At 49.4% G+C, this 69,571-nt stretch overlaps 3 protein-coding genes across 3 annotated transcripts; all 3 read left to right on the plus strand.

Moving 5' to 3' along the window:
- Positions 1-5,938: 5,938 nt before the first annotated feature.
- On the plus strand, positions 5,939-7,794 carry LOC118903785 (cathelicidin-6-like). Its single transcript, XM_036869230.1, has 4 exons — positions 5,939-6,142; positions 6,778-6,885; positions 7,012-7,083; positions 7,693-7,794. The coding sequence occupies exons 1-4, from the start codon at positions 5,945-5,947 to the stop codon at positions 7,792-7,794; spliced, it is 480 nt and encodes a 159-aa protein (XP_036725125.1). The 5' UTR covers positions 5,939-5,944.
- Positions 7,795-17,937: 10,143 nt separating this feature from the next.
- Positions 17,938-19,886, plus strand: LOC118903784 (cathelicidin-3-like). The gene is made up of 4 exons (XM_036869228.1): positions 17,938-18,135; positions 18,773-18,880; positions 19,023-19,094; positions 19,699-19,886. The coding sequence occupies exons 1-4, from the start codon at positions 17,938-17,940 to the stop codon at positions 19,807-19,809; spliced, it is 489 nt and encodes a 162-aa protein (XP_036725123.1). The 3' UTR covers positions 19,810-19,886.
- A 17,180-nt stretch (positions 19,887-37,066) lies between these two features.
- Positions 37,067-38,983, plus strand: LOC118903188 (antibacterial peptide PMAP-37-like). The gene is made up of 4 exons (XM_036867983.1): positions 37,067-37,272; positions 37,909-38,016; positions 38,159-38,230; positions 38,836-38,983. Exons 1-4 carry the CDS (start codon positions 37,075-37,077, stop codon positions 38,896-38,898), a joined length of 441 nt encoding a protein of 146 aa, XP_036723878.1. The 5' UTR covers positions 37,067-37,074; the 3' UTR covers positions 38,899-38,983.
- Positions 38,984-69,571: the final 30,588 nt, after the last annotated feature.

A 69,571-nucleotide genomic window follows, 5' to 3' on the forward strand; every position in this document is an offset into this window, starting at 1 on the left:
CCTAGGCTCTTTATCAGCTTCAGAGCGGCGAGCAACCGGACCCCCTCTTAGTAACACTTTCATATTTTACATGGATGTTGGCCAGATGTCCCTTGCCAGGGACTAGGCCCTCAACACGCATACATGACAAATGATACCAGAAAGGAATGGATGCTTACATTTCATTTCATCTGAGCCTGAGATTGGAAGTCTGCATGCCTTGCCAGAGCCTTCTAAAGTGATTGACTGGTGAGAGTATCATAGGACCACTTACCTGAGAAATCAAGTATCGGACCCTTTCATGGATTCCCTGGAGCATCAAGTCATGGTACCCTGGCTTGTCAATTCTCCTAACAGTAGACATCTGGATGGTGAGTTCCATAGGCAAGTAATGCCCGCAGTTTTATAAGCATGGAATTGAGTGGACCCCAGCCCAGCATGGGGGAAAGGAGAGTGTTCCTAGGAGGAAACTGCTTAGGCGAAGTCACAGTGACCGGCACAGTAGAAGTGAGAAGTGACACTCAGTTCAGTGCGCAAGTGAGGCATGCAAGGGGTGGGTCAGTGTGGAAGTGGAGAGATGGACAAACCCAGGTACTAAGGGGCACTAGGGAACCAGTGATGATTTTAGCACGGGGAGAGCACATCCTTGTCCATCTTAGCCATCACCCTGGCTTCAGTGTGTGTGTGTGTGTGTGTGTGTGTGTCCACGAAGGGTGAATCATGAGGGGCCCAGCAAGGATGTGTCCCCCCATGCAGTGGCCAAGGGGAGAGGAGGGAAGAGAGAATGGAAGGAGGGTTGCCCAAGAGGCTGGCAGAGTGTTGGGCTGACTGGGATGGAGTCACTGCAGAGACGATGAAGCAGGTTGATTCCCTGACAGGCTGGACAATGTAGGTGGTGGGTTCTGAGAGCCTGGTACTGGGCTGGTCAGTGTCCTGGTGTAGGTATGAGATGAGAGTTGGGGGACGTGATACTTCGGTTTTGACCACATTGGTTCTTAGGTGCCAGTGGGATGCTGGTCCCTGGGTGGGGCACTGGGCAGTAGGTGCTGTGAGTGCCCTGCCCAGGTCCCCCTCACTGGGTGGCTACACCCCGTCCCCCAGCTGTTTGAAATGTGCAATACGGATGCTAATGGCTCACAGGTGTCCCCTTCACAGCTGCCTTCACAGCCTCCCAGGAGATGCCTGGGGGTTTGTGTCCGCTCTGCCCTCAGCCTGTGGATGGGGACTGACTATGAGGGGACATCAAAGTCCAGCCCCCGCCTCAGTCAGTCCTAAAGCAGGGGTTCCAGGCTTTTGTGGGTGAGGCTGAAGCTCGTCTCAGGGTAGAACACGTCCCTGCTCAGCTCCTTCCTCTGCCCTATCTTGCTCCCCTCCACCTCCCTCCTCCCGACAACACCCCTCAATAAATCAGATGCCTCTCACTTCCCAGCTGAGGCTCTGCTTCTGGGGAACGTGGCCTGTGATGGCGGTGGAGCTGTGCAGAGTTCATCCACTCGTCCCAGGTGGGTCAGGTGCGGGGCCTGATGTGCAGAGAAGAGAGACGAGCCCGAGGCGTCCAGGGTGGTGGTGCAGGAGGGGAGTGGGGTGGGCGTGGTGCTGTAAGCCAAGCGGCATTGAGGATTTTACAAAGTGGTCAGAGTAGGACAGGAGCCCACCAGGCCCAGGGAGTTGAAATATTGTATGTACATATCAAATGTGCACTAATGATAAGTGTACGTCTTGTGGAGTTTTTGCTGTATGTATACATTTTTGTAATGCACCTAGAGATCTTATCTCCCTTCCAGTTGCTACCCCTTCCCCATAACCATGACCCTGACTTTGAAACCCTTAGATTAGTGTTGTCAGAATTTGAAACTCATAGAAAACTGAACTATAACATATATACTGTAGGGGCTTCCGCGGTGGCGCAGTGGTTAAGAATCCGCCTGGTAATGCAGGGGACACGGGTTCGAGCCTTGGTCCAGGAGGATCCCAAATGCTGCGGAGCAACTAGGCCTGTGCGCCACAGCTACTGAGCCTCTGCTCTAGGGAGCGCGAGACACAACTACTGAAACCCGCATCCTAGAGCCCGTGCTCCGCAACAAGAGAGGCCACTGCACTGAGAAGCCCACGCACCGCAACCAGAGAAAAGCCCGCGTGCAGCAACGAGGACCCAACACAGCCAAAAATAAATAAATAAAATAAAATAAAATAAATAAATTAAAAAAAAAAGAAATACTGCTCCAAATGTTCTCATGTAGACAGTGTTGCACACATGACGAACTATGTCTTAGAAATTTAATTTCTAGGGCAGAAATTGTAGTCAAAAACAAACAAACAAACAAAAACATATATACTGTATTGTGCACAATTTTTTCATGCAACATGTTTGTGAGAATCTACCATGTTTTTGTATGTATTATAGTTGGGCAAATTTTTATTGCTTAGTTAGTATTCCACTGTACGAATATACCAGAATACATTTACTTTCACTATTGATGGATATTTGTGGAGTTTACACATCATTCTTTTTAAATGGCTGCACTCTAGGACATAGAAAGGACAGAGCATTCCCACCGACACATGTCTGGAAGGTTTCCAGTCCCCAAGTAGGCAAAAAGAAGATGCAGGACGCATCTTGCTTCCTTTGTCCTCATGCACATGAGTGAGCGTCCATGAGGGAGGCTCCTGAAAAGTGGGACTTCTTGGGGGGACACTGATAATGGCCTGCACTGTGCCAGGCTTCTCCAAGTGAGCATGTCCAGGGGGCTGGGTATGGAGTGGACGGCTGCTGTCCCCCTTTATCCCCAGGAGTCGGGGAAGGCTCTATGGAGACTGAGTCTCTGGACCTCACCTTGAACTTCGGATGGGAGGAATTTCTCCATGGGGGAGAGGAGGGCCTTCTGTGCAACGGTAAGAAATCTTCCATTTTACAGACAAAGAGAAGGAGGGGCAGCTGGTGAAAGTCTGGTTTAAGTTGACCTAGGTGGTCAGCAGGTTGGGCAGAGGCCAGAACCGGGGGACCAGAAGCCAGGGCGCTCAGCCCTGGCCCTGCTCCTTCTCTTAACCACTCTGCTCTGTTTGCCTGGAAGTCCTGGGCTCTGGGGCCGGGATGAGGATGTGTCTAAACACAGGTGAGGCTGTGCTTTGTCCATTTGGGGGTTTTAAGTGCAGAGCATGATGGGGAAGGAAGGCTGGCTCAACCAGACTGGGCGGGGAAATAGAGGGGAGCTGGGAAAAGTGGGAGCCCCAGGTTGGGGACGAGGTGGTGACAACACTCTTGCAGCAGCCTCTGCAGGAGCCTCTGCTCCCATCTCTTGGCTGGTGTGTCCTCTGTTGGGTTAGGAGGGGGCATGGGGAGAGTGCCCAGGGCCCAGCCTGACCATCTCAGGGCACAGCTACTGTGGCCTCAGAGATCCTCCCTCTCTTGATGCTGCTCCTTTATCCACCCCACCGCCCCCCGCTCCCCTCTCCCCCTGCTTCTCTCTCTCTCTCTCTAAGCAAGAGCCCAGAGAGAGAACTGCAGGAAAATGGAGCCATGTGGGTTTCTCTGAGGCCATTGGAGTTGGGTTCACTCTCCCTTGCTGCTGAGAGTTCCACCAGAGCAGAGTATTTGCAAGGAAGTCACAGCTGGTGAGAGGCAAACCAAGAATTCAAACACACGTCTGCCTGACTCCAGAGTCTAAGGTCCTGGGTAGCCATGGGGACGGCTTTCTGGCCTGTTGATACTAATAGCTGCTCTTTATGGAGCATCAGTTATAGGCCAGTTGCTCCCAAGGTCTTTCCCAGGGTTGACTCCTTTATCAGACCTTGTCCTTGAACAACCGGTTGCCTGTTCCCATGGAAGGATAGGGAAGGGGACCTCAGTCCTAAGGTTTAGGAAATGCAATGGTGCAGAGGCAGGAAAGCAAAGGGAGGATTACAGACACCCAGTAACCATGTGAATTGCTAATTATTTTCTACTGTAATCACCTCCTTTTCTTCCCTTGACCTGGGGGAAGGACACAAATTGACCAAGAGGCCCCTGGGGCAACACCTGGACTGTGAAACCAGGTTGCACAGAAGCCCAGCTCTCCTTCCTTCTCCAAGGCTGAGTGTGCAACCAGCGCCATCCATCCAGGCTGCCACCTTCTGAGGTGCCCTGGCCATGCCCCCAAGAGTCCTGCAGGCAGGCTGAGTCCAGGAGCTACTCCAGGCCTCACAACTACATGGTCATTCCTCCAGAAAACTGTACAAGAATCTCCTTCTTGGCCTGTGGCCCCTCTATTGCTTTGGCCCATGATCTTTCTGGCTGTGTTCTCACCACCTCCCACACTGGCCCCCGCAGCCTGGTGTCTGATCCACAGCACTGGACAGGGAGCCACTGGGGGTCAAATCAGAAGAGACTTCCTGAGGCTGTGGGAGCCAAGAGGAGGAGGTGCCATTTCTGGTTGGAGGTCAGGGAAGCCTTCCCCAGGAAGGGCAGCGCAAGCAGAGGGATCAGGCGCAGAGACGGGGAAGAGCAGGGGGCTCAGCTCTGTCTGAGTGGTTGCGGTGGATGGGGCAGCCTGACACCTGAGGCCTGCAGGGCAGGGGCTGAGGGCAGCAGGGAGCATCAAGACCCAGACCCTGACGCCCCTGCCTCAAGGCAGCGGGGAAAATGGCCACATCGGTGCTTGCCGTGAGCCCCTAGACAATGGTGCGGAGGGCGGACAGTGGTCTGGGGAGAGCCTGGAACCAGAGAAGGTGGAGTCCGGAGGCTGTGGCTACGCTTGAGAGGAGAGAAGACGGTGGTAGGAGCTGGGCCGGGCTGGTGGGAGGCCAGAGGGAGTGTCCTCAGGAGGAAGAAGGAGCAGGTGGGGCTCCCAGGCTTTCAGCTCAGGGCTCCTGCGGCGGCACCCAGCCAACAGCAGCCAACAGCCCAGTGCGGACAACCAGGGGCACTCATGGGAGTCTTGAGCTCAGAGATACAGACCAGTGATGTGTGTCCTTGATAACTGGTATCTTGAGAAGGGGTTTGGCCAGGAGTGTGTGAGGACTGGGAGGAGAAGCAGCCCGGATGCACCTGTGCCAGCCCTGCCTCTTAGGAGGAGGGTCCTTGGAGGAGACCGAGCAGGAGCCACGGGGGAGGCAGGAGGGCACCCAGGAGAGGGGCATCAGGGGAGAACTGGTCAAGGGCCATTTCAGGAGGACAGAGGGGTCCCCAGAGTCTGTATAGTCGAAGACAAGGCTTGAGTGTGAATTTGGATCCAGTGAGGACTGGCCAGCCTGCAGTGGCCTGGAGTGTGAGAGACGGCAGTGAATTGGGGTCCCAGTGCAGATGACCCCTCCCATGCTTGGTTGAGGAGGGGTCAGGGGAACAGGCCATGTCTGGTGGGGACCTGTGGAGAACTATTTGACCCAGAAAACAGTGTGGATGAATCCAGGACAGGAGACAGATGCAGCCAAGCCCCTGACTGGTGGAGGGCTGGACCCAAGGACAGGAAGGTGGAGGTTGAAGTCTGCCTAGGGACAGGCTGGGCGGGTAAGACTCTAGTAGGGGTTGGTGCTGTCATCCATTCATCAAACGTTAACTGAGTGCCGCTTGGGTTCCAGACAGTGCCTGGAGTTGGAGGTTGGTGCCGAATACACTCCTTTACCCTATTCCTGCGGAGGCCAGAGTGAGGAGGCAGAGGGGACGTAAGACAGAGCCTGGTCCTCCCTCTCCTGAAGGACTCAACGCTCTTGAGCAATCCTGCCTATGACACTCCCCATGGGCCCCAGGAGAGGCCAAGATGTTGTCAGGGAGATGGAGAAACCATTTCTTCACCTTCACAGGAGGCTTCCCTTGCCCACTGCCCAGCAATCCCGTGAGGCAACAGCAGGAGCTGAGGCAAGTCCAGCTCACAGCCGGGGAGGAGATCAGGGATGGGGCAGGTCAGGGAGACGTGTGGTTGGGCCATTGCATCAGGCCCAGGAGGGCGTAAAGGACGGTCCTGCATACTGGGAGGAGACCGACTTGGGGACCATGGAGACTCAGAGGGCCAGCCTCGCCCTGGGGCGGTGGCCACTGTGGCTACTGCTGCTGGGACTAGTGGTGCCCTCGGCCAGCGCCCAGGCCCTCAGCTACAGGGAAGCTGTGCTCCGTGCTGTGGATCGCCTCAACGAGCAGTCCTCAGAAGCTAATCTCTACCGCCTCCTGGAGCTGGACCCACCTCCCAAGGCCGTGAGTCAGGAGGGGCCTGGGGAGGTGGCCGTCTCCCGCCAGCCCTGGCCACGCTGTCACCGCCTCTGCTCAGGCTGTACCTCCTGTCAGGAAGGAACTTCTCCCTCTAGGTGGGCTCCCACCTCTTCCAGGATACCTTCCCAGAGCTGGGTCCCCTCCCAGCATGAGGCTTCCTGCCTTAGCATCTCTACTGTGGGAACAGGCGCCCTGTACACCCTGTTCGGGCTTAAGGGCCTTCTGCGAGCTCCAGGGATAGAGGGTGGTCACTGGCTCTGCCATGTGGCCTCCCTGCTAAAGTCCCCTCTGCTCCTCGTTGTCTCCCTATGAGGGAGGGCTCTGCTCAGCCTCGAGTTTCCAGTGACAAGGTGTTTCCTTGCAAGTGGTCCCTGACTTGCCTCCGCCCCTCCGTGGGGAAGGTGTTCTCATCAGAGCTGGTGTGAGGTCCGCTCCTGCTCTCTGTGTGCACACGAGGCCAGAAGTGGGCTCTGTCCCCTTCCCCTGTGCACCCAGCACCAAGCCCAGGGCCAGGCACACAGGAGGGGCTGGAGAGGCTGCCGTCTAGGTGGGGGCAGGGAGACAGATCAGAGAAGGGAGCATGAGCTCAGCTTCGTCACCCCACTTTGATCCTGGACCAGGACGAGGACCCGGACACCCCAAAGCCTGTAAGCTTCACGGTGAAGGAGACCGTGTGCCCCAGGACATCGCAGCAGCCCCCGGAGCAGTGTGACTTCAAGGAGAATGGGGTGAGGCTGGGGGCTGAGAGCTCACTGGGAACTGAACAGGGGCTTGGAGACCATTTCCAGCCCCTGGTGTGAGGCTGGGAGGTTATGGCCTGGTGGTTCCAGTTTGACCCGAGCCTCCCCTTCCAGCTGGTGAAACAGTGTGTGGGGACAGTCACTCTGGACCAGGTCAAGGGCCAAATGAACATCACCTGTGATGAGGTGAGTGGCCCCTTCTGAGCTGCAGGGGTTGCTGGGGGGGGTTGGACTGTGTAACATCCTTTGGACCAATTACCTGCTGCCCCTTCATGAGCAGAGAAAGGCCCTCCTACCCTGGCCCCTCCCTCACCCGAGCCCCAGGTCTCCAGGACTGGCTCTGCCGTCCCTTAGAGCAGTGGTTCTCTAAGTGGGGTCCCCACCCGGGAACCTGACAGAAAGGCAGATTCCCAGGTCCCACTCAGACCTCCTGAATCAGACTCTGGGCTGGGGCCCAGCCATTTGCATTTTCACAAGGCCTCCAGGAGATTCTGACTGTGCTGAATTCTGAGAGGCACTGACTAGAGTAATGTGCTTTCAGCCCCTGCTCCCATCCAGCTTTGCTGGGATGGGCTTGTGACCCTGGGAAGCTCCTTGCCATCTGTGGGCCCCAGTTTCCTCATCTGTCTGTGGGTGTAGGGATTCAACCTTGTGCTCCAAATGTCATAGCCAGAGGGCAAACTGGGGCCCCAAGTCTCCTGGTGTGGTCCTGGAAAGGGGTGTCCAGGTGAGGAGCGGTCTTGTGTTACCCCTGGGTCCATCCCCACAAGTATCCTGGTTCTTCCTCGTTCACAGGTGCAGAGTGTTGGGAGATTTAGTCGGCTGCTTAAGAGGATCCGAAAAGTTTGGCGGAAAATTGGTCCGATAGCTGGCCCGATAATCGGCCATTTTGGGTAAATTGTGAGCCCATGGAAGAATCCTACAGGTGTCTGCCTTGGCTCAAGCTTCCGGACTCTGAAAAATAAAATATTCTGAAAGCAAATTCCTCCATTATTTAATTTTACTTGTCTCGTCTCCTCCCACTTACTGGGACCAAATCCTTAACTATGGGAGGCCTCCTATATGTGCCTGTGTGTGTGTGTGTATGTGTGTCTGTCTGTATGTCTGTGAGAGTGTGTGTTTTTCTGTGTATGTATGTGATTGCACATGCAAAATACAGGAATGCTTGTTCTTTCCAGAAGGGCATGTTGTGAGGCAGCAGGGCCAAGAGGTCCAGGACATCGTCTCCATTCTCAAGTCCCTCCCATGCCATGGACCAGGCTATGAACATGCCTAAATGAACACTGACAACAAAAAAAATTGAATATTTTTCATCTCAGCCCTTGAGACGGGAGATGTAATTGGCCCCTGGCTGGGAGGTCTGCAGGCCTTGTCAGTGCCTTCAAAAGTGATTGACTGGTAAGAAGGTCTGCTCTTTGACCATTAGACACCTCTTACCTTTGTGAGAAGGTGACAGACCCTTTTATGAATGGCACTGGGTCTCAGGCCATGGTACCCTTGGCATGTCAATTGTCCTCGAAAGGAAAAGTCTGGATGGTGAGTTCCATTGGGGAGTGATGTCCACAGTGTTATGGACGTGCAAAGGAGGGGACTTGAGCCCAGTATGGGGGAGATGAGGGTGCTCCAGCAAGGTAGAGCGAGGAGTGACACTCTGCTCAGTGCTCCAGGCAGGCATGCAAGGGTGGGGTCGGGTAGGAGTGGAGCGATGGACAGACCCAGGTCCTAAAGGGCACTAGGGAGCAAGTGATGATTTTAACATGGATGAGCAGATCCGTGTCCATCTTAGCCATCACTCTGGCTTCAGTGTGTGTGTGTGTATGTGTGTGTGTGTTCACGAGGGGTGAATCCTGAGGGGCCCAGCAAGGAGGTGTCCCCCCGGGGCAGTGGCCACGGAGAGAGGAGAGAAGAGAGAATGGGAGGGTTGCCCAAGAGGCTGGCAGCGTGTGGGGCAGACTGGGATGGAGTCTCTGCAGAGAGGATGAGGCAGGTTGATTCCCTGACAGGCTGGACAATGCGGGGGGTGGGTTCTGAGAACGTGATCACGGGCTGGTCAGAGTCCTGGTGTAGATATGAGATGAGTGTGGGGGGAGGTGACAGTTCAGTTTGACTACATTGGTTCTGAAATGCCAAGGGGTTGTTGGTCCCTGGGCGGGGCACTGGGCAGCAGGTGCTGTGAGTGCCCTGCCCAGATCCCCCTCACTGGGCGGCTGCCCCCCGTCCCCCAGCTGTTTGAAATGTGCAATACGGATGCTAATGGCTCACAGGTGTCCCCTTCACAGCTGCCTTCACAGCCTCCCAGGAGATGCCTGGGGGTTGTGTCCGCTCTGCCCTCAGCCTGTGGATGGGGACTGACTATGAGGGGACATCAAAGCCCAGCCCCCGCCTCAGTCAGTCCTAAAGCAGTGGTTCCAGGCTTTTGTGGGTGAGGCTGAAGCTCATCTCAGGGTAGAACACGTCCCTGCTCAGCTCCTTCCTCTGCTCTATCTTGCTCCCCTCCGCCTCCCTCCTCCTGACAACACCCCTCAATAAATCAGATGCCTCTCACTTCCCAGCTGAGGCTCTGCTTCTAGGGAACGTGGCCTGTGATGGCGGTGGAGCTGTGCAGAGTTCATCCACTCGTCCCAGGTGGGTCAGGTGCGGGGCCTGCTGTGCAGAGAAGAGAGGAGAGCCAAGGCGTCCAGGGTGGTGGTGCAGGAGGGGAGTGGGGTGGGCGTGGTGCTGTAAGCCAAGGGGCACTGAGGATTTTACAAAGTGGTCAGAGTACGACAGGAGCCCACGAGGCCCAGGGAGTTGAAATATTGTATGTACATATCAAATGTGCACTAATAAGTGTATGTCTTGTGGAGTTTTTGCTATATGTATACATTTTTGTAATGCACCTAGAAATCTTATCTCCCTTCCAGTTGCTACCCCTTCCCCATATCCATGACCCTGACTTCGAAACTGTTAGGTTAGTGTTCCCAGATTTGAAACTCATAGGTAATTGAACTATAACATATGTACTGTATTCTGCACAATTTTTTCATGCAACATGTTTGTGAGAATCTACCATGTTTTTGTATGTATTACAGTTGGGCAAATTTTTATTGCTTAGTTAGTATTCCACTGTACGAATATACCAGAATACGTTTACTTTCACTATTGATGGATATTTGTGGAGTTTACACATCATTCCTTTTAAATGGCTGCACTCTAGGACATAGAAAGGACAGAGCATTCCCACCGACACATGTCTGGAAGGTTTCCAGTCCCCAAGTAGGCAAAAAGAAGATGCAGGACGCATCTTGCTTCCTTTGTCCTCATGCACATGAGTGAGCGTCCATGAGGGAGGCTCCTGAAAAGTGGGACTTCTTGGGGGGACACTGATAATGGCCTGCACTGTGCCAGGCTTCTCCAAGTGAGCATGTCCAGGGGGCTGGGTATGGAGTGGACGGCTGCTGTCCCCCTTTACCCCCAGGAGTCGGGGAAGGCTCTATGGAGACTGAGTCTCTGGACCTCACCTTGAACTTCGGATGGGAGGAATTTCTCCATGGTGGAGAGGAGGGCCTTCTGTGCAACTGTGAGAAATCTTCCATTTTACAGACAAAGAGAAGGAGGGGCAGCTGGTGAAAGTCTGGTTTAAGTTGACCTAGGTGGTCAGCAGGTTGGGCAGAGGCCGGAATCGGGGGACCAGAAGCCAGGGCGCTCAGCCCTGGCCCTGCTCCTTCTCTTAACCACTCTGCTCTGTTTGCCTGGAAGTCCTGGGCTCTGGGGCCAGCATGAGGATGTGTCTAAACAGAGGACATGGAATTTGTCCCATTTGTCAAAGCACAGGTGAGGCTGTGCTTTGTCCAGTTGGGGGTTTTAAGTGCAGAGCATGATGGGAAAGGATGGCTGGCTCAGCCAGACTGGGCGGGGAAATAGAGGGGAGCTGGGAAAAGTGGGAGCCCCAGGTTGGGGACGAGGTGGTGACAACACTCTTGCAGCAGCCTCTGCAGGAGCCTCTGCTCCCATCTCTTGGCTGGTGTGTCCTCTGTTGGGTTAGGAGGGGGCGTGGGGAGAGTGCCCAGGGCCCAGCCTGACCATCTCAGGGCACAGCTACTGTGGCCTCAGAGATCCTCCCTCTCTTGATGCTGCTCCTTTATCCACCCCACCGCCCTCCGCTTCCCTCTCCCCCTGCTTCTCTCTCTCTCTCTCTAAGCAAGAGCCCAGAGAGAGAACTGCAGGAAAATGGAGCCATGTGGGTTTCTCTGAGGCCATTGGAGTTGGGTTCACTCTCCCTTGCTGCTGAGAGTTCCACCAGAGCAGAGTATTTGCAAGGAAGTCACAGCTGGTGAGAGGCAAACCAAGAATTCAAACACACGTCTGCCTGACTCCAGAGTCTAAGGTCCTGGGTAGCCATGGGGACGGCTTTCTGGCCTGTTGATACTAATAGCTGCTCTTTATGGAGCATCAGTTATAGGCCAGTTGCTCCCAAGGTCTTTCCCAGGGTTGACTCCTTTATCAGACCTTGTCCTTGAACAACCGGTTGCCTGTTCCCATGGAAGGATAGGGAAGGGGACCTCAGTCCTAAGGTTTAGGAAATGCAATGGTGCAGAGGCAGGAAAGCAAAGGGAGGATTACAGACACCCAGTAAACATGTGTATTGCTAATTATTTTCTACTGTAATCACCTCCTTTTCCTCCCTTGACTTGGGGAAAGGACACAGCTTGACCAAGAGACCCCTGGGGCAAGACCTGGACTGTGAAACCAGGTTGCACAGAAGCCCAGCTCTCCTTCCTTCTCCAAGGCTGAGTGTGCAACCAGCGCCATCCATCCAGGCTGCCACCTTCTGAGGTGCCCTGGCCATGCCCCCAAGAGTCCTGCAGGCCGGCTGAGTCCAGGAGCTACTCCAGGCCTCACAACTACATGGTCATTCCTCCAGAAAACTGTACAAGAATCTCCTTCTTGGCCTGTAGCCTCTCTAACACTTTGGCCCATTATCTCTCCCAGTTATGCTCTGTCCACCCTCCAGCACCGGTTCCCTAAGTTCTTTCCCAGGGTTGACTCCTTTATCAGACCTCATCCTTGATCAGCCACCCGAGGTGTGTGCTTTCCAAGGACAAATTTACAGAGAGAAAAATGGAGGCACAAAGAGACTGGGAGCTTCTTGCCCAAAAGTAAACAGCAAGTGAGGGGCAGAGCTAGGACCTGAACTTGGACTCTGGCTTCAGGGTCCGTGCCCTGGACCATTTTATGGCATGTCAGTCATCAGAACCAACTTCCCCAGGACCTGTCCCATCTGTCCTGACCCCAGGAGAGCAGAAGATCCACTTTCTGGAGGAGTTCCCATTTGTCTTCAGCGGACCCTGTCCAGATCTCCTGTTCCTTGTAGAAAAGCTGAGAAGGGCACTTTGGAGCCCGGGTGCTCCTGTCTTTCCTGGCTCAGCTTCTGGTGCCCATTCTGTGGGAGGACCTGGGATGATCCTGAGCTTCCCTTCCTTATTCTTTTTTGTTTTTTTGTTTTTTTCTGGCTGCACCGCGTAGCATGCGGGATCTTAGTTCCCCAACCAGGGATCAAACCTGCGGCCCCTGCAGTGGAGGCTCATAGTCTTAACCATTGGATCACCAGGGAAGTCCCCTGAGCCTCCTTTCCTCAGCTCACAGGGCCGGGTACCCAGCTCTCCACGCCACGCTCAGTGTCTCAGAGCACAGGGGAGCTTGTCCTGAGGAGCGAGGACTCTGGAGGTCAGGCCGGCTGGGCTGGGCAGCTGCAGGAGGCTGTTCCAGCCCAGGAAGCAGCCTGCTATGTGGGTCCCACTGGGCCTGAGCAGGTTGGAGGCAGGGGGGTACTGGGCTGGAGAAGAGGCCATGGGCCCTGTCACGAGCTCCAGATGCCCCCAGAGTTGGACGGCTGTGGGTGCTGTGGGCGATGGAAAGAGCACTGGCCCGGGAGTCCAGCCCCAGCCCCGCCACGTGCCCGCCCCGCCGCAGCCTTGCTGAGCCCCCTTGTCTCTTGCTCTCCTGGGGCCTGGTTGCCCTTCTGAGCAATGGGAGTTGCTATAGTTAGCGCTGCTACACTTGTGTATGTTTGTGTGTGTTTAGAGCCCTTCTTTATTTCTTAAAGGAGACTTCAGAGAACCAGTAAATCAAAGTGATAAGTGTGTGTTGTATTTCCCAGGGAATTAAAATCTCTGCCATCTGAGCAACTCCTGAAGCAGGTACTTGGAGCTCTTCCTGCCATGACTGTATTTTTGGGGTTGGGGGCAGGGCCAGTGTCACGAATGTGTCACCAGTGCAGTCACACAGGCCCCTGTGCTCAGAAGGGCTTGGTACTTGGTAATGACTTATTCTTTTTTTTTTTTTTTTAACATCTTTATTGGAGTATAACTGCTTTACAATGGTGTGTTAGTTTCTGCTTTATAACAAAGTGAATCAGCTATATATATACATATGTCCCCATATCTCTACCCTCTTGCATCTCCCTCCCTCCCACCCTCCCTATCCCACCCCTCTAGGTGGTCACAAAGCACTGAGTTGATCTCCCTGTGCTATGCGGCTGCTTCCCACTAGCTATCTATTTTATATTTGGTAGTGTATATATGTCCATGCCACTCTCTCACTTTGTCCCATCTTACCCTTCCCCCTCCCCGTATCCTCAAGTCCATTCTCTAGTAGGTCTGCGTCTTTATTCCCGTCTTGCCCCTAGGTTCTTCATGACCATTTTTTTTTTTTAGATTCCATACATATGTGTTAGCATATGGTATTTGTTTTTTTCTGACTTACTTCACTCTGTATGACAGACTCTAGGTCCATCTACCTCACTACAAATAACTCAATTTTGTTTCTTTTTATGGCTGAGTAATATTCCATTGTATATATGTGCCACATCTTCTTTATCCATTCATCTGTTGATGGACACTTAGGTTGCTTCCATGTCCTGGCTATTGTAAATAGAGCTGCAATCAACATTTTGGTACATGACTCTTTTTGAATTATGGTTTTCTCAGGGTATATGCCCAGTAGTGGGATTGCTGGGTCATATGGTAGTTCTATTTTTCATTTTTTAAGGAACCTCCATACTGTTCTCCATAGTGGCTGTATCAATTTACATTCCCACCAACAGTGCAAGAGGGTTCCCTTTTCTCCACATCCTCTCCAGCATTTATTGTTTGTAGATTTTTTGACGATGGCCATTCTGACTTGTGTGAGATGATATCTCATTGTAGTTTTGATTTGCATTTCTCTAATGATTAATGATGTTGAGCATTCTTCCATGTGTTTGTTGGCAATCTGTATATCTTCTTTGGAGAAATGTCTATTTAGGTCTTCTGCCCATTTTTGGATTGTGTTGTTTTTTTTTTTTTGATATTGACCTGCATGAGCTGCTTGTAAATTTTGGAGATTTGACTTATGCTTGAGGTCTTAAAATTCCCATGATTTTGCACTAGGGGCCCCACGTTCTCATTTGGCAGATGATGTAGCCTGTCCTGGCCAGTGGTGACTCCACACTTGTCACAACACAGGAAGGAGGTCCTGGAAGCCATTCTGAGAGAACTTATATCCCTGGGTACTTGCCTCGAAAATGCCTGAGTCCTTGCCCTCAGCCGTGAGCAGTCAGAGGGCAGGGGAGAGCCCAGGAAGGGAAGGAAGAGACTGGGAATACAGAGCAGAAGGGGACCCCAGAACAGCCCTTCAGTGCCTCTGGAGGGGCAGTTTCTGCCTTCCCAGGGCATCTATGACCAGATGCATTGACCTTCACTAAGACAAGCCAGGCTGTGGGGAGGGACCACAGAGGCCCCCCAAGAAAGGTGAAGGTGTGTGGGCCTCGTGTGCAGTGCCCCGTCTCACTCCATCCTCCTGGAAGCTGGGGTCCAGATAGGCTTGACCTGCTTCCTACTTGCAGCACATGGCCTCTTGGAGGCCGACCCTGAGACCCTGGGGTTTGCAGGTCTTTGTTCTGGTAGAAGAAAGAGGGAGGATGTGCCTTCTCAGATGTACCTGAGGCATCCAGAGTCCCCTCTGGGGAGGGGCTTGCCCTAAGCCTGATCCTCTTCTGCAAAGCTCAGGCACCCACTCACTCAGCCTCCACCTGGGCCCAGCTCACCTTGTCACACAGCCCCAGATGCTGCGGAGAGGAGCTGGTTAGGCGTTTGATCGAGGTGGGGTAGCGCTGCCCTCCTGCTAGCTGCTCTCCTTCTCCTAGGCCCATGCCTGGGAAATCCCAGTCTGGCTGAGGGCTTTCCAGGAGGACATAACCTCCCCAGCTCTTTGCTTCACATGAAGTGGTACAAGGGAAAGGAGGAAGCTGACCCTGAGCAGAGGGTCCTGACCTTCCTCCCTGACCCAAATTCCCACCCTCACAGCATCCATGGCTGCCTTCCCTGCTCACTGCAGAGGGCAGGAGCGGGGGCTGAATTCCCTCCCCTTGTCCCTGTAGGAGGGCGAGCGTGGTGGGTGAGTCGGGGGCAGTTGATCCACGTCCAGGTCTGTCATTTTTCAGAGGGTGGGGGGGCCTTGTTGGAATGATATTGCCTGTGGGTCTCATTTTATACTCATCAGCTGGTCAAATCAGAGAGCTAGTGGGTGTCCCCACAGTTGGGGACACAGCAGCCTAGGGTCCAGTTCTCTTTCCCATGAAGTGTCTGGACAGGAAGGATGGCTGAGAGGAGCAAAGGAGTGGGTGATGTAGGATCAGGGCTCATACCTGAGTTTGTTGGGGTGAAGGGTACATGAGGATTTCTCAAGGACCAGATGTGGAGTCAGGGGCAACTTGCCTGGGGACAAGGGCTGTGATGTCTTTCCTGAGAAGACCTCCGCTCTGATAGGCTGTGAGGACTAAACCAGGAAAGCCAGATGCTGGAGGCATGGAAGGCAGGCCCCACATTACAGGAGGTGCAGTGTGAGGACCTGGCAGAGGACCCTACACGGGATGCAGGGAGGATGGGGAAAGGGACTTGAGTCTGAAGTGTGAGCAAATGGAAAGGTCCAAAGACAGGAATGCACAGGGAGGGTTTCATAATACCCAGTAACCATGTGTATTGCGAATTATTTTCTACTGTAATCACCTCCTTTTCCTCCCTTGACTTGGGGAAAAGACACAGCTTGACCAAGAGGCCCTTGGGGCAACACCTGGATGGGAAACCAGGTTGCACAGAAGCCCAGCTCTCCTTCCTTCTCCAAGGCTGAGTGCGCAACCAGCGCCATCCATCCAGGCTGCCACCTTCTGAGGTGCCCTGGCCATGCCCCCAAGAGTCCTGCAGGCAGGCTGAGTCCAGGAGCTACTCCAGGCCTCACAACTACATGGTCATTCCTCCAGAAAACTGTACAAGAATCTCCTTCTTGGCCTGTGGCCCCTCTATTGCTTTGGCCCATGATCTTTCTGGCTGTGTTCTCACCACCTCCCACACTGGCCCCCCCAGCCTGGTGTCTGATCCACAGCGCTGGACAGGTAGCCACTGGGGGTCAAATCAGAAGAGACTTCCTGAGGCTGTGGGAGCCAAGAGGAGGAGGTGCCATTTCTGGTTGGAGGTCAGGGAAGCCTTCCCCAGGAAGGGCAGCGCAAGCAGAGGGATCAGGCGCAGAGACGGGGAAGAGCAGGGGGCTCAGCGCTGTCTGAGTGGTTGCGGTGGATGGGGCAGCCTGACACCTGAGGCCTGCAGGGCAGGGGCTGAGGGCAGCAGGGAGCATCAAGACCCAGACCCTGACGCCCCTGCCTCAAGGCAGCGGGGAAAATGGCCACATCGGTGCTTGCCGTGAGCCCCTAGACAATGGTGCAGAGGGCGGACAGTGGTCTGGGGAGAGCCTGGAACCAGAGAAGGTGGAGTCCGGAGGCTGTGGCTACGCTTGAGAGGAGAGAAGACGGTGGTAGGAGCTGGGCCGGGCTGGTGGGAGGCCAGAGGGAGTGTCCTCAGGAGGAAGAAGGAGCAGGTGGGGCTCCCAGGCTTTCAGCTCAGGGCTCCTGCGGCGGCACCCAGCCAACAGCAGCCAACAGCCCAGTGCGGACAACCAGGGGCACTCATGGGAGTCTTGAGCTCAGAGATACAGACCAGTGATGTGTGTCCTTGATAACTGGTATCTTGAGAAGGGGTTTGGCCAGGAGTGTGTGAGGACTGGGAGGAGAAGCAGCCCGGATGCACCTGTGCCAGCCCTGCCTCTTAGGAGGAGGGTCCTTGGAGGAGACCGAGCAGGAGCCACGGGGGAGGCAGGAGGGCACCCAGGAGAGGGGCATCAGGGGAGAACTGGTCAAGGGCCATTTCAGGAGGACAGAGGGGTCCCCAGAGTCTGTATAGTCGAAGACAAGGCTTGAGTGTGAATTTGGATCCAGTGAGGACTGGCCAGCCTGCAGTGGCCTGGAGTGTGAGAGACGGCAGTGAATTGGGGTCCCAGTGCAGATGACCCCTCCCATGCTTGGTTGAGGAGGGGTCAGGGGAACAGGCCATGTCTGGTGGGGACCTGTGGAGAACTATTTGACCCAGAAAACAGTGTGGATGAATCCAGGACAGGAGACAGATGCAGCCAAGCCCCTGACTGGCGGAGGGCTGGACCCAAGGACAGGAAGGTGGAGGTTGAAGTCTGCCTAGGGACAGGCTGGGCAGGTAAGACTCTAGTAGGGGTTGGTGCTGTCATCCATTCATCCAACGTTAACTGAGTGCCGCTTGGGTTCCAGGCAGTGCCTGGAGTTGGAGGTTGGTGCCGAATACACTCCTTTACCCTATTCCTGCGGAGGCCAGAGTGAGGAGGCAGAGGGGACGTAAGACAGAGCCTGGTCCTCCCTCTCCTGAAGGACTCAACGCTCTTGAGCAATCCTGCCTATGACACCCCCCATGGGCCCCAGGAGAGGCCAAGATGTTGTCAGGGAGATGGAGAAACCATTTCTTCACCTTCACAGGAGGCTTCCCTCGCCCACTGCCCAGCAATCCCGTGAGGCAACAGCAGGGGCTGAAGCAAGTCCTGATCACAGCCGGGAAGGAAATCAGGGATGGGGCAGGTCAGGGAGACGTGTGGTTGGGCCATTGCATCAGGCCCAGGAGGGACATAAAGGATGGTCCTGCATGCTGGGAGGAGACCGACTTGGGGACCATGGAGACTCAGAGGGCCAGCCTCGCCCTGGGGCGGTGGCCACTGTGGCTACTGCTGCTGGGACTAGTGGTGCCCTTGGCCAGCGCCCAGGCCCTCAGCTACAGGGAAGCTGTGCTCCGTGCTGTGGATCACATCAACAAGCAGTCCTCAGAAGCTAATCTCTACCGCCTCCTGGAGCTGGACCCACTTCCCAAGGCCGTGAGTCAGGAGGGGTCTGGGGAGGGGGCTGTCTCCCGCCAGCCCTGGCCACACTGTCACCGCCTCTGCTCAGGCTGTACCTCCTGTCAGGAAGGCACTTCTCCCTCTAGGTGGGCTCCCACCTCTTCCAGGAAACCTTCCCAGAGCTGGGTCCCCTCCCAGCATGAGGCTTCCTGCCTTAGCATCTCTACTGTGGGAACAGGCGCCCTGTACACCCTGTTCGGGCTTAAGGGCCTTCTGCGAGCTCCAGGGATAGAGGGTGGTCACTGGCTCTGAGATGTCACTACCCTGTTTTGAGTCCCCTCTGCACTTCTTTGTTCCCTACTTGGGAGGGCTCTGCTCAGCCTAGAGGTTCCAGTGACAAGATCTCTCCCTGCAGGCAGCCCCTGACTTCCCTCAGCCCCTCAGAGGTGCAGGTGTTCTCGTCAGAGCTGGTGTGAGATCCACTCCTGCTCTCTGTGTGCCCACGAGGCCAGGAGTGGGCTCTGCCCCCTTCCCCTGTGCACCCAGCACCAAGCCCAGGGCCAGGCACACAGGAGGGGCTGGAGAGGCTGCCGTCTAGGTGAGGGGCAGTGAGATAGATCAGAGAAGGAAACATGAGTCTGAGCTCAGTCTGCTTACTATGATCCTTGACCAGGATGGCGACCCGGACACCCCGAAGCCTGTAAGCTTCACAGTGAAGGAGACCGTGTGCCCCAGCACGACCCAGCAGCCCCCGGAGCAGTGTGACTTCAAGGAGAATGGGGTGAGGCTGGGGGCTGGGGGCGCTGGCGGATGCTTCACAGGGATCTGAACAGGGGGCTTCTGGGAAGATTTCCAGCCCCTGTGTTGAGTTTGGGAGGTGATGACTCAAGGGTTCCAGTTTGACCTCGAGCCTCCCTTTCCAGCTGGTGAAACAGTGTGTGGGGACAGTCACCCTGGACCAGTCCAAGGACCAATTTGACATAAACTGTAATGAGGTGAGTGGCCCCTTCTGTGTTGTGGAGCTGATAATGGGATGGGTTGTGGAACATCCTTTGGACCAAATACCCGCTGCCCCTTCGAGGGCAGAGAAAGGCCCTCCTACCCTGGTCCCTCCCTCACCCAAGCCCCAGGTCTCCAGGACTGGCTCTGCCATCCCTTAGAGCAGTGGTTCTCTAAGTGGGGTCCCCACCCGGGAACCTGACAGAAAGGCAGATTCCAAGGCCCCGCTCAGACCTCCTGAATCAGACTCTGGGCTGGGGCCCAGCCATTTGCATTTTCACAAGGCCTCCAGGAGATTCTGACTGCTGAATTCTGAGAGGCACTGATTAGAATAATGGGCTTCCAGCTCCTGCTCCCATCCAGCTTTGCTGGGATGGGCTTGTGATCCTGGGAAGACCCTTGCCATCTGTGGGCCTCAGTTTCCCCATATGTCTGTGGCTGTAAGGATTCAACCACATGCTCCAAAGGTCACAGCTTACAGGTGAACAGGGCCCAGTGCTCCTGGTGTGTCTGTTAGGGGGTTGTTCATGCGGGGAGGGAGGGGCCTCGTGTTGACTCCTGCCTAGTCACAAAAGAAATAAATTTCGTTGTGGTTCACAGCTTCAGAGTGTCAGGAGAATTCGTTTCCGGCCTCCACGTTTGCCAAGGCCAAGGCCACGCCCGTGGATCCCGCCAAGGTTCCCCTTTCCAAGGATTCCCGGAAAACGGTGAAGGATTGCCTGATGTCACACCCATTAAGGGCTTTTGGTGAACCCTGAGCCCAGGGAAGAGTCCTAAGGGTCTGATATGTTCTGGCTCAGACTTCTGGATGGTGAAAAATAAATTCTTGTGAAAACAACTTCCTCCAGGCTTCAATTTCAATTTTCTCGTTCTTACCACTTACTGGGACCAAGTCCTTACCTCTGGGATGCCTCCTCTGTGTGTGTGTATGTGTGTGTGTGTGTGTGTGTGTGATCACTCCTGTAAACACAGTCATGGGGGACACCCCTGTTCCTTCCAGGCGGGCATGGGGAGAGGCAGCAGGGCCAAGAGGTCCAGCACAGCGTCTCCATTCTCGGGTCCCTCCCATGCCCTTCACACGCCTCTGCCCTCCTCCTCCAACCCCCAGTAGGGACTTAAGGAGACCTGCTCTGTGTGCAGTGCTGGTGGGGATGCTGTCCCTGCTCACATGGAGGTGACAGTCCAGGAGGGGCCAGGCATTTGTTAAACGCTCACAGAGACGCAGTTCAGTCTCAGGGCTAAGCCTACAGGTACAATGCCCATAGCGTTCCACTTCTCCTTGACAATCTGAAGTCTGGGAAAGCCTACCCCTCCTGGCTTTTCCTCTGGCATTGAACACATCACTGTTTCTTCAGCTGGGTCTCAGATTTCTGTGGTGGGCTTGTGTGTAGGGATCACATGGTACAAAAATTTGCACCATTAAAAACAAGCATGCTGCTCATCTGGGTGAACAGCTCTGCATGAATGTGAGAGACACACAGAGTGACACACGGGTCACATCTCTGTGTGCCTGGGTGTTTCAGACACTGTCCATATCTTGCCCACTCCCCATTCTCTAGCTGACCTTTGCTCTGGGGCAGACTGGAAACATTGGGGAGTTTGAACCCAGGAAGCAGCCTCAACCAACCACTGGGGGGACTTAGTGGAGAAATACCTCCTCTTCCTCACTCCTTGGGGGGCCCACTCCCAGACGTGTCACACCTCCCCCTGAGGTCCCCAGCTGGCTTGAGCTCCTGTCGCCCACTTCTGTGACCTGTTCATTGATACGTCCTCTTCTGACTCGGGTCCTGCCCTGTCTCCCTTCTCTACATTTGTGCTGGAGCTTTCTGGAATCACCTCCCAAACAAACTGCTTCCACTAAATGCTTGTCTTAAGTCTGTTTGTGGGCCAACCTGAACCAAGACAGAGATTCCCCTCTCTGAGAGGGACAGAGGACAGGATCTCACAGGGCATTTACTTTGTTACCTGTCAGGCTTGTCTCCTCTTGGTGAGCAGGTGGGGCTGATTTCAGGCAGGTTAGAGGAACCTCCTGCTTCTCACTCTGCATCAACCCAAGTTGAGGAAGGAATCCCTGCAGAGGAAACCCAGGGGGTTGTGTTGTGTCTGTGCCAGAGGATACAGGCTTGCCAGAGCCAGTTGTTAAATGGTCAGGATTTTTTTGAGCTGGTTGTTAAACTCTTGGTAGCTTGAAATTGGCCTTGATGGAAATACTTACACCATGGAAATCAGCAAATGCTACATCAGGCCCATCACAGCTGGCACATCCCTGCCCAACCTGAGAGAGGGATCACTCATCAGGATGATATGGGTCTGTGCTGGTCACATCTGTTTCCAATTTCCTCCCATGACTGCCCATCCTGCTTCCATGACAACCCTTTTCTATCCTCAGCCCTGCCTTGTCCTTTCATATTTTACATCAGTGTTGGCCAGATGTGCCTTGCCATGACGAGGCCCTCCACATGCATATGTGACCACTGATAGTGGAAAGGGTTGGATGCTTACATTGTTTTCATCTCCACCCTTTACCAGGGAGCCAAAGTGGTCCCTGGCAGGGAGGTCTGCAGGCCTTGTCAGTGCTTTCTAAAGTGATTGGGGACTTCCCTGGTGGTGCAGTGGTTAAGAATCCACCTGCCAGTGCAAGGGACAGGGGTTCAAGCCCTGGTCTGGGAAGATCCCACATGCCGCGGAGCAACTAAGCCCGTGCGCCACAACTACTGAGCCTGCGCTCTATAGCCCGCAAGCCACAACTTCTGAGCCCACGAGCCACAACTACTGAAGCCCACACACCTAGAGCCCATGCTCCGCAACAAGAGAAGCCACCGCAATGAGAAGCCTGTGCACCACAACGAAGAGTAACCCCCACTTGCCTCAACTAGAGAAAGACTGCGTGCAGCAATGAAGACCCAGTGCAGCCAAAAAATAAATAAAAATAAAAAATAAATAAAAATAAATAAATAAAGTGATTGGCTGGTGAGAGTGTCTGCTGTGTGACCACTAGGCCCCTTACCCGTGAAAGAACAAGTATCAGACCCTTCCATAAATGGCTTTGAGCATCAGGCCAAGGCAGTGGCCAACAGAGGAGGGAAGAGAGAATGGAAGGAGGCGTTGCCCAAGAGGCTGGCAGAGTGTTGGGCTGACTGGGATGGAGTCACTGCAGAGACGATGAAGCAGGTTGATTCCCTGACAGGCTGGACAATGTAGGTGGTGGGTTCTGAGAGCCTGGTACTGGGCTGGTCAGTGTCCTGGTGTAGGTATGAGATGAGAGTTGGGGGACGTGATACTTCGGTTTTGACCACATTGGTTCTTAGGTGCCAGTGGGATGCTGGTCCCTGGGTGGGGCACTGGGCAGTAGGTGCTGTGAGTGCCCTGCCCAGGTCCCCCTCACTGGGTGGCTACACCCCGTCCCCCAGCTGTTTGAAATGTGCAATACGGATGCTAATGGCTCACAGGTGTCCCCTTCACAGCTGCCTTCACAGCCTCCCAGGAGATGCCTGGGGGTTTGTGTCCGCTCTGCCCTCAGCCTGTGGATGGGGACTGACTATGAGGGGACATCAAAGTCCAGCCCCCGCCTCAGTCAGTCCTAAAGCAGGGGTTCCAGGCTTTTGTGGGTGAGGCTGAAGCTCGTCTCAGGGTAGAACACGTCCCTGCTCAGCTCCTTCCTCTGCCCTATCTTGCTCCCCTCCACCTCCCTCCTCCCGACAACACCCCTCAATAAATCAGATGCCTCTCACTTCCCAGCTGAGGCTCTGCTTCTAGGGAACGTGGCCTGTGATGGCGGTGGAGCTGTGCAGAGTTCATCCACTCGTCCCAGGTGGGTCAGGTGCGGGGCCTGATGTGCAGAGAAGAGAGACGAGCCCGAGGCGTCCAGGGTGGTGGTGCAAGAGGGGAGTGGGGTGGGCGTGGTGCTGTAAGCCAAGGGGCATTGAGGATTTTACAAAGTGGTCAGAGTAGGACAGGAGCCCACGAGGCCCAGGGAGATGACTCCTAATATTTTCCTATTGTTTGTGCAGATGTGAAGGCCACTAACTTCAGTGGGGGGCAGCACAGAAGCCAAACACAGCGAGTGGAGGAGAGCAAGAGGTAAGGAAGAGGGAGGGAATGAGTGAGGACAAGGAGAGGCCTCTCCATCCCCCAGACCCCTGCTGTGCCGAGGAGGGAATCTGGGCTGTAATCAGGCAAGGTCCTTTGGACCCTGCCCTTGAGCCCCACCAGTGAGGTCTCAGGAGTTAGTTTGGGGGCTCCCGAGATGGCACAGGGCACTCCAGGTCAGCCTCAGTGGGGCAGAGGAAGAGAATTCTGAGGGGTCTAGATGTCTGAAAGGAATTGCTCTCCTGCCTGTGTGGCCCTGAGCAGGAGAATTGATCTTTCTGGGCCTCTGTCTCTCTATCTGTAATTGGGAACAGCATTATCTCCTTTAAGGGTTGGTCTGTCATTTAGGTAGAGAAGGAAGTTCAAGGACCTCATAGGGGCCGAATGTGAATTACAGAGGGTGAGAGAGCCAAGGAGACAATAGTTAGAGTGTGTTAGTCTCAGGGCACAGTGCCGGCTCATCTGTCAGTGCAGGGACCCAGAGAGACACTTGGAATCCCCATCAGAGCAGGAGGAGATGAATTAAGTGCAGCCTGTGCACACAGCGGACTTCCCTGAGGGCACTGAACTGGCCCCTCTGCACTAGCCTTTCCCATGTGGCCGTTAGAAGGTAGCAGCTGGCCCAGTAGGGCGGGGGACCCTCCAGACCGCCTGTGCTCTGATGCCTGTGGGTGGGCTCAGTGATGCCCCTGCCAGTCAGAGCCCAAAAGTCTTGTCCCTCAGCCCCCATGGTTTCTTTAGCCTCAGTCCGAGGGTGAGGGCTGCCCTGGTTCCTGGGGTCCTACTTGCAGCCCCCTGTTCTCCTGTGTGCCACTCTGCCTCTGTGTCATCCCAGCCAGAGCAGGGCAGGACGCTGGCAGGGGAGACAGAGGGCTACATTGTCACTTTCATGGGCCCTAGGCACTTTCACCTTCGTGGACTCATTCATCCACAGAAAAGTATTAAAAATTACATTTTATAACTGCATTCGTACAAAGTTGAATACAATCATGGCTAGATATAATGTTATATATTCATTGCTATTATAGTCATGTTAATATTCTGTTCATAAAAGGAATTAAAATTAAAATATTTTTGTGGGTCCCTAGAAGTATCATGGTCCGTAGGTACAGTGCCTACTGTACCTAATGGATGAGTTGGTCCCTTGGGAGGTGGTTTTTCTGGTAGCAGCGCAGGCGCCCTGGCAGGGAAGTAAATGCTGCTGCTGCCTAGGGAGACTAGGCACTTGCAGGTGTTGCTCTGAGATCGCCCCCGCTAGCCATCTATGGGTACTGCAGGGCAAGCTTGAGGGCTCATGGAGACCTCCAAGGGGGACTGCCTGCGGTTTTTTCTGCCCTGGTGTCTTGGCAGGCAGCAGGCTAGCAGCTGGGGTTCCCCTGGGGACTCGATCTTCTATTCGTGATTCTTTTGAATCTCAGCTCTATCGAATGAGATTTTGTGAAACTAGACTCTCCACTCTTCAAAGCACTGGCAACATTACTTACTGTCGGTAAAACGGAGAACTAGCTGTTACTTAGAACATAGACTTATTCCGTGTTGTCACAGAGAAGGAAACCAAAACATAGAGAAGTTATCTAAAGCTAAGGTGGTAGATAGAGCTGGCTTCCTTAGCCTCATAGAATTCTATTTGTATTTCTTATGATTAGGGGTAGCCTCTTATGTAACTACAGAGCAATTATCAACTCTATACATTTACATGGATACAATACTTCTTCCTATATGTCAGATGATATAATCATGTGCTTTACAGAGTTTCTCACCTGCAGTATGGGTTCCAGCCTAGGGTCAGGTGTGTCAGGAAGCTGTCAGGTCTCATTTGCCTCCTTTAATCTGGAACATTTCCATAGGCTTTTGCCTCCTTTTATTCTCAAAAAGGTTTCTGTGTTTCTGTGTGTGTGTGGATGGGGGTTGGATTGTTGGGTGTTAAAATCTCAAGGTGTATGTATGTGTTGGAAGTGTTGTGCAGTGTGTTTGTGAGAGTATCGGTATGTTGTGTTCCTAGGTGTGTGAGAGTGTGTGTGTGGGTTTGAGTGTAGTTTGTGTGGTTGTATAGAATGAATGTTGGTGTGAGTTTGTGGGTATATGTGTAGGTGTCAGGGTGTGTCTGAAATGTGTAGGTGGGATGTGTGTCTGGGTGTGTGTGGGTTTGTGGGGGATTTATGAGTGTGGGATGTTTCTTCTGTGTGGGGATATATCAGTAGAGTTGAGTATGGGGATTTCTAAAGTGTGTGTGTGGATGTGTGTGTATGAGGAGTGTATAAAGTGTGTGTGTGTGTGTAATTCAGGGGTGTGTATGTGTATGTATGGCTGGGCATTCATGTGTGCACGGGTGTTGTGAGTGGGCGTGTGCAGGTTTATATGTGAGTGTAGGGGTATAGTGTCAGTGTGGCTGTGTGGGTGTTTGTGGCAGTGTGTTTGTGTACATTTATGTAAATGAAAATTTTATTTATTCTGTTTAATTTACAAAAATTAGATTAATACTGGTTAAAATATGTTTTAAGCAACATAAAAGGAAATAATGTTTTATTGACTCATTATTTCCAAGAGAAGCATGCAACTATAGCAAGGTCTTAGGGGCAAGAATTAGACCAAAGAGTAGAAGCAGGTTACAAATAAAAGGAATGTAATGCTTATGCAATCACTCAATGTTGTAACTTTAAAAATTTCAAAAACATTTTAGTTGGTAATAATTTACAGAAAAGTAGAAGATGTACAAATAAACTTTCCTATTCTCTATTCCCAGGGTCACCTACATTTTGCCTAAATTGTTTGTTTCTCTCTTTCTCTTTCCCTCCCTCTCTCTTCCTCCCTCTCTGTCTCTGTCTCTCTCAGTGGTTTCTATGTCCCCAGGGTTTGGGTTTTATTCAGCTGTGGAGCCCATCGCCGGTGCAGAGCGAGTTTGCTGCTCACAGTTCCCGGGGGGAGGAGCGGGTCGTGCTGGCCCACAGGAGAGGACAGTGACAGGCAGAGAGCCAGGGCGGGGCACTGCGGGGAAGCCCGTGTGATGTTCTCCAGGGAAGGAATGGACGAGGCTTGAGGGTGAGGCTGACCAGGTTTAGGATCGGCTAGCTTGAGTAATTTCAGTGAGCTGGGGCTGGGGTGTAGGGGCTGCCCAAGTTGTTGATGCCTGACCCTGGGGCGATTAGGACAGGGGGTTAGAGTCTCAGCAGCAGAGAGGGTGGGGTGGGGTGCTGGTCAGTTTGCATGTGAAAGGCGAGCTGAGGGAGAGAGTCTGCTGTCTCTAGGCATCTGCTAACCCTGGGAGGGGATGTGAAAACATCAGAAACAGAAAGTAGAAAACCTGGTTAACACAGGGCCACTTACATAATGTAATCACTGACACATCTGGATTATAGCCTCATATCTTTAGCTCACCCATTTCCTGAAGATGCCTGTTCCTGTTCCTGGATGGATCAGCTAAGTTAAAGGCAGGTGTGTGGGCTGCACCACGTGCAGCTGTTCAGCCTCCAAGATACCTGTTTATACCTGTGCATGACAAGGGTGCTCCGCTCAGGGGGTGGAGTTGTGGGCTGTGTAGCCGCCCTGGAAGACACCCCCCAAAATTCACCTTGTTACATTTTTCACTGATTCGTGGACAGTACACCATGAACTGACAGTGTGGTCAGGTGCCTGGCCGTGGGACAACTGAACGGTCAAGTCCCAATCTTTGTGGGGATAAACATTATGGCAAAACATAATGCTTTGCTCAGCATCCACAGCCCCTGTTCATGACTCCTGCAGATGCCCATGGAAAATGGCCATTCAAGGATAACATCAATGGAATCAACAAGTGAATCAAATCTGCACTGCCCAGGTGGGGACCCATATCATGTGGATACTCCATCACACAGGGCATGGTACTCCATCACACAGGGCATGGTACTCCATCACACAGGGCATGGTGATCCATCTACATTCAGCATCGAACTCAAAATAAGGCCTAGCGAAGCCAGCACCTGAGGCCAAGGAAGCCTGACCAGTGTGGCTGACTGCCAGCTCCACAGCTGAGTGACAAAGGGAACGCCAGGGCAATAACCAGCGATGCCATCCCCATCGGCACAGCATACGTGGCCTATAGTATTCCAGGACTCTCAGATGGTCTATGTTTCACACCTGGATTCACAAAACACATCCAATCCACAATGGCACTGCCTTACGGTAAGAACTACCGGGAGTGCACAGTTACCCAGATCGCTCCCAGGACCTTTAATGCCCTGTCTCATCTCCAAGCAGTCGGTGCCATTGGAAGATGGAGTGGACGCTGACAGGGAACACTGAAAGGATGAGTGGACACCAAGGCTCACCTCCCAGCGGAGCGCACACTTAAGGAAGGCAGCTTGAGCTCTAAATGGGCCGATTCCCTGGAAGACTACCTTCTAGTTACGTAGAATATTTAATTATGAGCCTCGGAAATGAGGGAGGAGGCCCACACAATCTGGAAGACTCCCCAACCACATGAGTAATCTTTCTCACCCCACTTTTCTTCTTCCCATGCACCCCTGGAAGCTCCTAGTACTGGAATTTTGCAAGTTGCCCAGAAGAGCCTTGTGGCGGGCGAGACTACCCTAGTGCTCATTGTGCTGCCTGCCCTGCTGCTGGAAGGGCAGGAGGGGCAGTGATGGTAACGATCATGAACATGAGGTGACAGCCCATAAGGTGGTCCTGCTGGTGTGGGCCCCCCATCAGGGCAGAGGGAGTTGTTCTATGATGGGTCAAGGTGTTCTATGATGGGTCTATGATGGGTCAAGGAGTATAAGGATGAAGCTGCTGGGCACGTAGAGAGGAGTCTGGGCACGTGGCGCCGGTGAGACAAGGGGAGGACTGGAGACAAGACCAGTGATCGCTGAGGGACTGGTCGTTTGACCACTTGGTTGTGAAGAGAGTAACTACCCTGGTGATGGGAATAGAAAGCCTTCGACTCACAGCGTCAAGGGTGGGAGGAGGCACCGTTCACCTCTCTCTCAGCTTTTGTCCGCAGGGCATCTGGCCACTTTCACCCAGACTGCTACTCTCATCCTCAGCTTGATCAGCGGCCAATGAAGAGTCTTGATCTAAGGACTCTTGGAAACCTTCCCGCAACTGCTGCCCCCAGGAGTGAACAGCCTCCACCAAGCAGGACAGAACAAGACTGACCTTCTGGATACTGATATGACTTTTTTAAGCCTCATCATGAAATTTTGAACTCTTTTATATATTTTGCACAGACTATAGTAACTGTTCTAAGTTTAAATGCTTGTGGGATTCTGACCCCACATGCGCAACACCTCCTGCTGAGCTTGCTGCTACTTAGTATGTGAAAGTCTGGCCTATACTTACGCACAACACACAAACTAGTCTAAATTCTCTCTTGTGGTGATAAAGAGTGCCTTGCCCTAGACTTCCTGCTGGCTTTTGAGGTGGGGTATGTGCAGTTGCCAACTTGCTGCATCTGGGTTAATAATAATACACTTAGCTGATTTGGCTCCAGGTGGGAGCCTGGCCAGTCTGTGTTCCAATGGGCCTGATCATCCTCCTGGGAGTCATAGTCATGGTCACTCTCGCCTGATGTTGCCTAAGACACAGAAGACACTTGGGTCCACAGCCCTTCAGTACAGGCTGTGAGGGCGCAGCCTATGTCTCTCAAAAGAATTCAGTTGGTTATGTGAAAATTTGGGTTGTAGCGTTGTAGGGCAATGGCTCTACCCTAGTGACCTTGCATATAAGCATATAGGCCCTGCAGGCAAGGCTTGAACTGCAGCTGATCCGGATCTTGGCAGAAGGCCTTGTGATCCTCCTTGGAGCCCACTGCCTGAGTACAACAGGCCCTTCGTCCTGGCCGCCGCCAGCTTCAGCACGGGATCCCCTAAGAAGCTCCTTCTCCTCTCAGTTGAGACTATGGCTGACTGGCTGGGTGGGGCTCTGTGGTAGTGGTGAAAAGATTCAAAGACATTATTTGGGTGTAGGATGGGGAAAGATGGAGCCCAGTCAGGTGAGGGGACAACCACTGTGATGTAACCGCAAGTGAGGTCTGGCTGTTCACCGCTCAAGAGCCAATAATGAGGCAAGGTTGGTGGAAAAGAAAGTTGGCTTTATTTCGGATGCTGGTAAGGTGGGGAGGGTGGGGAGGTTTGGAGGGTGTCCAAACGCCCATTCCCCGCCACTGACAATCAGTGGACAAGATCTTTTATAGACAGAGGGAGGGGTTACATGCGGAAACAGTACCGTCAGCTCTGACGGTCATCTTGAAATTGTTCACATGGAGGTCTGACCAGCGTCATCTTGATTGTTTTAAGTACAGTTAATCTTCAGTTCCAGGGTCGGTTTGTTCCCATTTCCTTGAGGCCAGTTCTCGGAATTGTGGCAGCTTCTGTCATGGCTACAGCCTGGGCATCATGTAGTTAACTTCTTCCACCTGGTGTGGGTTTCAGTATCTATAAGACAGCTCACAGGATGTGGCTCAGAACATTATCTATAGCCCTTGAGAGGGAACTAAAAGTCCTTAACTTTGCTCAGTGACTAAACTATTATTGTTTTGTCCTGTTTGACTGCTTTTCTTTGCTCCTGAATTTTTTCACTTCTCTGGTTAAACTTATTCTTTGGCTAAAGTTTTCTACAGACAAAAGGCAGGCTGAGGACATGGGGGGCAAGGATCATAGGGTCCTGCTCCATTTCAGAGAGAGGTGTTTCTTAGAGCTTCCGTCCTTCCAGCCACTTGCTGTGGCTCCACACACAGAGGTAAACAGTGTGCCCTGCTTGGGGAGAGAAGAGGGCAAGGGGAGGAGGGGCCAGGAAAGAGTCAGTTCCATGGTAGGAGGGAGAGTTAGGGAAGTTTTTGTTTTTATTTTTTGATGTTTTCTTTTTTTCTGTCTTTTTCATTATTTATGATTTTGTTGTTGTTGATCTTGTTTGCTGTACCATGAGGTCCTAGCAGTCCTTCCTCTAATAGAAACTGACAGCCTATAGAGACAGAACTCACTGATGACCATGCATGATGACTAGAAATACATACATGTACAGAGCGAGAAGGACAGTGAAAAGATTTAGTTTACCTGTGAGAAACATCCCACGAATGTCTCGTATTAACAAGTGCAAAATATAAACAAACACATAAACCCCGATCAAAATGAAAGCAAGTAAAACTACCTAACATTAAAACACAGTGTAAGCAGCCGCATAGCACAGGGAGATCAGCTTGGTGCTTTGTGACCACCTAGAGGGGTGGGATAGGGAAGATGGGAGGGAGATGCAAGAGGGAGGAGATATGGGGATGTGTGTATATGTATAGCTGATTCACTTTGTTATACAGCAGAAACTAACACACCATTGTAAAGCAATTATACTCCAATAAAGATGTTAATAAATAAATAAAAATTTTAAAAAAAGAAAAGGAAAGGACTATCACATACAGAAATGTGGACATGTGAAAAATAAATAAATAAAACTAGTCTTTGGAACAACAACAATAAATAAATAAATAAATAAATGCATGAGAGCAATGAAAAAAAAATTTAAAAATAAAACGTAGTGTATAAAATGGTGTGAGAAATTTAAGTCACTTGACAGTCTTTTAGTCAAGAAAAAGCTGTGTTTGTGTCCTTTTAAATTTCACCCTGAAGGCCTTGCAGAAGTGATAGAGGTTAAAGCTTCCAGCCTTGTTCCATCTGACAGGGGATGCAGTTCACGATGGGCCAGTGCTCCTTTCTTATTCTCCGTTTCGGTGGACTTTCCTGCCAGCGTGTTGATGCCCTCCCCAAGCTCCGCGCTGTGCCGTCCTGTCTGTGCTGCTGAGGCAGTGAAAACTGTAGGGAAGAGAATCAGTACAAGAACACACAGCTTGAGTCTGCTGTTGCTGATGAAAGTGAGCGGTGTCCCGCGACGGGAGCCACTCTTCCCCACGGTCTTTTTGGGTGAGTTTGGTGATTGCTCGTCTCTCCTGACCTCACTCCATTCTGTGATGTCATCACTGCTCAGAGAGGTTTCCTAGAGCCAACATTCTTTTCCTCTTAGGCATGCAAAGGGAAACTTTACCCTGGCAGCTCTGTAGGTCAGATGCCAGGAGGCTTGATGGGTTTCTCTGCTCTGTGTTCACAAGGCCCAGCCAAGACGGCAGGGCTGGATTCCTTTCGAGAACCTCTAGGGGAGAATTACTACCAAGCTCGTTCAGCTTGTTGGCAGAATTTGGTCCTCTGTGCTTGTAGGACTGAGGTCGTGAATCCCTTGCCTGCTGGTGGTTGGCGTTGTTCTCAGCTTCTAGAGGCTGTCCCCAGGCTTTGGCTCATCTTTCTCCATCCTCAAAGCCATCAACTGCCAGTGGAGTTTTTCTCTTTCTTCCAATCTCCTGACTTCTGAGAGCTTGAATTTCTTAATAATTTTTGAGCCAAGGGACCCATGTTTTCATTTTGCAAGTTATGTAGCTGACCCTGGCCAGTAGTGGCTCCACCTTTCCCACAACACTTGAAGGAGGCCCCAGAAGCCATTCTCAGTGCAACTTACTTCACTCCATACTTGCCCAACGTGTACGTGTTGTCTTCGCCCATGGTCTTGAGCATCCAGAGGGCAGGGGACAGCTCAGGAAGGGAAGAAAGAGAGTGGGAGTTGGCACAGGGCCAGCCCCTCAATGTTCATAGCAAAGCAGGTCAAAAAGTTGAGTCTCGGGCTTCCCTGGTGGCGCAGTGGTTGAGAATCTGCCTGCTAATGCAGGGGACACGGGTTCGAGCCCTGGTCTGGGAAGATCCCACATGCCACGGAGTGGCTGGGCCCGTGAGCCACAACTACTGAGCCTGCGCGTCTGGAGCCTGTGCCCCGCAACGGGAGGGGCCGCGATAGTGAGAGGCCCGCGCACCGCGATGAAGAGCGGTCCCCGCACTGCGATGAAGAGTGGCCCCCGCTTGCCGCAACTGGAGAAAGCCCTCGCACGAACCGAAGACCCAACACAGCCAAAAATAAATAAATAAATAAATAAAGTAGCTATAAAATGCAGCTTTCTTTAAAAAAAAAAAAAAAAAAAAAGTTGAGTCTCCAGGCCTCTTAAAGCAATGGACTGTAGGAGAGATGCAGGGTTGGCCAAGGTGGTGTTTGGTGGGCCAGACAGAGGCGGCCAGGGGCTCATCCAAGAGAGAGACAGGAGGCCCCATATTGGACCAAGGAAAACTCACACTGGAGCCAGAGCTCTGAGTACTGCCATCAACCCTGACTTGACCAAGACCTGCTTCCCAAGGCCACACCCCTACCCTGCCCTGGACCTCAGTTTCTTCCTTGGCCTAATGAGACTGGTGGTAAGCCCTGCTTACCTGACTAGAGCGCTGTGAGTTCAGAGGAGGTGGATGTACAGGAGCCCTTTGTACCCTGAAGGACCAGACACACAGGTCACATCCCTGGACTCAGGTCTCCATAGACAACATGTCCATGGGAGGCTGTGAGGAGGGACAGGACACAAGGGGCCCCAGGCTCCCCTCACAGTGTGGTTTCCATGACCATCCCAAGGATTACTGTTAGGGTTGTTGCTTTGGTGACTGGATGGACCCCAGGCACCCCACTCAGTGGTGCCACTGGAAGAAAACTCACTTCGATGAGGTTTCCCATGGGCACACAGGTGACCATCATGGCAGGGAGCCATGGAGGGAACCCCTTGCTTCACCAGCTTCAGGGACAACAGGGGGATCTGTCTCGTGTCCACTTCATAGCCAGGGTTTCACACCAACACAGCATGGCTCTCACCAAACACAGCTCTAACCCACCCAAAGTCTTGCCACCCAACAGCCCTCCTAGTCTCCATCCCCATCCAATCTACAATCCCACCTCCCCAGGCTCTTCTCTTGTGTGTTGTTTTAATCGAGCTCAATATCTGAAAGGAAGTTCTCCCGAGGGCGGGGGTTTGTTGCTGGAGCCATGATCAGTGGTTCTTAACTGATGGTGAGCAGTCAGAAAGGTGCCTTTAAAATCTCCAGATTACTTTATTTTGTTTTGTTTTTTCATTTTCTTTTTCTTTTTTGATTTAATATTTGTTGGCTTCCAAACTACTTTTTGGAAATAAGAAAAGCAGGTGCCACCTGGATCTATTGAGTTGGACCTGGGATCATGAGAAAGGTAGGGCTGAAGAAATGGAATCAAAGGAAATTGTGTTCTGATCTGCAGTCCATCCTTCTCCCCAGGAGATGGTCCCTTCTCTCTTTACTTCCAAAAGCGCATACTAAATGTCAGAACCTGGGTGGAGCCTCTGGAGGGGCTGTTTCTACCTTCCCAGGGCATCCACGAGCAGACTTAAGACCTCCACTAGGACATGCCAGTCTGTGGGGAGGGACCACGTAGGCACCCAGGAAAGGTGGAGGGGTGTGTGGGCCTCGTGTGAAGTGCCCTGTCTTACTCCAGCCTCCTGGAAATCGATGTCTTTATAGGCTCAGCCCACTTCCTGCCGAAGCTCGTGGTCTCCAGGAGGCAGACCCTGAGATCCTGGGGGTTTGCAGGTCTTTGTCCTGGTAGAAGAATGAGGGAGGATGTGCCTTCTCAGATGTACCCGAGGCATCCAGAGTCCCCAGGCTCTGGGGACAGAGCACCCTCTGTCACCCTCTGGGGATAGACCTAGCCTCGGCCCCCAACTGTCATCTCTACATCCATGTCCCCAGTAAAACCCACTCACAGGAATGGTACCCATGCCCACCAGTCTGCTCCATGTCTGGGGCTGGCTGTGAGCGTGGCCCTCTTCTGCAAAGCTCAGGCACCCTCCCACTCAGCCTCCACCTGGGACCAGCTCACCTTGTCACGCAGCCCCAGGTGCTGTGGAGAGGAGCTGGCTGGATGTTTGTTGTCGTGGCTGGTGGTGAGATCCGGAGCCGGAGCCTGGCGCAGGCTCAGGTCCTTGGACAGGGAGGGAGGTTGCCCTCAAGTTTGGCTCTGCAGCAGCAGCAGCACGGTCACCCTGATGCCACCAAGTATTCTGGCTACAGTGTGTCGGGTGCAGCCTCTGTTTGGTTTTATGTACCCACCCCCAGAGAAGGGTGGCGCTGCCCTCCTGCCAGCTGGCCTCCTTCACCAAACCCGTGCCTGGGAAACCCCAGCCGGGCTGAGGGCTTTCCAAGAGGATGTAACCTGCCGCAGCTTTTTGCTTCACATGAAGTGGGAAGTGGGAAGGAAGAAGCTGACCCGAAGCAGAGAGAGGGTCCTGACACTCAGCCCTGACCCAAGTCCCCACCCTCACAGCAGCCGTGGCTGCCTTCCCTGCTCACTGCAGAGGGCAGGAGGGAGGGCCGAATTCCCTCCCCTGGTCCCTGTGAGACGACCAGCATGGTGGGTGAGTTGGGGCATTTGGTCCAAGTCTTGGGTCTCCTGTTTCCTGGATGGTAGATCCTTATTTGAGTGATTTAACCTGTAGGTTTCCTTTTCCTCATGAACTGGACAACTCAGGGAGCTGGTGGGTGTTCCCCAACATTTGGGGGCACAGCAGCCTGAGGTCCAGTTCCCCTTCCTGCCCAGAGTCTCACGGACAGGAGGGATGGCTGGGAGGAGCAAAGGAGAGGGGAGACGCAGGATCAGGCCTCATACCTGACTTTGTTGGGGTGAAAGGTGCATGAGGATTTCTCAAGGACCAGATGTGGAGTCAGGGGCAAACCCGCCTGGGGACAAGGGCTGTGGTGTGTCTCCCGAGAAGACCTCCACTCTGACAGGCTGTGAGGACTAAGCCAGGAAAGCCAGACTGGAGGCATGGGAGGCAGGCCCCCACCACGGGAGTTGCAGTCTATGGGCCTACACAGGATCCAGGGAGGATGGGGAAGGGGACTTCAGTCGGAAGAGTGAGCAAATGCAAAGTTTCAGAGGCAGGAAAGCACAAGGAGGATTTCAGGGTTACCTAATAGCCAGTAACCATGTGTATTGCTAATTATTTTCTACTGTGATCATCTGCTTTTCCTCCTTCGACTTGGGGAAAGAATACAGCTTGACCAAGAGGCCCCTGGGGCAACACCTGGACTGTGAAACCAGGTTGCACAGAAGCCCAGCTCTCCTTCCTTCTCCAAGGCTGAGTGCGCAACCAGCGCCATCCATCCAGGCTGCCACCTTCTGAGGTGCCCTGGCCAAGCCCCCAAGAGTCCCGCAGGCCAACTGAGTCCAGGAGCTGCCCCAGGCCTCACAACCACATGGTCATTCCTCCAGAAAACTGTACAAGATTCTCCTTCTTGGCCTGTGGCCCCTCTAACACTTTGGGCCATTATCCCTCCCAGTTGTGCTCCCTCTATCCCCAGCACCGGTGCCCCCAGCCTGGTGTCTGATCCACAGCACTGGACAGGGAGCCACTGGGGGTCAAATCAGAAGAGACTTCCTGAGGCTGTGGGAGCCAAGAGGAGGAGGTGCCATTTCTGGTTGGAGGTCAGGGAAGCCTTCCCCAGGAAGGGCAGCGCAAGCAGAGGGATCAGGCGCAGAGACGGGGAAGAGCAGGGGGCTCAGCGCTGTCTGAGTGGTTGCGGTGGATGGGGCAGCCTGACACCTGAGGCCTGCAGGGCAGGGGCTGAGGGCAGCAGGGAGCATCAAGACCCAGACCCTGACGCCCCTGCCTCAAGGCAGCGGGGGAAATGGCCACATCGGTGCTTGCCGTGAGCCCCTAGACAATGGTGCAGAGGGCGGACAGTGGTCTGGGGAGAGCCTGGAACCAGAGAAGGTGGAGTCCGGAGGCTGTGGCTACGCTTGAGAGGAGAGAAGACGGTGGTAGGAGCTGGGCCGGGCTGGTGGGAGGCCAGAGGGAGTGTCCTCAGGAGGAAGAAGGAGCAGGTGGGGCTCCCAGGCTTTCAGCTCAGGGCTCCTGCGGCGGCACCCAGCCAACAGCAGCCAACAGCCCAGTGCGGACAACCAGGGGCACTCATGGGAGTCTTGAGCTCAGAGATACAGACCAGTGATGTGTGTCCTTGATAACTGGTATCTTGAGAAGGGGTTTGGCCAGGAATGTGTGAGGACTGGGAGGAGAAGCAGCCCGGATGCACCTGTGCCAGCCCTGCCTCTTAGGAGGAGGGTCCTTGGAGGAGACCGAGCAGGAGCCACGGGGGAGGCAGGAGGGCACCCAGGAGAGGGGCATCAGGGGAGAACTGGTCAAGGGCCATTTCAGGAGGACAGAGGGGTCCCCAGAGTCTGTATAGTCGAAGACAAGGCTTGAGTGTGAATTTGGATCCAGTGAGGACTGGCCAGCCTGCAGTGGCCTGGAGTGTGAGAGACGGCAGTGAATTGGGGTCCCAGTGCAGATGACCCCTCCCATGCTTGGTTGAGGAGGGGTCAGGGGAACAGGCCATGTCTGGTGGGGACCTGTGGAGAACTATTTGACCCAGAAAACAGTGTGGATGAATCCAGGACAGGAGACAGATGCAGCCAAGCCCCTGACTGGCGGAGGGCTGGACCCAAGGACAGGAAGGTGGAGGTTGAAGTCTGCCTAGGGACAGGCTGGGCGGGTAAGACTCTAGTAGGGGTTGGTGCTGTCATCCATTCATCCAACGTTAACTGAGTGCCGCTTGGGTTCCAGGCAGTGCCTGGAGTTGGAGGTTGGTGCCGAATACACTCCTTTACCCTATTCCTGCGGAGGCCAGAGTGTGGAGGCAGAGGGGACGTAAGACAGAGCCTGGTCCTCCCTCTCCTGAAGGACTCAACGCTCTTGAGCAACCCTGCCTATGACACTCCCCATGGGCCCCAGGAGAGGCCAAGATGTTGTCAGGGAGATGGAGAAACCATTTCTTCACCTTCACAGGAGGCTTCCCTTGCCCACTGCCCAGCAATCCCGTGAGGCAACAGCAGGGGCTGAGGCAAGTCCAGCTCACAGCCGGGGAGGAGATCAGGGATGGGGCAGGTCAGGGAGACGTGTGGTTGGGCCATTGCATCAGGCCCAGGAGGGACATAAAGGACGGTCCTGCATGCTGGGAGGAGACCGACTTGGGGACCATGGAGACTCAGAGGGCCAGCCTCGCCCTGGGGCGGTGGCCACTGTGGCTACTGCTGCTGGGACTAGTGGTGCCCTCGGCCAGCGCCCAGGCCCTCAGCTACAGGGAAGCTGTGCTCCGTGCTGTGAATCGCCTCAACGAGCAGTCCTCAGAAGCTAATCTCTACCGCCTCCTGGAGCTGGACCCACTTCCCAAGGCCGTGAGTCAGGAGGGCCCTGGGGAGGGGGCTGTCTCCCGCCAGCCCTGGCCACACTGTCACCGCCTCTGCTCAGGCTGTACCTCCTGTCAGGAAGGCACTTCTCCCTCTAGGTGGGCTCCCACCTCTTCCAGGAAACCTTCCCAGAGCTGGGTCCCCTCCCAGCATGAGGCTTCCTGCCTTAGCATCTCTACTGTGGAAACAGGCGCCCTGTACACCCCTTTTGGGCCTAAGGGTTCTCTGGGAGCTCCAGGGATAGAGGGGGGTCACTGGCTCTGCCATGTGACTTCCCTGCTTTAAGTTCCCTCTTAACTCGGTGTCCCCCTACCCAGGAACGACTCTGCTCAGCCTGGAGGTGCCAGTGACAATATGTCTCCCTGCAGGTGGTCCCTGACTTGCCTCTGCCCCTCCGTGGGGAAGGTGTTCTCATCAGAGCTGGTCTGAGGTCCCCTCCTGCTCTCTGTGTGCCCACGAGGCCTGGAGTGGGCTCTGTCCCCTTCCCCTGTGCACCCAGCACCAAGCCCAGGGCCAGGCACACAGGAGGGGCTGGAGAGGCTGCCGTCTAGGTGGGGGCAGGGAGACAGATCAGAGAAGGAAGCATGAGCTCAGCTTCGTCACCCCACTTTGATCCTGGACCAGGACGAGGACCCGGACACCCCGAAGCCTGTAAGCTTCACGGTGAAGGAGACCGTGTGCCCCAGGACATCGCAGCAGCCCCCGGAGCAGTGTGACTTCAAGGAGAATGGGGTGAGGCTGGGGGCTGGGGGCACTGGCGGATGCTTCACAGGGATCTGAACAGGGGGCTTCTGGGAAGATTTCCAGCCCCTGTGTTGAGTTTGGGAGGTGATGACTCAAGGGTTCCAGTTTGACCTCGAGCCTCCCTTTCCAGCTGGTGAAACAGTGTGTAGGGACAGTCACCCTGGACCAGTCCAAGGACCAATTTGACATAAACTGTAATGAGGTGAGTGGCCCCTTCTGTGTTGTGGAGCTGATAATGGGATGGGTTGTGGAACATCCTTTGGACCAAATACCCGCTGCCCCTTCGAGGGCAGAGAAAGGCCCTCCTACCCTGGTCCCTCCCTCACCTGAGCCCCAGGTCTCCAGGACTGGCTCTGCCATCCCTTAGAGCAGTGGTTCTCTAAGTGGGGTCCCCACCCGGGAACCTGACAGAAAGGCAGATTCCCAGGCCCCACTCAGACCTCCTGAATCAGACTCTGGGCTGGGGCCCAGCCATTTGCATTTTCACAAGGCCTCCAGGAGATTCTGACTGTGCTGAATTCTGAGAGGCACTGACTAGAGTAATGTGCTTTCAGCTCCTGCTCCCATCCAGCTTTGTTGGGATGGGCTTGTGATCCTGGGAAACCCCTTGCCATCTGTGGGCCCCAGTTTTCTCATCTGTCTGTGAGTTTAGGTATTCAACCACATGCTCCAAGTGTCACACTGGAAGTGAATTGGGGCCCCAAGCTTCCTGCAGTGGCCCAGGAATGGGGGTGTTCAGGTGGGTTGTGGTCCTGTCTTAATCTTGAGCCAGTCCCCAAAAGAAGTCTGTTTCCTCCTGGTTCACAGATTCAGAGTGTGAACCTATTTCGCTGGCTGCGTGACTTGTTCCGGAGAGGCAGGAGAAGATAGGCAAAAAGACTGAGAGAATTGGTCAGAGAATCAAAGATATCTTTGGGATATTTCAGCCCAGTGAATAGTGCTAAGAATCAGCTTATCCTGGCTCAGACTTTTGGACTCTGAAAAATAAATTCTTCTGAAAACAATTTCCTACGCATTCAAATTCACTTATCTCCTCTCCTCCGTCTTACCAGGAAGAAGTCCTTAACTCTGAGAGTCCTCTTGGGTGTGGGTGTGTGTGGGTGTGTGTGTGAGTGTGTGTGTGTGAGAGAGAGAGAGAGAGAGAGAGAGAGAGAGAGAGAGGATCACTCCTGTTAACATAGAGATGGGTGAGGCAGCTGTTCCTTCCAGGCAGGCATGGGGAGAGGCAGCAGGGCCAAGAGGTCCAGCACAGCGTCTCCATTCTCGGGTCCCTCCCGTGCCCTTCACACGCCTCTGCCCTCCTCCTCCAACCCCCAGTAGGGACTTAAGGAGACCTGCTCTGTGTGCAGTGCTGGTGGGGATGCTGTCCCTACTCACATGGAGGTGACAGTCCGGAGGGGCCAGGCAGTTGTTAAACACTCACAGAGACGTTCAGTCTCAGGGCTAAGCCTGCAGTTACAATACCCATAACGTTTCGCTTCCCCTTGACAGTCGTAACTCTGGAAAAGCCTACCCCTCATGGCTTTTCCTCTGGCATTGAACACATCACTGTGGCCGTTTCTCAATGCCATTCAAACAAAAAGCAACCACACTCATAGAAAGAGGGATCAGATTTGTGGTTACCAGAGTGTGGGTGGAGATTGGACGAAGGTTGTAAAAAGTACAAACTTTCAGTTATAAGATACATAAGTACAGGGCTGTAATGATGACTATAGTTAACACTGCTGTGTGGTATATTTGAAAGTTGTCAAGAGAGTAGATCCTAAGAGTTCTCATCACAAGTAAAAAAAACCTTTTCTTTTCTTTTCGTATCTATAGAGATGATGGATGTTAATGAAACATTGTGGTAATCATTTCACAATATATGTAAGTCAAATCGTTATGCTGTACACCTTAAACTTATACAGTGCTGTATGTCAGTAATATCTCAATGAAACAGGAAAAAAGTACTTTTTAAGAGTGTAAAAGGATTATTGCAGCAAAAAGTTTGTGAACCGCTGCCCTAGAGAAACTCTCCATGGGTGTGCAAGGAGACATACAGGATAATAGCCAGTTGGAATATTGGCCTATTTTTACAATAGAACTCTTTTTTTTTTAAATTAATTAATTAATTTATTTATTATTTTGGCTGTGTTGGGTCTTCGTTTCTGTGCGAGGGCTTGCTCTAGTTGCGGCCAGCGGGGGGCCCACTCTTCATCGCGGTGCGCGGGCCTCTCACTATCGCGGCCTTTCTTACTGCAGAGCACAGGCTCCAAACGCGCAGGCTCAGTAGTTGTGGCTCACGGGCCCAGTTGCCCCGCGGCATGTGGGATCTTCCCAGATCAGGGCTTGAACCCGTGTCCCCTGCATTGGCAGATTCTCAACCACTGCGCCACCAGGGAAGCCCATACAGCTGTGAACAAAAATGAACGGATTACCGTATATCATTAAAGAAACTGCAAAATGAGCTAGTAGATACGTTATAAGGCTATTTATAGAATGTTCAAAAGCATGGAAAGAAGACTACGTTTTGCTTATGGGTACCAGTGGTAAAAACAGAAAACGTGCCGGAGGAGAAATCAGCAGGTCAACGCGGTAATACAGTCTTTCTCCGAACCGCGAGGGTCGCGCTCTGTTCCGAAACTACGCTTCCCGGCAGGCCACGCGCTGCGCTGTGACGCACTTCCTGCAGACGCACGTCCTTCCCTTTGCACCGCCCGTGGCCAGGGGCGGGCTGTGAGAGCTTTTAGCGAGTGGACGCCCAGGGTGGTATTGCTGTTGCTGCCGCTTCGCCTACCCAGGCGCAGATGTGGACCCCGCAGGAGCAATTCCGGCTTGGCAGCGGACGGTGAGTCGGGCGAGCTGGCGAAGTGCCAGGGCGAGAAGAGGGTGACCGCACCCCCCCCTCCCTCCAGCGCTCCGACCTCAGGCGCCGGGCTGGCGTGGGCGGTATCCGAGGCTGAGGCTGGTCCTTCAGGAGGTGTGGAGGTGGAGGGTGCGCGCTGTGGGCTGTGCAGATCACCCTTCCCGACTGCTCGCCTTCCTTGTGGGTGGGGCGGGGTTTCCTCCTGTGGTGTCCAGTACCCTGTCCTCGTGGTTTGCAGCTACTTCTCCAAATCTCCCCGCCTCGACTTCCGCCGCGGGGGTCCCATTTGCGCTGTCCACTCCGGCAGCCGTTGGCTGCCAGTGACTATTGAACGCTTGAGGTGTGGCGAATGCTACTGAGGAACTGCATTCTTAATTTTATTTCCTGTTAATTAATATCTAACTGAATAATGAAGAAGTCTAAAACATTTTTCCATCAGACACAAGGTTATTGTTTTGCTAAGACTACACTTCCTTTTAATCCTTGAAAATTTAACGTCTTTTTGAGATGTGCTGTAAGTGTCAAATACACACCTGATTTCCAAGAGATGGTTGGGGGGATTTCCCTGGTGGTCCAGTGGGTAAGACTCAGCTCCCAATGCAGGGGACCCGGGTTGGATCCTTGGTCGGGGAACTAGATCCCACATGCATGCGGTGACTAAGAAGTCTGCATGCCGCGACTAAAGATGCCGCAACCAAGATCCCGCGTGCTGCAACCAAGATCCCGCGTGCTCCAACTAAGACCTGGCGCAGCCTAAATAAGTAAATAAAATAAATAAATATTTTTTAGAAAGAGAGAGATGGCTGGGAAAAAAGTATAAAATATTGATTGAAATGATAATATCTTAGATATGTTGGGTTAAATGTTATTAAAGGTAATTTCACTTTTTATTTTTTAAAAGAGTTATTTATTTATTTATTTATTTATTTTTGGCTGCCGTTGGGTCTTCGCTGCTGCGCGCCGGGGCTTTCTCTAGTTGCGGAGAGTGGGGGTTACTCTTCACTGCGGTGCGCGGGCTTCTCATTGCGGTGGCTTCTCGTTGCGGAGCACGGGCTCTAGGCGCGCGTGCTCAGTAGTTGTGGCTCATGGACCCTAGAGTGCAGGCTCGGTAGTTGTGGCGCACGGGCTTAGTTACTCCGCGGCATGTGAGATCTTCCCGGACCAGGGATCAAACCCGTGTACCCTGCACTGGCAGGTGGATTCTTAACCACTGTGCCACCAGGGAAGTCCCGAATTTCACTTTTTTTTTTTTTTTTTTTTTTTGGCTGCACGGCGGGGCAATGCGGAATCTTAGGTCCCCGACCAGGGATCAAACCCATGCTCCGTGCAGTGGAAGCGCGGAGTCTTACCCACTTGACTGCCAGGGAAGTCCAGGAAATTTTATTTATTTATTTATTTATTTATTTATTTATTTATGGCTGTGTTGGGTCTTCGTTTCTGTGCGAGGGCTTTCTCTAGTTGCGGCAAGTGGGGGCCACTCTTCATTGCGGTGCGCGGGCCTCTCACTATCGCGGCCTCTCTTGTTGCGGAGCACAGGCTCCAGACGCGCAGGCTCAGCAGTTGTGGCTCACGGGCCTAGTTGCTCCGCGGCATGTGGGATCTTCCCAGACCAGGGCTCGAACCCATGTCCCCTGCATTGGCAGGCGGATTCTCAACCACTGCGCCACCAGGGAAGCCCCCAGGAAATTTTAAATTACATATTTGGTTGGCACTGTAGCTCTCATATTGCTCTTGGATAGCGCTGCCCTGTGAGAAGGGATATTTTTGCATCTGGTAGAGCCTTCCTAGCCTCTTGGGGAAGGCTTCCTAGAGGAGCTGATGTGTCTGGAGGGCATTCTTACCCTGTCTTGTCTGAGGGGTCTGTATCTACCACATTGCATGTTTCTGTTGGAGGTTCCTGCAGAATGGCTTTTTCAGCCCCTTTTCCCTAGCCACCATGAGCCTTCCTGGGGTGGGTTGTGCTGTAGAGAGAAAAGTAAGGACATGATGGTGATTTGAGAGCATGAGATTGGAGGAGGATGCATCTCTCACAACCAAATGTCTCCTGAGACTCATGTCTTCTTTTCTACCAAGGTGAAGAAGATTCTAATGGTTTTAGAAGACATGTTTACACTTTTAATAGATACTGAACTGCCATGTAGATGGTAGTTTGCTCCCACCAATTATTAAAGAGGCACTGTTTCCTCACTGAGTTGAGATGCCATATTTGCCACATACTATGATTAGATTGCCCTTTCTTCCACCCACCCATCCATCCATCCATCCATTCATTCATCCTTCCATCCTTCTTACTCTGCAATCTGAATTGTAGATATGACCAACCTGTGATTGACCTGTATCATGAGGGAGGGGGGAAAAAACCTTAATTGCTTTTAGGCACTTAGAGTTTTGGAGGTCACTTGTTGCCAGAGCATAACCTAGCTTATCAGTCAGATAGTGATCCTTTTCTCCATGTCAGTCTGAAAAGTCTGGCTTCTTCAGTGTGAATTCTAGATGTCTGGTCACTCTGCATTTTCATTCAGTCGTTGGTTCGATAGGCATTTATTGAAGCAGTGATAAGTGAAGCTGCTCTGAAACCAGAAACTTAGATACGAGGCTTGGCGCTGCCACTTGGGAGTGATACAGTCTTGTGAGCCAGTGACCTAACTTCCCAGTTCTTGGCTCCCTCTTTTGTGAGATAGAGGTAGCAGCAGTATTTACATCATGGCTTTGTCATGAAGATTAATGAAGCAGTGGACTTAGCGTGGTGCCTGGTAAGTGGTACCTGCTTAATCAGTGTTAGCTACTGCTAGTGGTAGTTCTAAAAGAAGAGCTGTGTAGGATAAGTTATGCTGCAGTAATAAATGACCTCAAATCTCAATGGCAGTCTAACAACAGCAATCTAACTGGAATCCTATCTAACCCTTAGTGGGTTAGCTTTGGCTCTTGGGTTAGCTTTGGCTCTACTTCGTGTCCTTTAGATCCATGACCAAGGGTGAAAGGGCAGACCCTATGTGGGCAAGGAGCACTGTGACAGAGGGAGAAGAGCAAGAGAGATGAAACCACACGGTGGCTCTTAAAGTTGCTGTTTAGAAGAGAGACGTCATTTCCACTCACATTTCACTGGTGAGGCAAGTCACTTGTATGTGCCTGATGTCAGTGGGTGGGGAAGTGTAACCCGTTTGCAGAGAAGGAAAGCCAATACTTGGGAATAGCACAATCCAGTCCGAGGAATTTACCCTAATTGCTAGGATTACAAAAATGTCTGAAGAATTGTATTAAGCACTGTCAGGGACAGGTAGCTGGGGGAGTCCTGGAGAAAATAGGATAAGTCAGAAAAAGACTGTAAGAACATGAAGTTATATCTGGGGACTTTCTTTTTTCTGTTCCAGCTTTTATAGATTGGTGAGGACAAATTGGCATAGTCTCAGGGTCAGAGTTTCCCTTCAACTTCCTCTCTCCTAAAAAGTCATATTGAAGAACTTCCCTGGCGGTCCAGTGGTTAAGACTCTGTGCTTCCACTGCAGGGGTAATGGGTTTGATCCCTGGTTGGGGAACGAAGATCCTGCATGCCACGTGATGCGGCCTAAATAAATAAATAAATAAATAGTCATATTGAAAAGAGTTCAATGTATGCATCCCCTTCTTTCTATTCTGTTTCATTACTCTATCTATTGCTGTACTACTGCTAAAGCACTTTCATTTACTATGGCTTGACAGTGTGTTGTCATATTTTAGAAGACAAGTCTTCTTAGTCTTTATTTTCATAATTTTCTTGACTATTCTTATATATTTTCTTTAAAGGAATTTTAGAATTATCTTGTCTAGAGCCATAAAAATTCTCTGTTGTGATTCTGACTGGTGTTGCATTGAGTTTATTTAATTTGGAAGGAATTGATTGGCTTGCAGTATAATTCACCTTGTCCAGAAGCATGGTATGACTCTTCATCTACCTGCATATCCTATTATGATCTCCTGAATAAACTCACATTCTAGAAGGGAGATAAATGGAGAAACTTAAACGTAAACATGTAGTGTGGTGTGATTGAGAAGAGACCCAGGTTGGACATAAGAGGGAGTTACACCTCTGCCTGTGGCATTGGAGTATGAGTCAGGAAGGCTTACTGGAGCAGGAGAACCTGAGTGGTCACAAAGGGGCAGTAGTCAGCAGTGGACTGAGACTCTAGTCAAGGAGTCTGCAGCACTTCAGGTTCTGTAACAGCAGTTCCCTAACACTGCTTGCCTTTCTCTGGGCCATGTTGCTGGAGGTCTTTGACTCAGGTTTGTGGGGAGACAGATAATGCAAACTTCTGATGGGGTCATATGCCTTACAGATACCGGAATGGAAGATAGACAGCTTCCCAGAAGACAGTGTAGGGCCTGGGGCTCTACCTAACTGATGGGACTTGGTTCAAAACTCAGTATTGTAGAAACTCCTTAGAGCACAGGGAATTGACTACAGCTGGAACCTAGACCAGCAGAGCCAGAAGCTGGGCATTGCATGCCCTGCACAGGGTCTGAGAATAGAAGCCCAGGTACTGTTCCGTCATGGCCATGGTATTACCTGCCGCTTCCATGAAGAGTTGGAGACGTGAGAGTAGTGGGGGTTGTTGAAGTCTCTGCCTTAAAAGAAATAGTGTGCTAATCGTGGGGCTTATCCAAAGTGGCTGAGCTGTTTGGTGCTAGCAGCAACCTGATAATCCAGACCTTGGGCTGCTAGCTGAGGACCTGATCTCTTCCCCTCCCGTCTCCTCCTCTCCTGTTCCTTTAAGATGGCTGACAAAGGCCAAAGTGTGATGGGAAGAAGGGAGGGAGGCTGTGCCAAATGGTCCTGAGTGAGGTAGCTGGCGGGAGCACGCAGTGCTCAGGTGGCTTTGTAGCTGGGCACTGCTGATGGAGGGGAGCCTCTGGCTGCTGTGTGGCTCCAGTAGGGGCCTTTCCCTCTCTGGCACTCACACCAAGGCAGGTGTGTATATTGTGGGGCTGAGGGTCTCAAGTTTTGGGGGACTTTGGGGATCCCCCATTAATGTATGTTATTCCCATTTGTGATTTTCCAGGTATGGAGGGCAGGGGCTGGTGCTTGTGGAAGTGGGGCTGGAGGAGGTGGGTCCCGCTCCCTGATCAGGCCCGTGATACTTCCTTGTACCAAAAGCAGCAGCCTGTGGGCTCCATAGTATAGCCTGTGTGGTGGATGCTCAGAGCTTCCCTTGATAGACTAACAGGTGAGTCAGTGAGCTGTGTCCAGCAGGTGGTACAAGGGTTAAGAGAATGTGTGGAAAGATTTAACAGTGTAGGATTGAGGCTGCTATATTTAGAAGGCCTGCTTGCAAGGTTGGCCCTTTGCTGGCATCTGGGAACTTGGCACTTGACCTATTCCCTAACTAACAGGTATAGTTCATTGTACCTTGACACCTACCTTCCTTCTGGGAGTCTGGAATTTTTATACCTTCTCAGCAGAGGGTGCCTACATGACTAACCCCCAATAAAAACCTTGGGCATCTGAGGCTTTAGTGGCCTTCCCTGAGTAGAAACTCTGCACATATGTTACTGAATTTTTCACTGTTGGAAACTCACTTTGTCCCCTTATGGGAGGGAGAGAGCATGAGGAAGCATGTGCCTGGATTTCTCCAGACTCTGCCTATGTCATTTTCCCTTGCTGATCCTGTTGCATATCTTTTTGCTGTTATAAACCCTAACAGTGAGTACAACTGTGTTGAATCCTTAGAGTCCTTCTAGTGAGTCACTGAATGGGGGGGGGGATGGTGATCTTGGGGACCCCTGATACCGGGATCCAAGTAAATGTCATTTTGGTATCAGTGCCAGAGAAGTTTGGAAGCCAAGGCATTGAATGCCTAGCATCTGGCTGGGAAGCTGTGCTTGAGCCAAGTTCTCAGCAGGACCAACCTTTACTCTTTTGAAGTGGCCAGAGTTGAACCCCTGGACTTAAGGAGTCAATGAAAGGAGACACTACACAGTTCAGCACAGGGGAGAATACCAGTGGGAAGAAAAGAGTTCCGCATCACCCATAGGGCCTATAGCAACCGGTACTCCATTGCCAAAGATGCTCCCTTGCCCTAGTCCTAGAGACCACTGGCACCCCAGAGACCAGTGGCAGCTGCAGATCAAGTTCATGACTGTCTAAGAGGGAGGTGTCTAGACCTCTTAAGTTATAGTCAGGAGCGGATGGGCGCTGAGGTATTGAAGGGGAAGATGGGATTGGCTCTGACACTCCAGTGATGCCAAAACTCTTTTCTGGAACCAGAATTCCATCTGAAAGCCTAGCTGTCAAACCTGAAATAGTGACTGTGTCTCCAACTGGGAGAGGCATAGTTCCTCCCCAGTGCCCCGCTCAAGTCTGGCAGATAGGAGTCCTGTGGATGTCTTTCCTGTCAAGTCTTCAACTACCAAGTCCCTGAGGCAATGGGCAGTATCTAGGGCAGGCCTGGTATGGTAGTCCCCTGCTAGCCCCTACCATACCCCAGACCTAATGGAAGATGTGGCACCCCAAAGAAGCAATTCCCTGTGCCCAGGATATCCCATAGGAGAGCTTAGAGACCCTGAAGGAAGTTGCAGAGGACAGAGACTTAAGGGCAGTGAGGGATCAGGACAGGTCTTCATCTGGGAAAACGCAAGGGTTTTCCCTGGTGGCTTGTCATGGTGGTGTTCTGGAAGGCTGCCTTCAAGCCCTAGGTCATTTCTGGCCTGAGATGGGTCCAGTGTTTTGGTGATGGTGAGTTCTCTGAGGTGTCTCTGAGCAAGCAGGTGGCCCTGAGACTGCTCAGCTAGTACTTTAACCTGGCCACCTTCAGGAACCTGGTTGCTTATAGGAAGGCCATGTACCAGGCCTTGGAGAAAACCAGGGTATGAATTGGCAAGCCCTTCTCAGCAGTCCTGAAGAGCTGGAGATCAACCAGAGTCCATGTTGGAATGGGCCCATAGGGGCTTCAAGCTGATTGGCCTCCAACCCAACAACTGACTAGCAGGTAAACTGAAGGTGGGTTGTGCAGGCAGTGAAACATGGAATTAAAAAAAAGGAAAACAGGACCTGAAGACACACAGCTGCCATTTCTGACAACTGCCCACCATCTGAATGCCAAAAGTCAGATTGCTACAATAATGGCAAAGACCTCAGGGGAGAAGACCAGAGTCCAAAGCAAATAACTTTGGATATAACAAACAAGTGCAGTCTAGAATAGGGCTTGGCAAACTTTTTTTTTTTTTTTTTTTTAAAGAAATTCACGTTCTTTTATTTATTTATTTATTTATTTATGACTGTTGAGTCTTCGTTTCTGTGCGAGGGCTTTCTCTAGTTGCGGCAAGTGGGGACCACTCTTCATCGCGGTGCGCGGGCCTCTCACCATCGCGGCCTCTCTTGTTGCGGAGCACAGGCTCCAGACGCGCAGGCTCAGTAATTGTGGCTCACAGGCCCAGTTGCTCCGTGGCATGTGGGATCTTCCCAGACCAGGGCTCGAACCCGTGTCCCCTGCATTGGCAGGCAGATTCTCAACCACTGCGCCACCAGGGAAGCCCCAGGCAAACTTTTTATGTAAAGGGCCCGATGGTAAATATTTTAAGCCTTGTGGGCTTCATGGTTGCTGTAGCAACTACTCAACTCTGCTGTTGTATAAATGCAGCCAAATAGGTAAATGAATGGACATTGCTATGTTCCAATAAAACTTTATTTGTGGACATTGAAATTTGAATTACGTATGATTTTCATGTGCCATGTGATAATATTCTGTTTTTTACTTTTTCAACCGTTTAAAAATATAAACACTCTTCTTAGCTCATGAATGGTATAAAAACAGGCAGTAGACCAGATTTGTTCTGTGCATAGTTTGCCAACCCCTGGTCCAGCACTTAGCTCTTTGTCCTGTGGTAGGGGCATCTCTGTCTCCTTCCGTCCACTCTTTGAGGATGGGCTCTACCTCTGCCCAATGTGCCAGGTCCAGTTCAATTGAAGGACAGTAAAATTGAAGAAAGTAGAGACAGTAACCACTAAGTTGAACTTTAAAAGGAGAATGATTTTCCCTGTTGTCATGAATGGCAAAGATGTTTTTTAGTACACTGAGCTAGAAAGGATCTTTGACTTCCTTGAATGCTGTGCAGAGTGTCCAACATGGACAGAGGCACCTGCTGGTGAAGTCCTGGACTGTGCCTGTCATCCAACACCTCTTGCCGCTCAGTGGTCTCATGATGGGGAGAGAGGATGACTCCTAAGAGTCAGTTGAGGGATCCTCAACTGTGTGAGGCTCAGCTCAGCTGTGTGAGGCTACTCTGTGTACCTCAGTTTTCCCACCTGCTTAGTGGGATCAGAGCCACCCTGTCTCTGGCAGGGGGAGGCTCTGAGCAGACTGAGAAGCCACCTCCTTGTGTGCCGCTCAGATCTAGCCACTGGGAGTGGTCAAATGTGGTACTCATTTTTTTCTTCTAAAACTTTAGAACTTGCAATAGTAAGATTACTGGATTTTTTTTTCCCCTCTTGCATTTATCTTCAGGAACCTGGTTGCTTATAGGAAGGCCATGTCAGAAAAACAGTAGCTAAGTCACTCAAACCACAGTGCTAACTACGGTTGTGACTTGAAAAATTGCCCAAGATCCTTATCAAACAACACTATAATTTTATTTTTTAATTTTAAACTGCTTCATTTTTCACAGGGATGTGCAGTTCTGGATGAACGTGTAGATTTGGGACATTTTATGGGACAGAATGATGGTTTTCTAAGGCATGTAGGAGGCTGTATTGTGTAAATGTCTTTCTTGAATCATCTGACACATTCTCCTCAGCTTAGTACAGAAGCCAGGGTTGCTGTTGGGGTCCATTTAGAGTGTTTCCCCAGATGGTGATTATTTCAACAGAGCTGACATCATCATCACTTTGAAGACCTTTTTTTTTTTTCAATACCGAGAACAAGGCCACCCTTGGCTAAATCCCTCCAACTAACCACTCTGTAACCCTCTGAGGAGCCCAAGAAGGAGTGGGTCAAATTATAAGCTTCCATATATCTTGTAGACAGGTATGCCTTATCGGTATCTCCCTCTCTTTCTCACTGATGTGAGGGGTGTCAAGGAGGAAGCTTAGGGCTACAGCTAAGACCCTCCTCTAGTGATGCACTGCGTTCCGCAGGGATCAGAAGCATGTTCTTTTTGTTTCCTCTCATTGAAGAGATGGCAGGGAAAGCTTAAGCTTCCACCCAAGATGGTTTTGTGTGTGTGTGTGTGTGTGTGTGTGTGTGTGTGTGTGTGTGGTGGTGGTGGGTTTTTTTTCTTTTTTATTGGAGTATAGTTGGTTTACAATCTTGTGTTAGTTTCGGGCACCCAAGATGTTAAAGCCTTGCCTTTTAAAATTCCATGGTAATTTGTTTGTTTGTTTTTAAATAAATAAATTTATTTATTTATTTATTTTTGGCTGCGTTGGGTCTTTGTTGCTGTGTGCAGGCTTCTCTAGTTGCGGCGAGCGGGGGCTTCTCTTCAGCTAGCAGGGGCTACTTTTCATTGCGGTGCACGGGCTTCTCATTGCAGTGGCTTTTCTTGCTGCAGAGCACAGGCTCTAGGCATGTGGGCTTCAGTAGTTGTGGCACGCAGGCTCAGTAGTTGTGGCACGCAGGCTCAGTAGTTGTGGCTCACGGGCTCTAGAGCACAGGCTCAGTAGTTGTGGCGCACAGGCTTAGTTGCTCCACGGCATGTGGGATCTTCCCGGACCAGAGCTTGAACCCGTGTCCCCTGCATTGGCAGGTGGATTCTTAACCACTGCGCCACCAAGGTAATTTGTTTTTACGGGGAGTAAGGCAAGCTGCATTTTAGAAATGCTGTTGTAGTGGTCTTTAATACCTTCTACTCTTTACTAGTGCTCTTGTATAAAGTAAGGAAAAACTTTGAAATTTTAAAAATTCATTTTTCTTAAATCACATTTATATTTCTGTGTTTAAAATTTTCATAAACTTTTTTTCTTGGGGGGGTAACTGGAGCCATGTAACAAGTATGGGAAAAAAACTATGCCTTGTCGGAACAGTTTTGCTGATTTTTAGGGTGGAAAGATGATGGGTGCTTAGAATTTACCTTATTATATTTAATTAAGATCAGTATTTCTCTAAAAACATAAGTAAACAGGGAAGGGGTGTAGACCTTGGAGGTTAACTCAAGCGTTAAGGCGAGAGGTGAGAGGAGCTGAGGTCCTGGATGGGATAAGGAGGGGCTGAGACGTCTGGTTCAGGTGAGAAGGCACAAGTGGCCACAGCTGAGACTTGGAAGGGTTCTCAGGAATAATCCTGATAGGCCTGGGTTCTCAAGGCTACTATTTCTTTCCCCAGTTCTGTCTTTTAAGAACTCTGCCAGACTCGGTAAAGAGGAGAAGCCTAGATATCTGGTGAGTTGGGGCCACCTTTCTCTTCTCTGAAATGCTAGCTTATTTCTCAGAGATTCAGTGCGTCTCTCTTTCTTGGGGAGGGAGGCAGAGATGAACGTTGAGGTGGCCATCAACATTCATCAGATCAGCATTCATGCCTGTGTTTGCCGTTGTGCTAGGCACTTTATAATGATTTCTGCATTTAGTTTTTTTTAACTTTTTGAGCTTATAGAAAAACATAACTAAGTTTAATATAAAGAATTTAGGGCATTCTAAAACACAAGGGTAACTTTTAATAAAAACGTGGGGTTATTAAAGTCCTAAAATGCACTATTAAAGTTCCCTTCATCAGAGTTCACACAAATAATTATATTACCTTAATAGTATCTCATAGTCTGGTCTTATACACTGGATTTCTTTTTAACTATTATTGAAATTTTCAAGCATGTCTAAAAGTAGAAGAAAAGAGTTAATGAACCCTCATGTATCCATCAACCTACTTCAGTAACTATCAACTCATGGCCAGTTTTGTTTCATCTCCAACCTTACTGGATTATTTTAAAGCAAATTTAAGACATCATACTGTTTCATCCATAATTTCAGTCCTGTGTTTATCCTTAAAACAACTTTATGAGGTAAAGAGAGTCCTCCTTTGGGAGACATCTGGTTCAGAGGGATTTCGTGACTTTTTTTTTTTTTTTTTTTAAAGATTTGATTGATGGATTGATTGATTGATTGCTATGTTGGGTCTTCGTTTCTGTGCTAGGGCTTTCTCTAGTTGTGGCAAGCGGGGGCCACTCTTCATCGCGGTGCGCGGGCCTCTCACTATCGTGGCCTCTCTTGTTGCGGAGCACAGGCTCCAGTCGCGCAGGCTCAGTAGTTGTGGCTCACGGGCCTAGTTGCTCCGCGGCCTGTGGGATCCTCCCAGACCAGGGCTCGAACCCGTGTCCCCTGCATTAACAGGCAGATTCTCAACCACTGCGCCACCAGGGAAGCCCCCGTGACTTTCTTATAATCACACATGAGCACCTAAATTGAACTCAGATTGCTCTGACTCTCAAAACCATGAGTTTTCTGTGATGCCTTCTTGACTTTTTTTCGTCCTAGAAAACTATTCAATGATAAAAGAACTTGGAGAATTCACCTTCCTGTTCTGATGCTTCATCCCACCCTTGCTCCCCTGATCCCATCTTCTTTTCTACACCAAAAGTGTAATTTATTGATTCTTGGGTACAGGACTGTGTAAAATTCTGTGAACTAGCCAAACAGAATGTAAGTACACTGTCCTTATTCTCAAGGAGCCAGTAGTCTTTGGGAAATAATGCATAGAAATAGGAAATAATGACACCTGGTAATTATGATGAAGACAGTTAAAACAAAATAGTTAAGGGAAAGACATGACTAAGTGTTAGCCTGTAGCTGTTAAAACAATGCACAGCCACAAACAATGGTCTTAGGTTTTGGATTGACAATCAAATTAATGGTACACAATGCATTTTAACTCTGCATTAAATCTAGGTAGCTTCGTGAAAGGATACAGGACAGAAAACAGCAGCTACATCGTTGGTATTTTCCTCAGGGGATTTTGCATTAGCAATGGTCAGTTTCCAGGCCCTAGGACCACAGATACCAACCTTGATTGTCAGAGATGGGAGTGACTTGGGAGCAAATCACTTTCTAACAGGGAAGTAACTGCCTTATTTCTACCACCTCCCCAGCACTTTATTGAGATTGCGTTGTATAACCTAGGTCCTTTGCATTTTCATTTAAATATTAGAATCAGCTTATCAGTATCTACAATGAGATTATTTTTTTAATATAAATTTATTTATTTATTTTTGGCTGCGTTGGATCTTTGTTGCTGCGCGCGGGCTTTCTCTAGTTGCGACAAGCAGGGGCTACTCTTTGTTGCGGTGTGCGGGCTTCTCATCGCGGTGTCTTCCCTTGTTGGGGAGCATGGGCTCTAGGCATGCGGGCTTCAGTAGTTGTGGCACGTGGGCTCAGTAGTTGTGGCTCACGGGCTCTAGAGCGCAGGCTCAGTAGTTGTGGTGCAAAGGCTTAGTTGCTCCGCGGCATGTGGGATCTTCCCGGACCAGGGCTCGAACCTGTGTGCCCTGCATTGGCAGGCGGATTCTTAACCACTGCGCCACCAGGGAAGCCCTACAATGAGATTTTGATTAGAATGGCTTTGAATTTTTACATCAGTATGTGGGAGAACTAACATCTTAACATTATTGAGTCTTCTGGTCCATCAACACAGTATATCTTCACTTATATAGATCTTTATCTTAGGAATCTTACAGTTTTTGATGTACATGTCTGGCACATATTTTGTTAAATTTATCTCTCAGTATTTCATGTTTTTTTTTGATGTTAGTGTATTGGAATGACACTATTTTTTAAGGTTTTTTAAAATAAAAATTTAATTTTAAAATAGTTTCAGATTTACAGAAAAATTGCAAGGATAGTATATAAAAAGAATTCCCATATATCCCACATCTAGTTTTCCCTGTTATTAACATCTTACATTAGTATGGTATTCTTGTCACAATTAATAAACCAGTTTTTATGTTATTATTAACTAAAGTCCATACTTTATTCAGATTTCCTTAGTTTTTACCTAATGTCCTCTTTCTGTTCCAATATCCCATTCAGGCTATCATACTACATTGGTTGTCATGTCTCCAAGGAGGTGTTTTGGGCAGGTATTTTGTAGATTGTCTCTTAATTGGGATTTGTCCAATTTTTTTTTTTTTTTTACATTTGGGACATTTTTTATTACAAAAATAAACATCCAGGGTTCCTGTAACCAGAGAAAGTGGGTACAAATCCTCATTTTTTTTAGGCATCACTTTGAGTAAGAGATACTGTTTTAGTATTCTTCAGCTGTCATACCTGAATATCACAGATTGGGTGACTTAAACAACAGACATTTATTTTCTCATAGTTTTGGAGGCTGGAAGTCCAAGATTAAGGTGCCAGCAGGGTTGGTTTCTAGTGAGAACTTTCTTCCTGGCTTGTAGACGGCTGCCTTCTCACTGTGTGTCCTCACATGGCCTTTCCTCTGTTCAAATGCACATTCCTGGCGTCTCTTCCTCTGTTTATAAGGACACCATAACTTTATGACCTAATTTAACTTTAATTATCTCCCGAAAGGCCCTGTCTTCAAATGGAGTCACATTGAGGGTTAGACTTCAACCTATGAATTTTGGGGGGATGCAGTTCAGTCCATAACATTCCATCCTCGCCCCCCCCATTCACATCCTTCTAGTATGCAAAATACATTTACCCCAAGCCAACAGCCCCAAAAGTTTTAACCCATTCCAGCATATTCCAAGTCCAAATTCTCATCTATTTATCATTGAAATCAGGTATGGGTGAGACTTGAGATATTGACGTTTTTTCTGATTAGGCTGAGATACGGTTTTCTGGGAGGAACACCACAGAGGTGAAATACTATTCTTATCACATCATGCCAATGGTAGATAGTATAAGCATTACTTACCACTGTTAATGTTAACCTTGATCATTTGGCAGAAGGAGGGTTGTCAGGTTTCTACACTGTAAAGTTACTACCCTGCCTTCCCCATACCTTATACTCTGGAAAGAAGTCACTATGCAGAGCCCACTTGAAGCGTGGGTAGTTACACTCCACCTCTTTGAGGGTCGAGTAACTACATAAATTGTTTGGAATTGTTCTGCATGGGAAACTTGTCTATTCTCCTCCATTTATTTATTTGATCATTTATTTATATCAGTATGAGTCATGGATATGTATTTTATACTTTGGGTTATAACCTAGTATCACTTTATTTATTTTGTTGCTCATATTGTTTCAGGAGCTCTTTAGTTGGTTCTTGTGTCCCTTTGACATACTCCCATTATTGTGGTTTTTTGCCTTTTTTAAGTACTTCCTTACTTTCTGGCTCTACAGTATGCTCCAGGCTCATTTTGTTTATGTCCTGCTCCAGTCCTCAGATCAGCCGTTGCTCCTTTCATTGGAGAATGATATTAGAAACCAAGATCTGTATGCTAGGTGTGCCCTTTGCTACTGGAGTGTCATTGCTTCCAGGCCCTCTCAGCTGACAGAGCAAAGAAATGTGATTGTGTATACTAATCTCTGTATATACTCGTTTATAAATATTTCTTTATGTAATTATATTAAGCTAAACGTGAGTTTGTTCTGATGCCTCCAACTCAAATCCATTACCACATGGATCATTCTAGCCTCCTCACCTTGCTTATTTATAACCTCCCACCAACAGTGAGAAACCTGACTTCCACTATTCACCATCCATTCACTTAATTTTTCAATTCTAGTTTATAAGTATAGTGACTTCAGAATTGTTTACCTGTGCCCCTGTGGAAAACAACTTTATCAATTAGCATATAGTACTTATTTATATATAGTCCCTTTTGTCTACAGACTCCACTCATTTACAAAGTAAGCTACTTAGATTAGCTCCTTTTTTCTCCACCACCTTTAGGGAGGTTATTTCATATATTTGTAATACATTTTTTTCACATTCTGCATTCCATCCTGGGATTCCCTGACCTCCTAAATGAATTTTTAAAATTTACACACACTAAGGTTTATACCTTGTGCTGTAAGGTTCTGGGGTTTTGATAAGTGCGTAGTGCCACGTATCCACCATTACAGTATTATACAGAATAGTTTCACCCCTCTAAAAAAATCCTTGCTTCACCAGCCAAACCCTCCTGTTTTTTTTTTCCTTTGGCTGCACCGCACAGCATGTGGGATCTTAGTTCCTTGACCAGGAATCGAACCCGTGCCTCCTGCAGTGGAAGCATAGAGACTTAACCGCTGGACCCCGTGCCTCCTGCAGTGGAAGTGTAGAGTCTTAACCGCTGGACCGCCAGGTAAGTCCCTGATTTTGCTTCTTTAGCCTGTTTTTAAGGTGGATTACATTGATTGCTTTTGAAGTGTTGAACCAGCTTTGCAAACCTATAATAAGTCTCCCCTGGTTGTGGTGTATAGTTCTTCTTATACATTTTTGGGTTTGATTTGCTTGTATTTTGTTGGGGGTTTTTGTGTCTGTGTTCATGAGATATACTGATCTGTGGTTTTCCTTTTTAATGTCTTTGTCTGGTTTGAGGTATTCTAATGTCTTTTCTGGTATTAGGGTAATGCTGGCCTCATAGATGAGTTAGGAAGGGTTCCCCCTGCTTCTGTTTTCTGGAAGAGGAGTGGAAGTCTTTTGTGGTACAAAAGTTTTAATTTTGATGAAGTCCAGTTTATTTATTTTTTCTTTATGGATCATGGTTTTGGTGTCATGACTAAGAACTCTGCCTGGCCCTAGGTCTTGAAGGTATTCTCTTATATTTTCTTCTAAAAGTTTTATAGTTTTACATTTAAATCTAATATCCATTTTGAATAATTTTTTGTATAAAGTATGAGGTTTTAGGTTGATGTTGATTTTTTTACCCATGGATGTCCAGTTGTTCCAGCACAATTTGTTGAAAAGACTCTTCTTCCTCTATTGAATTGCTTTTGCACCTTCATCAAAAGTGAATTTGATGTATTCATGTTGGCTTCTTTCTGGGTTCTCAGTACTCTTTCATTGATTTGTGTCTATTCTTCCACCAATATTATGCTGTTTTGGTTATTGTAGTGACCAAATAGTAAGTAATAATTTTAATATCAGGTATAGTGATTCTCTCACTTTGTTCTTCTGCTTCCTTTGCCTTATCATATAAACTGTAGAATAAGCTTGTCTGTATCTACAAAAAATCTTCTTGGGATTTTGATAGGAATTGTTTTAAATCTATAGATCATTTTGGGGAGAATTGACATCTTCACTGTGTCAAGTCTTGCAAACCATGAACATGGTGTGTCTCCCCATTTAGTTAGATCTTTGCTTTCTTTCATCACCATAAAGACTCTGTACAAATTTTGTTAGATTTATGTTTTAGCTATCTCATTTTTTTGAAGTGATTGCAAATGGCATTATGTTTTTAATTTGTTTCCATGTGGTCATTGCTAGTATATAGGAATGTGATTGACTTTCGTGTGTTCATCTTGTATCTTGTGGCCCTCATGGACTCATTTATTAATTCTGTGATCTATTTTGTAGATTATTTTGGATTTTCTACAAAGACAACCATGTTATCTGCAAATAGGGACAGTTCTGTTTCTTCCTTACCAAATGTCTATGCTCTTATTTCCTTTTCTTGCCTTATTGCCTTGGCTGGAGTGTTTGATTACTTTTTGAGAACTAAAAATTATTTATCTTTAAAGTCAGTTCTCACTTAAATATAAAACATTATGTTGCTTAATTATAATAAATAGCAATAATAAATATTTACTTCATGTCAGGCATTAATCTAAGCACAATCCTGAAAGTAGATGTCATTATCAAACCCATTTTATAGATGTAGAAACTAAGACACAGAGAGGTTATGTAAGTTACCCAAGGTTACATATTTTATAAAGTAATGGAGCTGGGATTTGGATTTGTGGCATTTGGTTCTACAGGTTGGGTTCTTAACACATCCATTGTGCAAAAATCCTGGCTTTCCTTCTAGCTGAGCCAGTCTTATGCTTAAGTGAGGGAAGTAGAGGGGGAAGAGAAAGCAAGAAAGAAATGGAGAAGTTGCTGGAACATGAAAGACACAAGGTGAGCAAGAGAAAGTGTGAGACCTGATGTAAGAAGAATAGGGGAAAGATTATTAAGAATATGAGGACCAGCCATCATCAGATGAATGGATAAAGAAGATGTGGCACATATATACAATGGAATATTGCTCAGCCATAAAAAGAAATGAAATGGAGGTATTTGTAGTGAGGTGGATGGAGTTAGAGTCTGTCATACAGAGTGAAGTAAGTCAGAAAGAGAAAAACAAGTACAGTATGCTAACACATATATATGGAATCTAAGGGAAAAAAAAAAAAGGTCATGAAGAACCTAGTGGCAAGATGAGAATAAAGACACAGACCTACTAGAGAATGGACTTGAGGATATGGGGAGGGGGAGGGGTAAGATGTGACAGGGTGAGAGAGTGGGCATGGACATATATACACTACCAAATGTAAAATAGATAGCTAGTGGGAAGCAGCCGCATAGCACAGGGAGATCAGCTCGGTGCTTTGTGACCACCTAGAGGGGTGGGGTAGGGAGGGTGGGAGGGAGGGAGACGCAAGAGGGAAAAGATATGGGAACATATATATATGTATAACTGATTCACGTTGTTATAAAGCAGAAACTAACACACCATTGTAAAGCAATTATACTCCAATAAAGATGTTAAAAAAAAAAAAGAATATGAGGACCAGAATATGCCAGAAGAAGCTGGTCATGGAAAGCCTGAGAGGGTCCCCACGCCATTCCCCCCATAGGTCTTGGCTGCCTAATTGTGGGTCCCAGCTTGTTGTCTAGACATATGTCTTCCCTCCTACACTATACAAAGCCTGACTGCCTGGGCTGTCAGGGTGTGTATTTGACAGCCCTCCCCAAACCCACACACCCAGTGATTTCTGTATTTATACCTAGTTTCCCACTCTCAATTCAGCATCATTATTATTCTTTACTCTTTTTGCCACTTCTGTGTATTGGATTTTAAATCTATTTTAGAATCTAGCTCTGAAGCAAGACTGCCTAGAAGCTCTGGCTTGGTAACCTTGTGGCTCAGTCCACCACCTCAGCCCCCCAGCTGTGGTCTTTGATGTGACAGAAGCTTAATTAGTTTAGCTGTAGAACCTGGAGTATACATCACCAACTCCTAGGGTGTGAAAAACCACTTAGAAGGTGGGCTAGATAGAAGACTGAAATAGACCTGAGAGTAGGAGGAAGCAAGTCAGAAAATAGGCATTCAGGGTGATCAAAGACAGCTGAGAATGATGTACACATGTCCCTCAATTCCACAGACTGAAGGAGCTTAGTAGTTAAAAATCTAGGGCAAGGCAGTAGTGACACAGACAACCCAGAGGTTGCAGCAGGTGGTAACGGATTAAATATTGCTTGAATTCAATAGAAGTAAGTAATTTGGTGACTACCATGAGACTTGAGGGCAACACCACCTTTTAGGCATAACTAATGAGAGAAAATGTCCCTGAATATACCTATTCTAATAAGAAGAGACCTGATGAGAAAGCATGTGGTATGGTTCTAGTATGCAGAAAGTTGAAGCAAGGTTGCTGAGACTTGGAAGAAATAAAGAGGTGAGAGAAAACTGGTGCATGACGGTAGAAAAAACAGCTTGCAGTGAAGAGAATAAGGGCTCTGGAACCGTGAAGGACTGTTTTCCAGTCAGGTTGTTTTCTTGTCATTTGGGAAAGTTCTCTGGGCCTCAGTGTTCTTTCTCTGAAATAAAGACTGTAATATCATTCTTACAGTGATGATCTTGCAATGTAATTTCATAAAATGTAAATATGTTCCTTAAAAATTTTTCCATAATTAAGGTTAAACTTCATTTATCTGGAAATGCCATTCTCAGGAACCACTACTTGCCATCCTCGCTGCCAACCATTTTATATATTCAAATATTGCCCTACACATTGAGTGAGAGGTTGGAGGGCTTTACAAAAGGCAATGTCAAAATACATACAGTGATAGGGATCTTATAAATCCCTTTTCTCAAGCAGAGAAATCTGTGTGTGAGTGTGTGTGTGTGTGTGTGTGTGCGCGTGCGCACGCACGCACCCAGTGACCTTTATTAAGCTGGCCAGATGTTCAGTACATAGTTGTCTTTTTTTTTAAAATAAATTTATTTATTTATTTATTTTTGGCTGCGTTGGGTCTTCGTTGCTGCCCGTGGGCTTTCTCTAGCTGCAGCAAGCGGGGGCTACTCTTTGTTGTAGCGCGTGAGCTTCTCTTGTTGCGGAGCATGGGCTCTAGGCGCGAGGGCTTCAGTAGTTGCAGCATGCAGGCTCAGTAGTTGTGGCTCGCCGGCTCTAGAGCACAGGCTCAGTCGTTGTGGCGCACGAGCTTAGTTGCTCCACGGCATGTGGGATCTTTCCGGACCAGGGCTCAAACCCATGTCCCCTGCATTGGCAGGTGGATTCTTAACCACTGCGCCACCAGGGAAGTCCCATAGTAGGTCTTGACCAGGCTGGTTCACTACAGTGCCCCACCTTGCCTCCTTGCCTGCGCTCCGCATCTCACCCAGGCCCCACACATAGAGGCACCTCTCAGAACCCACACGCATGACTGGTTCAGGCAGCAACTGTCCACTCCTGATGAATGCTCTTAGGCGCAAGCCTTCAGAGCGGCTGATAATTTGGCAATTAACCAGCAGGCTGAAGGAATACAGCTTGAATCCTTTGATAAAGCTTGGCGTGCCTCAGCACTATCTCCTTTTGTTCAGAGAAATATGTTTTAATCAGTGTTAACAAATACTCATTCTAGACCTGGCATGAGGCACTCACATTTTTCTCTATAGTCCGAGTTGCCTCTTATTTTTTCTCTAATCTTCATCGTTTCTTAATGCCCAGTATAAGCCCTGCTTCTGTGCTGCCTTTTTACTTCTACAGCTTGTCTTCCACCCTCCATTCGAATTTCATCCATTATAAGTTGTCACATTCATACTCCTGAACTCTGCTTTAATGTTTTCTCATTGATTCAAAAATAATTTTCCCAATTAAAATGTAAGTGTTTTAGGGCAAGGGGTGTGTCTTATAGATTAGTCCTGCTTTCTGCATGTTATAACACCAAGCCAAGTGTGGAGTAATGCCCAACCCTGCAAACCCTCAGATCCGTTACTTATGTAGCAAGATTCTTCAGGACAGCCAGTTCCATTCTCCATGTGAAAATTGATGGTGACTCGATGAGTATGAAATTGTTGGTTGATTTAGGGACCAGTGAAATTCGAGGATGTGGTTGTGATTTTCACTGAGGCAGAGTGGAAGAGACTGAGCCTTGAGCAGAGGAACCTATACAAAGAAGTGATGCTGGAGAATTTCAGGAGTCTAGTCTTGTTGGGTGAGGATATGTTCTCTTCCTTAATTTTTCCATTCATATATTTATTGACCATATAGCCAGCCAATGTTCTAAGCTCTTAGAACACATCTCTGAATAAAACTATAAAGCATTTTTTTGGTCATTCTAGTATAGTGACACTGACATATACAATAAATAGCATATATAAGTAAATTATGTATGTTAGAGGATAATAAGCTCTACATAGTTTTAAAATACGTATAATATATACAAATATAAGTAGAGCAGAATTAGGGGGATCCAGGGTGCCGGGGTGTAGAGGCAGGGGTGGGTGATCAGGGTAGGCATCTGTGAGGAGATGGGTGTGAGCAAAGGCTTGAAGGAGGTAAGAAAGTTAGATATGTGGATGTAGTGGGAGACTCTTCTGTGCCAGGGAACAACCAGTGCTGAGACCCCGAGATAGGAAAGGAAGGAGGCCGGCGTGATCGGAGCACAGAGAGCAAGGAGGAGAGGAAGGTAATAAGAGAGGCCTCTCTGTGTCCTAGAAGTTAAAAAAGCTTATAGTGTAATTAAATCTGTCCGTTTTGTGTTTTATAGGTTATTTGATATCAAAATCATATTTTTCTTCATTTATTTAAAACCTGAAACTGATTATTTGTCTAGGATGGTAAATACAAAATTATTCTGGATATTCCTGCATTCTTAAGAGTCCTGTTTTCAGAGTTGCACATAAATTTATGTCAGAAGCTTTTTCAAGATTTTTCTCTATTTGGCATAGCTATGAATTAAGTAGTTCTGATTTATTTTTGTCTGCTTGGATCTGTTATGAACTGCTTTCCTCGGTTTGAATTGGCCCCATTTCACTCCATTTGGCTTCTGACCTAGTTTCTCCATCGGTCTCAGTGAAGATTCACCCATTTAAATTTGCTTTCAGCTGGCCAAACTGATTTGGTCTTGTTTTTACCTTGTTTCGTCTGGTGGTCTTCTTCTGTGTCTCTGTGCTCATGCATTTCATTGATTCTGAGAACTATATTAAAATTATCTCGAAGTAAATTAATCTTTACATGGAAACTTTGGATCCTGTTGGGTCCATTTCAGACTTTAAACTGTTTTGCTGTACTTGATTCATCCTTCCTTTTCTCTGTATATCTTTTTTTCTTTTATTGATGAATTACTTAAAACAAATCCCAAATAATGTGACATACCACTCCTAAATATATCACAATGTAACTAATAAATAAGGACTTTTTTTTTTAATATGTAACCACATTATCAGTAGGGCTTCAGTATCATCTAACTCTTGGTCTTTGTTCAAATTTACCTGATCATCTCAAAAAAGTCTTTTTGAGAATTTGAATCAGGATCCAGACAAGATCCACACATTCCATTTTTTTTAAATGTCCCTTAAATCTGTATCAGTTCTTCCTCCCTCTTCTGGTTTTTCTCTCAAGGCCGTGGATCTGTTTGTAATGCTCTGAATCTAGAAAATAAATCTATTTTAGATAATATTCTAAAGTAGTTTTTACATAGTAGATTATAAATCAAGGGAGAATAATTTTGAACTTTATCAAGAAGTGTCCACCAGGGACTTCCCTGGTGGCGCAGTGGTTAAGAATCCGCCTGCCAATGCAGGGGACACAGGTTCAATCCCTGTTCTGGGAAGATCCCACGTGCTGCGGAGCAACTAAGCCCATATGCCACAACTACTAAGCCTGCGCTCTAGAGCCCACGAGCCACAGCTACTGAGCCCGCGTGCCACAACTACTGGTGCCCACATGCCTAGAGCCCACTCACCGCAAGTAGAGAAAGCCCGCGCGGAGCAGTGAAGACCCAACGCAGCCATAAATAGATAGATAGATAAAATGCCATTTGCAGAAAAAAAAAACCAGAAGTGTTCATCAGCATGAAGAACATGGGAATTCCCCGGTGGTCCATTGGTTAGGGCTCGGCGCTTTTACTGCCGTGGCCCGTGTTCAATCCCTGGTCAGGGAACTAAGATCCTGCAAGCTGCGCAGCACGACTGGAAAAAAAAAAAATGAAAACATCACATCACCAATGGCATTGCTGGTTGTAGTGTTTGAGTTACCACCCATACAGCACACCTATGTCTGTCACCAATAGAATATACACGTGTCATCAGTAAGGCATATCCATGTCTGTCTGCATTTGTAACTGTCATGTCCACAGTGATCTGCCTGTAGCTGTAAGCATCTCATTGCTTCATTATGTCTCCTAATGTAGTCCTGTGAAATTCATATTGAAATACATAATTTTTTATTGTAAATTACTTTCTTTTATTTCTCTTTTATATTTTGGTTAGGGCATTACATTATTTTTAAAAAATTCTGTGTATGGGGACATTTTATTAAATATGAATCTCATTACAAGACAGTAAATGAGATGCTGCAAGACGTAGACTATGAAAAGGAGCCTTTGATTCTGACAGTATTGAGAACGTGTCTGTCTTCTGCCTAACCTTTTAAGTTCTTTCTTAATTAACTCTGTTCCTATCACTTATTCATGCAAAAGTATTTATTAACTATTATATGTTAGGTCCACTTATGGGTTCTTGGAATATACCAGTAGTATATCTGGGAGAAGCGTGTTCCAGACATAGGAACCAGCCAGTGCAAGGCATCAGGAGGGAGTTCAGTGTGGCTCAGATTGGAGGGAATGAAGGGTGGAGTATAGATGGAGTCAGAAAGCTGATAGGTTATGAAAGAATGTGGAACCTAGTGGGCCACTCTCAGGGCTTGGTTTTTACTCTGAACATTACGGGGTTTTTTGGGTTTTTTAAAAATAAAGTAAAGAGTTCTATTTATTAGGAATGTAGAATAAAGAAAGAAGAGATTGGAATGGGCTTTAGTGACCTGCTCCCATCCCATTCTTCTATTCTTGATCCCAGGGCAGAACTCTCATGGCTCTAGGGAATACTTCCTTTGGATGGATGAGGGTCCTGGCAGGACTGGGCTCAGTAGATCCTCTGGAGCAGCATGGCTTAGCCACCCCTCATTCTGTCCTGAGAGAGTCAGTGCAGTTGGACTGGGTGTCTGGGAATCTCCTGATCAGGATATCTGGATGGCTTTGTAGCCCTAGACCATGGTCAAAGCCCAGAATACCTCCTGTCCCAAGATTTAGTCTATAGGCCAAATTTGGTTAGTTTTTCCCCAAACAGATTGTTCTATGTCAGGGGGTTTAATTCTCACTGGCTTCTTTTCTCCAGAGACCTAGTCAAAGCAGCAAGAGTCTCATTATTTGCTTAGAAGCTTTTTTTTTTTTTTCCTTTAAGGACAGATTTAGTAGAAAATAAACCTTTGTATGCTGATTAGTTCAGAGTTATCTGCGGTTTGTATAGTGTTTAAGAGCACATCCCAAACCCTGTTTTGTTTCTTCTTTCTTTGTGACTGTGAACAAGTTACTTAACCCTGCTAAACTATTCTCTGCTGCCTTCTGCATTGGAGACATCCAGGCTGAGTGACTCCTACGTCAATCCACTCTTTCTTCTCATAGGAAAAGTCACAAAGTACGTTCCCATGTAGGTCATAGGATTGTTCTCTCTTGTTGGAAATAAACGGTTGTAGCTGTGTGTGTCAGTGTAACTGGTTATGGCTTAGAAGATAATTTTAGTGTAAGTGCAGATACAAAGTTGAAGATGCCTCTGATGCTTACTTGGAAGATTATTTATTGGAATAATATGTAGAATAATAGGTTCTGCTGTGGGTTTTTTTTTTTTTATTCAAGTAAAAGATGTAAAATGTAAAAATTGACTACAGTACATAATCTGAATCTAATCATAGGAAAATGTCAGCAACATTCTATACATATTCTAGAACATGAGGAATGTTCCCTAAAAAAAGAACTCTATTCTTCAAAAATGCCAGTCTCATGAAAGAGACACTAAAGGAAACTAAAGAAACATGAAAACTAATTGTAATATCTGATTGTAGACTAAATCCTGTACTGTAGGGAAAATGCTATAAAGGACATTATTGGATCAATTGACAAAATTGGAATATATATGATAGTTAAAGTATTATGTAAATGTTAAATTTACCAGAGTTCAAGCGGAAGTTTCTGTGGGGCACCTGAGAAGGACACAGTTAAGATGGAGTTTCCAGCCCAGTGAGTCTGAGGGCCAGACCGTGACCCCATAAAGCATGATCTCCTGTCCAGACTGTGGCAAAGGTGTTGAACCAACTTGCAAATTCTGCCCCTACTGCAGAAAACCTTTGCCTACAGAGGAGCATGAGGGGTCCCAGACCTTTGTTCAGTCGGTCTATGTCATCCTCCCAAGCTTGGACTCCTTCCCTGAAATCTACATTCGTATATATCAGACTACTTGCTTGACATCTGTTGGATGTCCCATAAGTGTCTCCACATGCCCAGAACTAAGCTCCTGATATGACTGCCACCCCCCACCTGCCTCTTCCATAGACTATCCCATCAAGGTAACAGCAGTTCAGCTTAGTCAATTTCTCAGACCATGGAGTCATCCTCAAGTCCTCTTTCTCTCCCACCCCATGACTGCAGCCCTCCAGCAGATCTCATCATCTCTCCCTTTAAAAGTCAATGCTGAGGACTTCCCTGATGGCACAGTGGTTAAGAATCCACCTGCCAATGCAGGGGACACAGGTTCGATCCCTGGTCTGGGAAGATCCCACATGCCGCGGAGCAACTAAGCCCGTGCACCACAACTACTGAGCCTGTGCTCTAGAGCCCACAAGCCACAACTACTGAGCCCATGTGCCACAACTACTGAAGCCTGTGTGCCTAGAGCCCGTGCTGCACAACAAGAGAAGCCACTACAATGAGAAGCCCGTGCACCACAATGAAGAGTAGCCCCCACTCACCACAACTAGAGAAAGCCTGTGAGCAGCAACGAAGACCCAAGGCAGCCAAAAATAAATAAATAAATAAATAAATTTATTTAAAAAAAGAAAATTTACCAGAGTTGATAACTGTATTGTGGTTATGAAAGTGAATATCCCTACTTTTATGAGACACACACTGAAGTATTTAGGGGTAAAGGGCATTGATGTATGCAGTTTACTCTCAAATGATTCAAAGAAAAAATATATATATACATATACGTATACACACGTATACATATTATAAAATACAAATGTTAGCAGTAGGTTATTAGGGTAAAGGATATACAGCTGTTCTTTGTATTGTTCTTATTCTTGCAACTTTTCTGTTGCATTTGAAATTATTTCCAAATAAAAAGTCAAAAGAAGTTGAATGGAAATACAGGTCTGGTGAAGCATGTCTTGGAGAGACAGACATTAACAGCTGTGAATGATTAATGGGCTAGATCTTACTATAAGACAAGGAAGAAAAGCCCAGCCAGCCCTTCCTCAGACTGCTTTGACTGAAAACTTTCTTTCTTCAGCAGATGCAAAGCCAGAAGTCCATCCCTGGCCCCTCTGCCCTCTGCCCTCTGGCCTTTGGCGGTCAGCAATTTCTCAGCCACCATGAACTCTGCAGTCATTTTTTTTTTTTTTTTAAAGATTTACTTATTTTATTGATTGAGTGATTGATTGCTATGTTGGGTCTTCGTTTCTGTGCGAGGGCTTTCTCTAGTTGTGGCAAGCGGGGGCCACTCTTCATCGCAGTGCGCGGGCCTCTCACTATCGTGGCCTCTCTTGTTGCGGAGCACAGGCTCCAGACGCGCAGGCTCAGTAGTTGTGGCTCACGGGCCTAGTTGCTCCACGGCATGTGGGATCTTCCCAGACCAGGGCTCGAACCCATGTCCCCTGCATTAGCAGGCAGATTCTCAACCACTGCGCCACCAGGGAAGCCCCTGCAGTCATCTTATTCCAGGTTCATGTGCAGGAAATCAACTCCAACCACGGGATCCTTGCCCAGATGACCACCAGCAGTGGCAGCAACAACATTCTGATAAAAACCACTGGGGGGCCAAAGCAGAAGATCAAGGAATGGGAGTCTCTACACCTTTGTTTTGGAGTACAAATGAGAAGGGGACTTAAGTGCTTTTCTCTTGCCCACCCCAGGGACCACCAGTAAGCTCTCAGGAGGCAACAAAGTGTTGAAGGTACAGCTCAGTCCAGCCCAGAGGGTAAGCTCTGGGGAAGCAGACAACATTCCTGAGAGGGTAGAACTCTCAGGATTTGGAGCAGTCAGGTTTAGAGGTGTGGACTAGGTTTTAGCCAGAAGTCAGACCTCTTCAGACACAGGCTGTCACGAGCGGGGATATCTCCTGTGTGCAGAAAGTGTGGGCAAAGCTTTAGCAGGAAGTCACATCTCAACAGACACCACAGGACACACGGGGGAAAAGCCTTATATGTGTGGGGAGTTGTGGGCAAGGCTTTATAGATAAGTCACCCCTCTACAACCACCAGAGTACACACTCAGGTGAGAAGCTTTATGTATGCAGGGAGTGTGGGCACGCTTTTAGCCACAAGTCACACGCACACAAGGGAGAAGCCCTTTGCATGATGTGTGGGCGAGGCATTAGTGAAAAGTCAGACCTCATTAAGCACCAGAGGATTCACACAGGGGATAAGCCTTATGTGTGCAGGAACTGTAGCCAAGGCTTTAGGGTGAAATCACACCTCATCACACACCACAGGACACGTTCAGGTGAGAAGCCTTTTGTTTGCAGGGAGTGTGGGTGGGGTTTTAGCCGCAAGATAATCCTAAACACACACCAGAGGACACACACAGGAGAGAAGCCTTACGAGTTGCAGGGTATGTGGGCAAGACTTCAGCCACAAGTCAGCTCTCAGCACGCATCAGAGGGTGCACTCAGGGGAAAAGCCTTATGTGTGCAGGGAATGTGGGCAAGGCTTTAGCCATAAGTCAGCCCTCATCAGACACCAGAGAACACACTCAGGGAAAAGCCTTAGGTGTGCGAGGAGTGAGGGTGTGACTTTAGCAACAAGTCAGTTGTCAGCCACATCAGAGGGCACCCTCAAGGGAGAGGCCTTGATTGTGAGGTAGTGTGGGTGAGGCTTTAGCTGGACATCACTCCTCATCACAGAGCAGAGGACATGCTCAGGGAGAAGCCTGACAGGGAGTGAGGGTAAGGTGTTAGCTGGAGGTGAGCTCATAAGAAACACTGGGAGTCAAATCTCTCCACCATCCATTACCACCCTGCTAGAGCTCTGCGAGGGCTTCAGAGACAGTCTTCTGACCCCTTACACCCTCTGTGAGTATGAAGATGGCAGAGGTCTAGCCTCTGAGAACAGAAGTACCAAGTGATGGTCCTCTTGGAGAAGTGGTCTTTGCTTCTACCTACTTCCTTCTTCAGCTGTGTCCTTCTATTGGCTTCTATGACACTTTCCTGTTCTATTTTTGTCTACGTCTCTAGCCTTTGATGCATCCTCTTCTACCCCACTTTAGGTATTACTCAGGGTTCAGTCTCACCCTCCAATCTGAGGGACTCCTTAACCATGTCTCCTTCCTAACCCTCCAGTTCCAAACCCAGGTCCCTTTAACCACACCCCCAAATTCTTCAGTCTCAGGATCTAAACCTCAAAACCATGCTATTTGGCCCTCCAAGGACAGGGATAAGGTTACTAGCAATGCCCCACCATCAGCCTTCCAATACCAGGTTTTAGGGTTTTTAAACACAGCCCCTCCTGAGCCCTTCAATCTCAGTGCCCAGTCTTTTAGCCACACTCTCACATCAGTCCTCCAGTAATTGTTCTAAGGCCCTTTGAACCAAACCCACTCTCACTTATCTTACATTCCCAGGGCCCATGTGGCCCAGGTTCCTGATAGTTCACCTAACTTTCTTCTTGGCCCTAGCGCTGTATGTCAGTGGGTATACCCTGGAGGGCTGTCTACTCAGGCCCCAGTGTCTTTATTTGCCAAGAGGATATTTGCCACAGAGAGGAAGGAGAGAGATTTTTTGTAACACCCCCCACCACCACCACCAAAATCTGGCTTGGTTTGGGGCTGGAGGAGAGATAAAAGGGGTTGTTGGTCCAGATGCCTTTGTCCACAGCCTCTCACATGGAAGTGGTTGTCTCCAAAGTTAGCCTGGTGGGGGGTAAGGGCTGGGAGCACCTGGAGTGTAGGTTCCCCCCCACACTTCAACTCAGGCACTACTGCCCGGTCTACCACCATAGTGCTGCCCCTTTTCCCATGGCCTTAGCTAAAACCCACAGAGGGAAGTCTGTGTTTTCTCTAGGGGTTGCCAAGCAGAGAAGGGGGGGCCCCCACCATCATTCCATGTGACCTCAAAGCTGCTTCCTGATAGGGCAACAAAAGTGGAAAAATTAATAGTCTTACACCTTGCTTTAAACATGATGGGAAAAAGATGTTTATTTTCTCTTAAAATCCATGCAGAAACTGTAGAGACAGCACACAAGTCTGGCCCAGCAAGACCACTGTCAGGCCTAGGAATCAGGGAGAGATGCAGAGGGGACCTCTGTCCAGGTGGGTGCAGATAGCTTTGGGTGCCTTCCAGTCAGGAGTCACTCCTTCATGGACAGGGGTTAAAATTGGCCC

This window comes from Balaenoptera musculus, chromosome 11 (assembly GCF_009873245.2).
Source record: "Balaenoptera musculus isolate JJ_BM4_2016_0621 chromosome 11, mBalMus1.pri.v3, whole genome shotgun sequence".
Lineage (NCBI taxonomy): Eukaryota > Metazoa > Chordata > Mammalia > Artiodactyla > Balaenopteridae > Balaenoptera > Balaenoptera musculus.

What these genes read in the sequence shown, in the direction of transcription:
- LOC118903785 (XM_036869230.1), top strand. Translation starts at nt 5,945, where the DNA reads ATGGAGACTCAGAGGGCCAGCCTCGCCCTGGGGCGGTGGCCACTGTGG. An exon ending in GTGACTTCAAGGAGAATGGG is followed by an intron (nt 6,886 to 7,011) that starts GTGAGGCTGGGG and finishes CTCCCCTTCCAG; the next exon opens with CTGGTGAAACAGTGTGTGGG. An exon ending in TGAACATCACCTGTGATGAG is followed by an intron (nt 7,084 to 7,692) that starts GTGAGTGGCCCC and finishes CCTCGTTCACAG; the next exon opens with GTGCAGAGTGTTGGGAGATT.
- LOC118903188 (XM_036867983.1), top strand. Translation starts at nt 37,075, where the DNA reads ATGGAGACTCAGAGGGCCAGCCTCGCCCTGGGGCGGTGGCCACTGTGG. An exon ending in GTGACTTCAAGGAGAATGGG is followed by an intron (nt 38,017 to 38,158) that starts GTGAGGCTGGGG and finishes CTCCCTTTCCAG; the next exon opens with CTGGTGAAACAGTGTGTAGG. An exon ending in TTGACATAAACTGTAATGAG is followed by an intron (nt 38,231 to 38,835) that starts GTGAGTGGCCCC and finishes CCTGGTTCACAG; the next exon opens with ATTCAGAGTGTGAACCTATT.
- LOC118903784 (XM_036869228.1), top strand. Translation starts at nt 17,938, where the DNA reads ATGGAGACTCAGAGGGCCAGCCTCGCCCTGGGGCGGTGGCCACTGTGG. An exon ending in GTGACTTCAAGGAGAATGGG is followed by an intron (nt 18,881 to 19,022) that starts GTGAGGCTGGGG and finishes CTCCCTTTCCAG; the next exon opens with CTGGTGAAACAGTGTGTGGG. An exon ending in TTGACATAAACTGTAATGAG is followed by an intron (nt 19,095 to 19,698) that starts GTGAGTGGCCCC and finishes TGTGGTTCACAG; the next exon opens with CTTCAGAGTGTCAGGAGAAT.